At 47.3% G+C, this 71,064-nt stretch overlaps 2 protein-coding genes and 1 long non-coding RNA gene across 4 annotated transcripts; 1 reads left to right on the forward strand and 2 right to left on the reverse strand.

Annotated features, from left to right (window-relative positions):
• Positions 1–248: 248 nt before the first annotated feature.
• On the reverse strand, positions 249–7,949 carry Lgalsl (galectin like). Its single transcript, XM_032916162.1, has 5 exons — positions 7,661–7,949; positions 6,964–7,035; positions 6,725–6,813; positions 5,952–6,129; positions 249–3,203 (listed from the first exon to the last, which is right to left on the reverse strand). Exons 1-5 carry the CDS (start codon positions 7,694–7,696, stop codon positions 3,060–3,062), a joined length of 519 nt encoding a protein of 172 aa, XP_032772053.1. The 5' UTR covers positions 7,697–7,949; the 3' UTR covers positions 249–3,059.
• Positions 7,950–7,954: 5 nt separating this feature from the next.
• On the forward strand, positions 7,955–10,943 carry LOC116912216. Of its 2 annotated transcripts, none has more exons than XR_004389434.1 (3): positions 7,955–8,043; positions 10,439–10,564; positions 10,662–10,943. It is a non-coding gene; the product is annotated as an uncharacterized LOC116912216 (long non-coding RNA). The 2 variants fall into 2 exon arrangements; XR_004389433.1 differs by lacking the exon at positions 7,955–8,043 and adding an exon at positions 8,114–8,216.
• Positions 10,944–21,192: 10,249 nt separating this feature from the next.
• Positions 21,193–21,913, reverse strand: LOC116912215 (40S ribosomal protein S12-like). Its single transcript, XM_032916163.1, has one exon. The coding sequence runs from the start codon at positions 21,589–21,591 to the stop codon at positions 21,193–21,195; it is 399 nt and encodes a 132-aa protein (XP_032772054.1). The 5' UTR covers positions 21,592–21,913.
• Positions 21,914–71,064: the final 49,151 nt, after the last annotated feature.

Below are 71,064 nucleotides of genomic sequence, written 5' to 3' on the forward strand. Positions count from 1 at the left end.
CCTCGTAGAACTGTGTATCAAATATCATAGTTTATATTTTATCAAAACAGAACTTTGACATCCACAACAGAAGCTCACTGGGTCTCTGGAGCCTAAGACATTTTTTCTTCCCTTTATCAATATGGGAAACACACGTACAGGCAGTCTTATAGCACGTGAGATGAAGGGACCACTATTCAGTACATGGTCCATGATAAATACATTGTATCTAGAGGTGAAAGGCAGCATATAATACCCCAGAGGCTATCTTGTAGAAAATTCCTTTATTATAGTGCAAATAACTTTCAGCAGTGACATAATGTAATACACACTTAACAACACTTTACACCACGCAGTAAATAAGAAAGTGTTTCTTTGAAAATATGTCATCATAGGAACAGTATCTTTACATTAATGCCAGAAAATGCCAAAGCTGTTTTCTCAAGGCAATAGGGCTTGATCCTTTTTTTGGATATTTTTTTCTCTTAATGCACATGGATTTGCCATTTAATTCATCATCAACTCTTAAGAGTGACCTCTTAGGGAGTTTTAGAGAAGTTGGCAAGATTTGAAACTGGGCTTCAAAATTTAAAAAAATATTAATTTTAAGACAGTTCTGGGATAGCCCAGGAAGCAGAAGTCACTTCTGTTAACTTGATAGATACATTTACTCCAACTTTGCTGTAGATTGTCTAAAGCCTGCTTATTTCCCCAGAGCCTGACTGTTATCTCTTGGTATTGGTTATTGCAAAGTCAGGGCCCTGGGTGGACAGAACCCCTTGTGTATGCAAATACTTTCCCCATGAAGCTCTAAATTGCACTTCCAATCCTGAATTTTCCACATTAGACCTCTCAGGCTGAGGAAAGTGTGAACTTGTCCTAGTTTCTAGCTAGCCATTTGGACAGTGGGCTGTGGCCCCTGCTTATTAACTAGTCCAACGTCAACCTAGTGCACCACTTAGATGGCCCTCGGGAGGCTGACCTGGGAGGTTTAATACTGCTTTCCATACCAAGCAGCCTAAGGGAGTGGCTGCCTCTGAGTTAGCTGACAGGTAGAGAGAAGAGTCCCTTCCAATCTCTTTCCCTAAGCTTCTGCTGAATTACCCATGCTTGGCCACTCAGATGAGCCCTCCTGTAGGGCATGCTTACTGCGGGAATCGAATCCGAACGTTACAAATGTTTTTCAGGGTGTGTTCTAAACTCTCTTAAAGTGGCCTTTGAAGCCACGAGAAATTGCTCACAGGCTTAAAAAAATACCTGGACCTCCAAGACAGCTCTCCTGGCTGACCGGCTAGGAAGCCAGCTAGAATGTGAGGCTTTAAACGACGCAGCTGGTCTTGGTGGACAAGTCTTTGTATATAACACCATGGAACTGTGCTAAACAGTTTCAAAGTTGAGAAGAATCCAAATATATCATCTATAAAAATTCCTTATTTTAGTTTGCTTTGTTTATCTTAAGACTTTGGTTCTGAAACACTGTCTACATTCTTGACACATGAAGAGGACATGGCCACTTCAGTGCCTCTGCATGTTGTGTAAAAAAACCTTAAAAGTGAAGCAGGACAAGGAGATGCCCTAGTAAGACACATACACTGTACAAACAAAACCTAAATTATATATAAATATACCCCACCCAGCATCCCTTCTTTCTCCCACTACCTGCAATGCCAAAGGCCCTTCTCTCTAGGACCAAAGCTGTGTATGAAATTCCAAGCATCCCTAGCCTTGAAGATGCGCTGATAATCTGCACCCTATTGGTAGTTCTGCAAGAGCAGGGAAGCAGTTTTCCTGGAAGCATGATTGCTATTGGCTGGACGACAAAACCTGAAGTCCTGGAACTTAACCTTTCAGATGGCCTGACTGGATCCCACCTTATGGACCAGGAAGGCAGCATTGTCCACTCAGAAGCTCCAGAGGCATTGCTTAGGGATACTTAGGGAGGGTCTCAGAAGAAAAAATTATACAATGAGCTAACAGCCTAGGTGGATATAAGTTATTTCTCAGTAAGTAGTTTGGGCGACTTGCTTCTGCTTTACACTGCATTCTGGGTTCACTTTCATAGCATACTATTAAGAACTGATAATACAGTTATTTTAAAAGCTGTCTGTGCAATCACCTCTTATATGCTTACCATTAATTTAATATCAACTTAATGAGCTAGTATGTAAATCTAAGGAGTAGTGAGTCTTAAGGAAGCCAATACTGTGCTAGTTCACAGGAAGGAGAAGAAGCAATGCAAACAAAAGTTCACATCATAGGCAGGAACTTTAGAGTTTTATCGAAGTGTTGCAAAAATTTCCCCAAAAGCATTTATAGCAATTTGTGTTAAGAAGCCAAAGTTGAGGGGTAAGGAGAATATGCTCAGATTCTTTAAGGTTAAAAATCTACTTATTTTATGCTTGTAATACATAAATTTCCCCCTCAGACCTAAGTTCATAATTTGTAGACATTGCTCATTCTCTAATACATTACTACATATACTAAATATAAATAAATTAATTGAGAATGCTTAAAAATCCAAGTTAACATGATGCTGTGCCAGAAAAAAAACAAAACAAAACCAAAAAAAACAAAACAACCCCCAAGGAGACATAAAAACCGAACCTTGCACAATCTACATTCTATGTAAATACCCTGACTAAAATGTCCGTTGTGCTATGCAATTCCACGTCAGTGCAGAAATGCATCCAGTTGGTGTACCGTGGTTGTTTTTGAGGTCTTTAGCACTTTTTGTTTCTAGATATCACCTTGCTGCGCGATGATGAGTAACTGCCACCAAATCACAAATCATCGCAAATCCATTTTAGTTTAGTCTGAATAAAATCCAGCATAAACGTGTAACTTTGTTCTGGGCAATGGCTCGGTGGCTTTCTCGAGAGCTTGCTTCTCCTGGGCAAACCACAGACGAAGCTGTCATTCTGGACTTAAACTGCACAGACAGAGGCAGCGAAGTCTGCCTTTGTTTTTTGTTTTCTTTTAAAGTCTCCAGTTCTGGCTAGGACACTTCTTTCAGATAGTCACGTAGATGTGTAGATGTGGCACCTGATTGATCGTATTTGCAACAGAAGTGCGTTAAAACATCAGCCAAGTTTGGTGATCTGGAGGTCCCCATTGATCTTTATGGTGTCAATGGCAGATAACGTTTGGATACGATGGTAAAAATCAAAGAGCTGGTGTCCGTCCACAAACACTCTGAAGCGAGGGTGTTCGCACAGAATCTCCACCTAGAGGAAACAAAATAACAACAGCGCATACTTTTGGATGAACCGGGAGGAGGCAGGAACAAAAAGCCAACCAGGCAACCACACTTCGTTGTAGGGAAGAAAAGCAATGTCCACAGCGAGTCCGAAACAACACAAATTGCTCAACGCTCGCTGGGGTACAGACTGCTGGGTCTCACTCTCCCAACTACCAGTTCAGGAAGTGCACAGCACAGTCTACAGATCCAAGCTCTCACCCGAGCGAGCGCAGGAAGGGCCAAGATGCTGGAGCAGGAAACCCACTCTGAGAACCACTGCTCCATGCCAGTCAAAGATGTGGAATAGACACTTCCTCCCATGCTCCAGGTAGAGGGATGAAGGGGCACCAATCTGTTTACATGACACTGATGGCCAAACAACCTACCCTACTAGAGGGGGCCTCTCCTGATGCGTGACTGGTAGCCATTAGTAGCATCTAATAATAGTCTAGACAGTCATGGTAAACACTATGGGAGATTACACAGTAATTACCCTTGGACCAAGAATGTGTAATTAACAAGGCTTTGTTAAGGCAAACAAACACTGACTCCACATGGTAAACCTCTCCCCTCTCCTTTTCCATAATTCACCCAGTGGTCTGTTGGGTTTTTGTTTGTTTCTTTGTTTGGGTATCTGTTTTGTTTGTTTCTTTGTTTGAGACAGGGCTTCTTCATGTAACTCTGGCTATCCTGGAACTCAGTCTGTAGACCAGGCTGGCCTCAAATTCACAGAGATCTGCCTGCCTCTGCCTCCCAAGTACTGGGACAAAAGGCAGGAGCTACCGCCTCCTGGTCATCACAGACTTTAAGAATCGGCTGTGCTATGATGCTTTTAGAAAAGCATTAGCCGGGTTGGGGATTTAGCTCAGTGGTAGAGCGCTTGCCTAGGGAAGCGCAAAGGCCCTGGGTTCGGGTCCCCAGCTCCGAAAAAAAAAAAAAAAGAAAAAAAAAAAAAAAAAAAAAAAAAAAAGCCGCTTTTACTTTTTTGAGATATTAATATGTGATATTAGTCACGTTTAATTTATATTACTGCTTAAATTAGATCACCGAGAAGTTCTATTCCACTCCATTTTTGCATGCTTTTTTTTTTTTTTTTTTTCTTGAGGCAGGGTTTGCTCTGTGTAGCCCTGGCAGTCCTCAAACTTACTCTGTAGACCAGAACTCACAGAGATCCACCTGCCTCTGCCTCCTGAATGCTGGGATTAAAGGCCTGCGCCACCACCTGGCTTATTTCATTCCCATTTTTGTTGTTGGGAAGCAATGTATTCCTTCAGTCAGAAGCTCACAATTCATGAATTAGGCATAAGAATTTACTATCTGAGATAACTCTGTTGAGGCCTGCAAATGCTGGAGAGAGAGAGAGAGGAAGAGAGAGAGCGGGGGAGGCAGGCAGACAGACTGACTAACCATTTAAGAACCTGGCATAGCAAGAGGAGCCCACAAGCCTCCATTCTAAAGGAGGAGCTAAGATAAGGAGTAACTTCCTAGATTATGGTTCTAAGGGGAACAATCTCATTTCTTGTACTGATGTAAAAAAGTTTGTGGAGTTCTGTTTTGTTCTAGACTCTAAGGAAAGAGAAACAGTTGCAGGCCTTGAGAAGGTCCACATGAAGTACAAAGTATTAAGAGCAGTTTTGTTTACTCTGGTCCATTTGTAGCAAGGTTTTAACCGAGGGGCTGTTACTGTGATGTATGATAAGATTCATGCAGGCCGCAGCCGCAGCACCAGGCCTGGCATGTAAGCCAGTCCTGTTTTTATATCACTCCTATTTGTCCCGCAGAGGAAGGTAATGCTACTGTTACTTGATGAGACTGCAAGTTTGGGTTATTTCCTGCCTCATAGGGACTGGGAGCAAACCGATCTTACCCAAGCCCAAGGGAGGAAATCTGTCAGCCACACAGCTTGTGACCATGAAACAGACAAGCTTAATTAACCCTCACAGGAAAATAAATACACAAATATGGGCTCATTAGCAAAGGGAACGAGAGAAAAATGAAATGATAACCACTAAATTGTTTTAAACCCATACCTAGTAAGGTTTTGAGCTACTTAAGGCTAAGAAACATGAAAATTCTGGATCTTAGTAGTAGTTAATAATCAATCAGATACTTAGGGGTAGGTTATTTACGTGCCTAAAACTATATTGGGAATTACACGGAAAATTATTACTAGATTAATACTCCCAGCTTGACCCGATGACACAGACCTATATTCTAAGCTACTATGCAAACTGAGCCAGGAGGATTACAAGTTCAAGGCCAGTCTGGGAATTTAGTAAGATCCTGTTTCAAAACAGAAATCAAAAAGAGGACTGGGAGTGTAGCTAAGTTGCAGAACTTTACCTAATGTGCAAAAGGCCTTGGGTTCAAACCCCAGTACCACCCCAAAAGTTAGCAGATCAATAATTAATGCCTCTGCATTGGTTGTGTACAGCTAAGTACTTATCAATTAGGTATGCATATATGTACCCATTAACTAAACATAGGGGCTGAAGAGTCAAGAGCTACTATGGCAAGCATTAATGTCGATCAGCAAGCAGATCTCGATCTCTCTCTCTCTCTCTCTCTCTCTCTCTCTCTCTCTCTCTCTCTCTCTCCTGTTCTCACGGCCGGGAAACAAGTCCCAGGCAACAAGTTTCTTGGACATGAAGAAATTCTTAAAGAGCTCTTGGCACACAGATACAGCGTGAGCAGGGGCCCTGCCAACACTGCATGGGGCACTCCAGGTACCTACCCTGAACGGCTGGTCCGGGATGAACGGAAAGTAAGGGATTGCTGACTGCTCTTCGCCTCTTTCTCCTGATATACAAGAGTTTCTGAGGAGCTGCCGGTCCGTGAACACAGCTTTGAGTTCAATGGCCACATCGGCAGGAGGATCTTCAGAGTCACCACAGGTCAAGCTGATGGCAAAACTAGAAAGGAAACAGTGTCACTTAGCCGGGAATTAGATGCAACATTTTAACTTGACCCAGTTCCTCCTCCAGTGGGTTCATCAGCTTTTAATGGGTTGCTACTGTTTACACAGAGTTTAAACACAGAGTAGAAGGATTACACTCAAACCAATAGATTTTGCTTCCTAAAGCAGGCTCTGGTGAAAACTTCAGTGTTACTGAAAATAATTGCAACTGAAGATTTCAAACGCCCCAAGCCACCCGGGGCCTTAATCCATTGCAGAGTTCTCCAAAACAGCCAAGGGAACTGACAAGGGGAACATTTTGTAAGTTTGGTTCTTATTTATTCTAACAGGTTTGGTCACAACTACAGTGTTTCAAAGCCATAAAAAAGAAAAGTCTTTTGGCCTTCTCAAGGGTCAAAGATTAACTGTAGGCCTATTTTTATCATCGCTGATATAAATAGCTATCTGGAGAGATGATGGCTGGGATTCATACACATTCTTTTCATGGGAACATGGTACTTTCTTGGCACTCCTAACTAGTGACACTGTCTGCAAGTAGAGGAACGGGAGGAGGCAGCCGCAGTTCAGCAACAGAAGGGCTCGGCCCTTACCTTTCGGGGTTGAGATCTACGATGCCCATCACTAAGACCTTCTTGCCTGGTCTCATGCCACCTTTAATGTGCCCACAAAATGGAACTATCTGCAAAGGAGGAGGGGAGAGACAGGAAGTTTACAGGCTGTGAGAGGAGAAGCCAAGCCCTCGGCCCTGAGAACCTGACCCACCAGAAGGCAAGGAAATGCACCAGGAGGGAGAAGGATAAAGGCAGAGACACGGAGCACACTGATTTACCAGTCGTGGGAAGTACACGTCGGCTTGAACCGGAGAACCCAGGGAGTTGTTCAAGTGCCCATCATCAAGTTTCTAAAAATAGAAGCACACAGATTGGCTTTCCACAGACCCTTGTTTATTAGGGAGTGAATAGAAGGATGTGGAATCCACACAAATCGGTCGGGATCCAGCAGCCCTCCACAGACACATAGGCAGTGATGCCTCTTTATAGCTCATTAAATAACCGCGAAACAAAACCCGGCCTTTCCACCCGCTCTAAGCCTCTGATGATCCCCAGGCTCTTGAGATCGGATCAAATTCAAGGTCGCGGCCCACCGGGGAAGCAAAGCCCGTGTAGGTGGGCGGCAGGCCCCCTCTCCAAGCACAAACGCTCCCGGAGTCTCTGCCCCCGGGCCTGTCCTCGGGGACGTGGCTGCGGTGCAGCGACAGCGCTCCGTTTCTCCCGGGAGCCCCCGGCGCGGGACCGTTTCCAAAGGGGGAAATCCCGGACGCCGGGGCCGCGGCCCCACGGTAACCCACGTGCACGCACACGCGCCCGGCGCGCACCTGGCCGGCGCCCTCCTGCCCCGCGCCTGGGGCCCCGAACTTCCACCCCGCGGCGGCTGACAGGTACGGCGCTTCCCGCGGCGCCGCGGGTCCGTAGCCCTCTTCCCCGCCCTCCGAGCTACCCGCCTCGCGGGCGGGCCGCCGCACTCACCACCACGGCGTCGCTGTCGGCCACCGACCCCGCCATGTTCCTGCAGCGAGCGCCGGGGACGCGGCGGCGGGCGCGGGTCCGAGCCGGGCGCGCGCACACACCGGCGCGCGCGCACGCCCCAGGCTGGCGCGGTCGCAGGCCGGGGAGGGGGAGGGGAGGTGTGCGGCGCGGAGGTCGCGGCGGCGAGGGGATGACGGTGGCGAGGGCCGCAGTGCGTCGGCCTGGGGTGGCATTTAAAGGCGGCAGGGCTCGACTCGGGAACCGAGGACCGGGAACAGGGCGGGGACGCGGCCCGGGCACCGCGGCTTGCTCAGCGTGCCCTGCCCTACGGCCATTGGACCATGGCTGGAGGCCGGGGAGGGCGGTGGCCTGTCGGCGGGAAGGTGGGTGGGGCTGGGGAAGGGGGTAAAGGGAGGGCCAGGTGGGCCAGGTGACAGGTGCTGGGGACACTCCCGTCCGATGGCCTACTCACTCACTCCTTCCGCATCCTGGGATTGTTGGGGTGGATCAGGAGCGAGGTCCTGAGAAGGTGGAGGAAGGAAAAGAGGAAGACCCGGTATGGCTTCTTTCAGAGAATTCCAACCCAGTGGGAGGAAAGTTAGTTTCACTGTCTGGAGGAGAAGGAGAATGGAGGGTCCAAGGCTTGCAGAAGAATACATTTGACCCTAAATAAAGAAGCAGCCGTGACTCAAGGGGGGCAGTTTGCTGAGCACCGACCAATCCTCTGTTCCCAGGGAAGCGCAGGCTGGTATCCGGGGTCCCCGGATGCATTCTTCAGCAGGTGCCTGGCCAAGCCGCAACTTAAACTGGACAGCCTCTATCCTTAGCTATTTTACTTCACTTGCTTAGTTTGGGGTAATGGAATCTCCCGCCATTCTTTGTGTAAGACTTCCCAGGGAATACCCTCCTCTTTCTCACTAAGGCTCAGACTCCTTTATGGTATCCTGACACTCGCGTAATTATGTAACTTCTCAGATAAGGCTGTATCAACATACCCTCTATTAGGTGACATCCTCGGCTTACCCAGTGCACTGAATCACCACACTAATAAGCAGGGAGCTCAAATGAGCTGCTACAGTCCCAGAGGGGCCCTTTGTGGGACCTGGCATCTCTACGGCTTTTGTGTCCCTTTGTGGACCGGTGCTAATCACGGTAATCTCTGTGGTGCAGGGAGAATTACCTGAGCATGCCTGTCATCCACAGTCGGAGCCTTTGAGGAAGTGGTTCTCAGAATTAGAGGCTGAAGAGGCGTAATTGTGGTTCCCATTTTGCTCTTGTTTACGAGTCTGAGCTCAGAAATCACACCTATTAATTATTCTAAAATATTAGGCAATTATAAGAAACTTGATATTTTAAAGCCATACTTTGATTATCTAAGAATTTCTAAGAGTCAGCATAGGGAAGTCATTGAATCATTTGCTATTAGCTAAGCGTGGTACAATACATTATGGTGATTATAAAGGGCTGGTGTCTTGGGTCCAAATTCAGTTTCTTATTACTGATAGTAGCGTGGCAATTTCTTCACCAGACACGATGTTAATTACGATGATGATCCTATCTCGCATTACTGTGCAGATTGGTAGATTGGTTCACACACCTTCCCAAGAAGAACACTCAGCACGTTCTAGGCAACAGTCCTAAGTCCATGCTGTTGACCGGGAGCCGAGAATCAGCAGGGGCATTGCTGAGATTACACTGTAGGGAGGAGAGGCAGATATAAGTAAGTCTGCATACATAGTAAAGACTCTGAGAAAAATAAGGCAGGGAGGGAGAAAGTGCAGGATGATGCTATTAAAGCAGGGTAGCCTGGGAAGGTGACATTGAAAATTCTGACAGAAGGAGGGAGGAAAGGAGGGAGGGTCCAACCTCCACAAGAGGTTGCTAGCTCAGGAACTGTCAAAATAAAGTCTACAAGATGGGACCTACTAGGCATGTGGAGCAGAAGTACAGGCTGAGACCTTGGTTACTTGAAGGGAATGGGAAGACCCCGGAAGTTTCTGAGCAAGGCAGATGAGGTTTGGTTTTGGAGGTTCTGGGGAGCAAATCCAGGGCCTTGTATATGCAGGGCAAGCATCCTGTCACTGTACTCTCTGATGTTGATACATCCCTGTAGCTGATGTGACAAGAGCCCAAGAACAGGCAGCCTGTAGCCAGGGCAGGAGGGAGGTTCCTGTCTGGTCCAGGTGAGAGGAATTGCAGTGTAGAATCAGGCACCCTTGGGGAGACCTAGCAGTTCCCATCACAAAGCTTTGGCACTTTGTCACCAAGCTTCTCTTATATTTTAGAAGTTTCTAGTTCTGAAAAGCTGTGTGAGTGGCACCAGCCGCATTGGTGGGGAGCAGTGAGGTGCTGCTCAGTGAATGAAAGAGCTCAGGTTGAACCTTGTGATAAATGGCTTTCCGGGGTGAAGAATAACTCTTAGATTTGTATGTGAGTGGAGTTTAAAGTATTTGGGTTGCCGAAGATGGGTTTCTTACATCCTAGGAGTATAAAGAATTAGCAAGGGCTGGACCTGCCTGGGATGTAGTAGCATGGTAAATTGCCTGTTATTGAAAATAAACTTGCTTCCCTTACAGCCAGTCCAAACAACTAATTTTATATATAGTGATCAGAGAGAAAGCCTAAAAGATTTGTTTTTGTAACTAAAAAAGCAAAGCGGGGTTGAACTATTTACTTCACAGAAACCCTACTGGTGAATTACTGAACTAAAGTTTCCAAATTTTCCTCAGAGTTCTAGAGTGAAAGACAGGCAAACATTTGACTGTGCTTTGGTTCCAGGCACTTATGTCCGGAAAAAGATTAACGAGGCCTATGACGTATCACATTTCTGCCAGGAGCTTCTTTTTTTAGGAGTTCTCAGGAACTAAACGTCTAAAGCCGTCAGACGTGACTCTCTTGAGAAATGTAAGCAAGGCTTTGAAGATGGGTTTCTCGGATTTAAAACGGGAGTTCACTTTCTCCGTCCCTCTGGATTCTGTTTACCTGTAACCTGTGCTCGCAGATCTCTGACAGCCTGAGGGGAGCAAGGCCTGTTGCAGCTCAGCCATCACCCTGCAGGGATTGTTCTAAGGAGAACTGGGACTCAACAGCAAAGATTTGTAAATATCCCCCCTCCCCCACCCGCCACCCCCCTCCCCCCGTTTGAGGGTTAGTTTGTTGCTATGTATTGTAATGCTAAATTCTGTATCCTGAGGACTAAATTGCCTCTCAAGACAAGTGCTCTGTGCAAACCTTGTTTAAAACGATTGGTTCAATAAAGATGCCTGCCGCTGGGCAGAAGAAAGCTTGGTGAGACTTGGGTTCTGGGCTTGAGACCATGAGGGGAAAAAGAGGGAAGAAGATGCCTCCTTGAGCTAAGTGGATTATGAGCGCATGGCCACGAGGGCCTGCCTGGTGGAGTAGGAGCGGGCCAGGCGGAACATGGCAAGTCACATCTCAGGGTTATTGACAGGGAAGCAGACAAAATAGCATAGAAGGTTGATATCTGCCCACCTCTAATGCTCTAAGGCGTATTATAAATATAAAGGCTTTCGTGTCTTTTATTTGGGACCCAAATGATCAAAGGTGGGGGGGGAGAAACCCCCTAATTAATATTTAGCAAAACAATATGGGGCAACACTCCACCAAGTACTGCTAACAGAAAGGACAGCCTATCAGTGCCCTGTGGGTGTAGCTACAAGCTCAGAATGTCCCAGTAATCGTGATGCCTGTGTACAGTTTGCTGTTGAAGATTGCCAGGTTAACTTTGGTGTAAGCCCGATGTACTTACCACACCTGAGTGTTTATTAGAATAGAAGCCTAACATTCACAGTGTTTGTTCCCCCATGATGCTGATCCCTGCAGACTCCCACTAGGGAGGGAAGCCACAGCCCACTCTAAGGAACAGGGCCCCCCACACGGCTGTAAACCCATTCAGGCACTTACTTTTAATAACTGTTTTTGTCAAGCCAGTCCCCACTCTTATGAGCAACATTCACACAGGGGAAAAAATCCAAACTCATCAGTCTTTGATTGCCCACTTAGGAGGGCACATTTATCAAGCAACCTTTCTGTATTTCAAAACATGATTACAGGTTTTAATTATTTTAGGAACTATGGCCTGGTTATCAAATGATTCTTTTAGACATACACAGAATTTTCTCATACCCAAACAATTAGGAGAACGCTGTAAAACTTGGCAGTCAACACTAGTTCTGAACATTTCATTAACTTCTGTTATTTATGGGGAAGCTAGATCCAGTCTCCTGTGTGTGTTTTAATTACAGAGCAAAGAAAGCCTCCCTCTGAAGAAGATCCTCATGACCCATTCCCTGGAGGAGTGTAGGGCTTCAAAGATGCAGTTCCCATGTCCCCTTGTCCCCTTCCACATAGCAACAAAAACCTGGCAAGGAGGAGGCAGAGGACCCTGCTTCTGCTCTCAGAGCTGACGCTGTGTATGGGAGGTGTCTGGAAATTCCTTGCAGCCAGACTAGTGCCTGTTCTGGGAGTCACTGCCACACACCGAGGGCCTTCTCTCCAGCTTGCAGTCAGGGATTTCCAAGAGACCACTGATCCGAGACCAATGCTCCATCTCCTGACAGGCCTGTGTGACTGAACCCCAAATCTAACTACATCTCTCTGTTGTTTCTGGACATTTCTGGTTTCAACCGTTGGCACAGAGTCCTCCCTTTTGTGGTTTCTGTGATTTTATTTTCTTATTTGGTGGTGTAAAGGGCTTTTTCATTTTGTAGTTTTGCAGAAACTTGCCTGGTTTGGCTAGATGGAAGGAGCCACTCTGTTCCTTGGGGACTTAGACTCCCTGACCCACAGGAGGGAGATCGGGAAGCATCTACCTGGTACTCAGGAGTTGTAGAGGAAACATCTAACTGACATAGATCACCAGCCTTCGCCAAAGCTGGAGACTTAGCCCAGCTTCCACAAGGAACATGGAGTTTAGCCTTGATGTCTACACTGAATGCCCACTTACTTTGCATATTTAACAGTTCACTGAGCTAGGCTTTGCTGCGATTGCTATTTTGTTAAAGTTTTACCTTCACAAAAAAGTCTCTAATCCCACACGGGGGAGGCAGGGGCAGGCAGATCTCTTGTGAGTTCAGTGACCAGCCTGATCTGTGTAGTGAGTTCCTCAGGCAAGCCGGGGCTGCACAGTGAGACCACCCTCTGCCCTTGGCAAAACAACAACCCCCCCCCTCCGCCCAAAGTCAAAACCAACCACACACATATCTTCACTTAAAGCACCTAACTCTGGGTATCTTAAGGGCACCACTGTTACCGTACCGTTGGGGCTAAGGATACACCATCTCAAAACAGTCTACTCATGGTGTATCTCTTTGGCCTATTTTCAGCTGGTTATTCCGAGCATTTGCAGAGAGGAGTAGCTCTGAAAAAACAAAACAAAAACAAAAACAAAAACAAAAAACTTACACCTCCAAACGAAAGAAACTGTGTTAGTAATTACCTGTACCAGGAAGCCGGGTGCCCCAAATGATTTTATGCCTGGAGAGGGCACAGAACCAGACAACTTTACGCACCTCGAATTTCAAGGTTCCCTTCCCCCACCCAAGCCCCCGTTCTCCGTAGCTCTGGGTGCTATACAAGCTTCTGCCCCTTCTCTGAGTCTCCACTTTTCTGAGACTCTCATGACTATGCATAATTAGTATGATTTTGCTCCTCTCAATCTGCCTTATGTCAGTTTAATTCATAGCCTAGTCAAAGAGCTAGGAAGGCAAAGGGAAGCCATCTTCCCGGCCCTACAATCGCTTCCTCCGCCCCCACACTGTTGCTTCCGTGTGGTAATACTCAAGAGTGAGCCTTCGAGCCTCTCTGCCCACATGCTAGGCTGGAAAAATGAAGACCAGTGCTTCAAATTCACGAGCTAGTTCCAACGTTCCCAATCGGAGAGCCCGTTCCCATCCAAACCCACCCGATCGGAGGATTTCAAATATGCTTGTCAGGTGGTTGCCTCGCAGCTTGAGTGAGCTGTTGGAGACAGCGCTCTGAATAGTTCTTCGTGGTGCTCAGGATGAACACATGGGCGCACATGCACCGCGGTGAGCCCACAGCCTGAAAACATTTTAGACGTTTAAATTAAGAATTTCAGGGGTTGGGGATTTAGCTCAGGGGTAGAGCGCAAGGCCCTGGGTTCAGTCCCCAGCCCCGGAAAAAAAAAAAAAAAAAAAAAAAAAGAATTTCAAATCAACAGTCTGCATCGACTAAACCTGCCCCACGTCACTCATTCACAACGTTGATATCTCTCTTTGCTCCTGATCGGGACGGTGAGCTGGGACCCTGTCGTGTTAAGGGGGCTTTGGGCTGGGCACCATTTTTCAAGACTGTCTAGTGTAGAAATGGGATGAATGGGATGAATGGCCTCAGCCTCCCACTCTTGGCTTCATCCCAGACGTTTTCCGTCAGGGAAAACTCATCACGAGGAAGGTATGTACTTCATACTTGCTTTTAGGTGCTTGTTAGGGGAACAAGATGGTGCTTCTATGCGTCCTGCCTTCTCGCCTTGCTTTCTCTGTCACAGGCATCTTGGTGGACACCAGTGTGGGATCTTTGTATGCTCAGGTCTTCCCAGATGGTTCCACCCTGACCCGGGCACCACCCGCTTAATAATGTAAGATGGTGTCCTTCCCAGAATTGAAGCTTCTCCCCTGACCAGTTGGCCTATTTCATAACTGGCCCACTGGATGCTTCCCTGTTTCTTGCATGAGGTCTGGGCTGGCTTTCCTAAACCGTTTCTTCCTTCACAGCCTGTCTTTAGCAGCTAGATGTGAAGATGATTCTCACCTCGTCTGAAAGAGAAAGAAATGTCAAACAAACGCACTGTTTATATATGGTCATTCCTTGGGATGCAGAAGTGGATGAGTTCTGGTGCCTCAGGAGGCCACATACTGATGGTTTTCTCCTTGGGTCCATGATGCACAGGTAGAAAAATATCAATCACTCCGTTTCCACAGTGTCCCAGAGCTAGTAATTGTTCTAGAGGTGTGAGAGCTGAGGGTGACACTGGATGATTTATAAGGATTAGCTAACACTACAAATGACACGCTGTAAATGGAAATGGGCCCGTGGGAAGGTGGGCTGGGCTTTGTTCCTAAGTAGTTTTTCCTCAGGTCTAGTGTTGATTTTAATCTATAGCACTGTTCATTCTCAATATTCTCATAAAAGCTCATAAAACAGCTATAGGGTCACCTAAAAGCCCAGAGTAATTATGACACAGTGCTAAATTGGAGCATCACCCAGACATTGGAAGGCATCCACATCTTTCGGTATATTGTAATTTGGTTTCCTTCATCAGTGTGGAGCTTGCTCTTAGTCAGCACGACTTTTTGAAGTAGAGACTGTGTATTGTCAACTCCATAAAAATCCCTTGTGGGTTCTCTTGATATTCAGAATGAGGTTGGAATTCCTCTTCAGATTTGGGTGCCCCTCCCAATTTTCCCAGGGGCTGTACTCTGCCCCACCAAGCACTGCCCGATAAAATGTCTTCCCTGGCAATCTCTCTGAGCGTCAGTTCTCCAGGGTCTTGACACTTGCCCTCCTGCCTGCCTAGAATGTGCTGCCCTGGGTAGCTTCTTCTGGATTCTCATCTTAAAACCTCTCAGCTCAAACGTCCTTTTCCTGAGGACCTTCCCTGACCAAGCCCCAGCCTGCTCCTCACAGCGCTCAGCTCCCTTCAGTGGTCTTGCTTTCTGCCCATAACCTTCCATTTTGGGGTAAGAGCCAGGCAAGCCTGTGAGAACATGGCACGATGACCTGCTATGTGAATGAATGACTTGTCGGACAGTGCATGGCCACAGATGTGCAGACAGGAATCCAGCCTCACAATGGTGAGGACTGCAGTACATTCATTATAGCTTCTGCTCACAGCCCAGGAGCTATTCTCTTTGGGTTGACTGTGTACCAAACGGCCTTTCTATCCTGAGAAGGCTAATTTAGATAACCTATGGTGTTTGTTTGTCTTTTACCCAAGTCCATGTTAGACAGTGGCCAAAATCGTTTAAAAAAAATAAACGTATGATTCAGTTTATGTCAGACATACCCCCAAGACCAATGAAAAGTTGAACTTGTGTGATCAAAAACAGGGAAGATAATGACAAAAAGCCCCAAGTCATAAGCCTAGCAATATTAAGAAACAACCATATTGATCAGAATATCTTCTTCTTGAGTGGCTAGACCTCAGCTGATACCAAACTTGAACATCCCCAGAGAATGAGCAGCAAAGGCTCTGTCTTTCTAGATGACATCTTCACTTCTGCTTAACAAGCACTTGCCCAGTGAGCCTGCTGAGGCTGGTGTCCCTTGTATCCCTTGTGTGCCTGGTATGCCAGGTGCTTCTCTAAATGTGCAACAATGAGCGCATAGTCGGCTTTTCTGGAAGCAGTGCCTGGGTGTGATGCTCTTGTTAGGGATTCGTACCTTTGAGAAGGCAGAGAGCCAGAAGACCTAGGTCTGTCACCTAGGCTCAGCTGCATCAGCCAGCCTAGGAACTTGAGGCCGGCACTGCCTGTCATCAGCCTGCATTAACCTGAATGGCCTACCAGTTCCGCCTTGCTGGTCCCTAAAACCCCTTTTCAAATCTTCGAACACCTGAGGTTGTGGAAAGCTGGGGGACTCCCCAACCATCCTCCGGGCAGCCAAGCAGCAAGCCTTTCCTTGAACCTAATTGGGCGGTGAATCCCTTCTCTAAAAGAAACTCTAACCCTCAGACCCTCATTGAGTGAGCAGGGCCCTTTATTCCCATTTAACTGATAAGAAGACTGAGACATGGAGAAATTAGGTAACTGGGAAAACCAATTGTGTTGTCAGCTGTGCATCATTGTATTTCAGAGAGAGAGAGAGAGAGAGAGAGAGAGAGAGAGAGAGAGAGAGAGTTAGTTGAAGGTGGCCCTAGTGATCTAGTGATGACAACCACATTAGTGCTGCCCTTTGGCTTTGTGACACTGTGTGTGTGTGTGTGTGTGGGTGTGTGTGTGTGTGTGTGTGTGTGTACTGTTGCTTAGGCTGGAACATTACCAAGGACAACATCAGAAGGTGATAATTTAGGGTTACTTACTAATTCAAATACTAAAATCTTGTCTATAAAACTCTAAGAACCAGGAGTAGAGGTTTTTAGGGGCTGTGATTCGGCTTGTCTTGGGGACAAGTTGGTGTCTGCTGGGGTTCTTATGTGGGTCTTGGAAAGCTTCCCCTTGGAGTTCAGAGTGACAGAATGAGTAGAGGGAAGAAGGCTGCACTCAGGCAAGGCTGAAAGTGTCTGCTTTGGGAGGCACAGGAGGGCTGTGAGAGGAAGCTCCAGAGGGAGAGAAGGAGGAAGGAGCAGGGTTAGCAGGTGCTAAAGGGAGGGTTCTGGGCACTTACAGTTGTGTGGTGGTGGCCTTTGTAATCCTAGAAATTGGGAAACTGATGCAGGGGGAAGCAGAGGAGGAGAAACAGGCAATGGAGGAAGAGACAGTTAGACACTGGGAAGGATCATGGGGCTGGGCTTCAGAAGAAAGGCAGCTCCTCAGGATGGAGACGGGTGGATCTAGACTGAAGAGAGAGGAAACCTAGTCAAGCAAAACAAAACAAACAAAACAAACAAAACACAAAACATGGTGGGTTTTTTTTTTTTGACCTATAAACCCACATTTCTTACATTACAGAATTAGACCTCTTACTCTCACGCTGGGCTTAGGTACGGGGACATCCATAGTTAGTGCTGCTGGATGGTGCAGGAGACATTTTCCTGGAACTTACAGTTTACTTTTGCCTAGAATAATTCATGAAATACAAATTTTTATCCTTAAGCCCCGAGCTCCAGTAAGATTAACTGGTTTCACATTCTGTTTCTGGAACTTGACGAAATCCCCTCTGAATCCAACGTGTAGAAATTTTGATTTAATCTCCTGATATTTTTATTTGTACATAAAACATAGCCCCCCAAGGCTAGAAACAAGATCTTGGTAGTAAGAATGGTTTGCAGGGATAGAGTTTAGCACGTGACAGTAAGCGGGCCAGATGTGTCCTCTCCTCGGGGATTAAAGGGTTGTACTCTGACATCTGCACGAAGTTATTCTCCCCGCTGAACATGCCATCACCAACCATGTCACTCTCATGTCACCACTGGGTGACCTTTGACCCCTGTGCTAACAAGTTTAAACCCCCTGGGCATCCCGACATCCTGTCACATTCTCTTAGGGACACTCTAACGTGATTTATTCATTTGCTCCTTTTCGTGACTCACAAACCGCCTTAGAGACTTGCTCAGAGTACAGCGCTGCTACTCTGTATAATTTACAAAGTAAATCAAACACGGCGGTGTTTGAAAAGTAACACATGACAATTGCAGGAGAGCACATGAGGCCAGTGCAGGTCTTGCTTAGAGTAAGTATCAAGCCATCGTCACGGGGAGCTGGTGAGAGAGCGTGCAGAGGCACAGTTAAACACTGTGTTTGTAGTAGCAGATGCCTGAGACATGGCCTGGTTTCAAGTCTGCCTTTTCTTTAGACCACACAATTTGTATTTAGGTGAGGACTGTCCTAGTTTGGTGCCTGTTGCTGTGGTAAACATCATAACCAAAAGCAACTTGGTTGGAGGAAAGGGGTTTATTTGGCTTTCTGATTATAGTTTATCATCAAGGGAAGTCTAGGCAGGAACCTAAGACAGAAACCTGGAAACAGAGACCATGGTGGAACACTGCTTACTGGCTTGCTTCACCTTGCTGACGTACTCTGCCACCTTTCCTATTAGCCCAGACCCAACTGCTACAGGATGACACCGCCCACAGTGGGCTGATCCCCTCCATCAATAAGGAGTCAAGAAAGTGCCCAATAGACATGCCCATGGGCCAGTGTAATGGAGGCAGTTTCTAAGTGTGTCAAATTGACAGCCAAAATTAGCCATCACAGTTCCGAGTTCTAGCCCTGTTTATTGACAGACCTTTTGAAGTGGACATAGGAATGTCAAATACACATAAATATGTATTTCAGAATTATGTATGTTATTTGAAATGTTTATCTGTTTGGCTGTTTTGCCTGTCTGTATCTATGTCTATGTGTGCAGTGCCCAGAGAGGCTAGAGGAGGGCATTAGATCCTCTGAGACTGGAATTGCAGAGGATTGAGAGCTGCCATGTGGATGGTAGGAACTAAATCCAGGTTCTCTGGAAGAGAACAAGTGCTCTTAACTGCTGAGCCATCTCTCCAGGCCGGCTCAAATAAATGTATATTTATATTTATATGTGTATATGTATGCATATATGTATACTGAATATATTATTTTCTTACTGCTAATAGTTAATAGATTACCTACTTTACCTTAATCTTTTTATCTAATGAGCCAGGAAAAAGCACCACTACCTTATATAGTCCCAGGGTTGTGTTTCTGAGTGAGTGTTTAAGAACAATTCTGAATTATGACTTATGAATTAGATATATTACATGTATTAGATATATAATAACAAAAAGGAATAGATCAGAAAGTAAAGTCTAGCTTGCCAGTCTACCATGCTAACTTTTGAAAGCATCTGAACTTAAAGGTCCGCTATAAAATGTAAGAAGTAGTAAATACGGGGTTGGGGATTTAGCTCAGAGGTAGAGCGCTTGCCTAGGAAGCGCAAGGCCCTGGGTTTGATCCCCAGCTCCGAAAAAAAGAACCAAAAAAAAAAAAAAAAAAAAAAAAAAAGAAGTAGTAAATACTCTTTATTTCCTGTCAGACACAAAGTCATACTGAAATACCGTTCAAATGCAAAAGGCAGCATTTTAGGTACAGGGAGTTCTGATTAAGTTGTCAGGAGTAGCGTGGAGCAGTGGTTCTTACTCTCTAAATGCTGCCACCCTTTAATACAGCTCTTCCTGTTGGGGTGAGCGCCAATCAAAAAGTTATTTTCTTGTTACTTTGTAGCTGTGATTTTGCTACTGTTACATTCGTAATGCAAATATCTGATGCACAGGATATCTGATATTGGACCCCCTGTGAACTCATAGGCTGGGAACTGCTCTTGTCACCTGTAAAGGACCAGTGAACACAGACTGGAGCATAGATGAGTCTTGTGCTTGGTTCTGTAACACGAGAGGATTTCCTGGGTTTAAATACACTCACGTACCCGATTATGTACATCCAACTACAAAACGTTTCAGCACCTTTTGCGGCGGCATCTCCTATGTTTGTGAATAATTGAATGTTACTAATTAAGCTCAACCCTATTCTGAGATAGGGAAACAGTGCTGCTGTTCATGGAGTTGCAGCTGCTATTTTTAAAAATGATGATATCCCCCTTACTATAAGCTGATTTTACTTAAATCAGTGCTGCACAACAGAAATATTCTGTTAGTTCTTTGTTGTCTGAACTTTGATGTATGAATTAAATTATGGCACTCGTTAAGAGAACGAGACATCTGTTTTTAGTAAGTAAGGCTATTAATCATAGTAGCTTTTTAAATATAAGCTGTCAGGCTTGCCCCTTCTCTCTTCTCTTTAATCCTGGTAAAGATCATTTTTGTCCCAGGGGTGTACTTCCTGAGATTCTCCAAACACTCGGTCGGGGTATCCTCTCCCCAGGTGATGCCTTTGCTCTTGGTGGCACCTGTGTAAGAGAATTCTTCTGCCTGACCTGTCTTCTGCCCAGACCACTGAGATTTGACCTTGTCTTATGTCTCTCTCCCTTTCCACATTGTGGTCTTGCCACTGTGGTGGTTTGAATGCGAATGCTCCCCACAGCCCCACGTGTTTGAATCCGTGGCCGCTGGTTGGTGGAACTGTTTGGGAACTGTTAGAAGGTGTGGCCTCGCTGAAGGAGGTGTGTCACTGGGCGTGGCCTTGCCGAAGGAGGTGTGTCACTGGGTGTGGCCTTGCTGAAGGAGGTGTGTCACTGCGCGTGGGCTTTGAAGTTTAAGACTCCTTGATTACCAGTGCTCTGATTCAGCTTTGTAGTTGTGGATCAAGATGTGAGCTCGCAGACCTTTCGCTCTGCCTCCCTGAACTCTGACCTCCGAGACTGTAAGCCAAATTAAATGCTTTCCTTTATAAGTTGCCTTGGTTGTGGTGTTTTATCACAATAGAAAAGTAACTAAGACACTGACCAACACTGCCACATTATGACTCGGAACCAAATGCCCCACTTTCTGTTGACCATATATTTTTAAAAGATGTATTTACTATTTTTATTTGTGTGTCTATGTGCACCTATGTGCATTTATGTGTACCATGTGTGTGCAGGTTCCCACAGAGGCCAGAGACATCCCCTAGAACAGGAGTTACAGGCAGTTGGGAACTACTCTATGTGGGTGTTGAAAACTGAACCTGGATCTTCTGCAAGAGCAGTAAGTGCTCTTAACCATTTCTCCAGCCCTGACTTGTTCATATTTAATCCTTTTATACTACACTCAGAATCCTAGACACATAGCTTTGTGAAAAATCAAAGAATTTAGATTAGTGAAATTGTTGAATCATAAGGTGTGTACATCTAATAGTTTTATGATATAGCTAATTTCTGTGTAGTATGGCTAGACTAACTTATACATTTTCTTTTGCCAAAATTTTATTTATTCATTTCTTGCATTTGAAGTACTCCTTGATGATATCCTTGGCCTGAGATTCTTTGCCATAATCTTGAACCACTACACAATTGCAAACAACCACTTTCTGTGATTTCCCCTCTCGATCGATTTTACAGAGGCCTCCCCATTCCCCAAGTTTCTTGTTGTCATCAGCCTTTATCAGGTTGATCTGGTGCTCAGCACAGAGTGCTTGCACCAGCTTGACACACCTGGGTTCATCACAGTCGGAGGCAAGCACATAGACATGGGCCTGGCGCTTGTCAAAGGCTTTGGCAGCTTCGTGTATGTCACGTGCTAGGCTGTCATGGATGAGGGCGGTCTTCAGCATCCCTTGTAGAGCAGTGTTGGTGTCCATTACACCTCCAGCAGCTATGCCTTCCTCGGCCATGGCGGTAGGTTATGGGTGACGCCGAATCTTGAACGCACCAGAGCTTCCGCCTCTGCGCAACTTGGCGGCGGCAGGGGAAAAGGAACATACATTTTCTATTCTCATGGCTGGTGCATTTTTACTGAGCTAAAATGACTTTAGGACAAATTCATTTTCCCCTTCTGAAAACAGTGGTCAGGTGACCAAAATTCATTATATATCTTAAATGCCCAGTATATATCTTTAATCTTATTTGAAGAGCAACATCATTTTTTTTTCCTGTGCCTTTTTGTCTATGGCATATGTCGCATACATAGTCTTCATCCTGCTGTATTCTAGAATTAACTGTTCAACCCTCATGAGATGACATTCAAGCCACACAAAGACAACAAGGTCAAAGAAGGCTGGAAGGAAAAGCAAGTGGACCCATAAAACCAAAAAGCATTTAAGATTTAACAAGATTAGCAGGTACCATTGAAAAGGGCTCCAGACTGGAGTCAGAGGGAGGGGCCTCTCAACCTCGCTGGGGTCAGAGGGAGGGGCCTCTCAGCTTGGCTGGAGTCAGAGGGAGGGGCCTCTCAGCTTTGCTGGAGTCAGAGGGAGGAGCCTCTCAGCCTCACTGGGGTCAGAGGGAGGAGCCTCTCAGCTTGGCTGGAGTCAGAGGGAGGGGCCTCTCAGCTTGACTGGAGTCAGAGGGAGGGGCCTCTCAGCTTGCTGTCCCACCACACAAGTGGAAAGCAGCTGAAAGGCTGGCAGAACCCTGTGATAAAGCTCTCTGGAAAACCACCAAATGATCGTATCGTATCTTTAATGACTATTTCCACTGGACCTTGCATGCCTGACTAATTGTTAGTACTTCTTTTGTCTGCCTTGTTGGGTTTATGTCTGAAGCATGCCCAGGTTGGGAAGCTGGAGCCGTTTAGGGCACAGGAAATGCCGAGCTCCTTTGCAACACTTCCCATCATCGCCAACCACAACTCTCTGGTGACTTGAACAGGAGCGGAAGGAGCTGGCCCTTTTTCCCTTTCAGGCGGTGTCGGAGTCCGTGAATGAGTAGAGCTCACTAAATTATAGATGAGGCTCATCAGTCAAGTGCTCACCAATCTTTCTATCCCTGGGCCAGGGCAGTCTTTCTAGTTCAGTCATGTTAGCTCTTATGACAAGTACCATTTTTAGAACATCCTGTACTTTATATTGTATCTGCTGATCCCAGGAATTCTGGGTAATCTCTGGGCAAGCAATTTGCTAAATGCTATATGCACAGGAAGCTTCTAAAGACAGTCTAGGCTGTCGGAATGTGGCCTTTTCTTTAGATGCCTGATCAGAAGCTTCAGGTGGGATTACATTTGAATAATAAATACTTGTTCTCTGCTTATTGATTTAGCTTATTCGATGCTTCCATTCTGACATGTCTGCAGTTGGTTACGTCACCCCAAAGCCTCCTTTTTATTATTTACTTACTTATTTATGTTTTGGAGGGAGGGTGTCACAGTACTCCAGGCTGGCCTCGAACTCATGATCAGTTTCTCCAGGGTTGGGATTACAGGTGCACACCACCTTATCTGACTTGAATTTTCCCTTCTCATTTTAAGTGGGACCTACCTGGGTGTAAGTGGCAATCTGCTATTCAGACCTCTTGTTTTCCAACACAGATCTATAAGGTGCTTCTGGCCAACAAGATTTCATGGAGGCATAACTGACGAGGTTTGGGGAAGAGCCAGTGTCTTCCATAAAAGGTTGGCTTGAAACTCCTGTCTTCCTCTTTGCTTTCATGGTGGGATTCAGCCATGGCAAGGGCAGATGTGTGCTAACGATGGTAGAGTAGTAGGGTAGAATTTAGCCCTGGATGGTGACAGGGTCTGTGGCTGGCTGGTCCTGTTGCCCACTTCCAGACTTTCTGTTTACTTTCAGTGCTAAGGATTGAACTCAAGACCTTGTGCATGGTGGGCAGACTCTCTACCGCCAAGCCACAACCCCCACCTCTAGACTTCTTATTCAGGGGAAATCAGCCCCTTGTTTTAATGGCCACGATCAAGCCCTGTTTCAGGCCACGGACACTGGCACTGAAAGTGTCGGCATTACAGCTTTGTCCAACCATGCCTGGCGAAAACTGGTCTCGCTTAATTCAAGACTAGGATGGCTTCCTTTGTGGCTCTCCTGGAATGTAGGTGACAGCCTCTCATGGGCTGGGGTCCTGGAATGAATAAAAAGGAGAAGGCTTAACTCAGCCCACACTGCCCTGCTTCAGATTCCAGACACGGTATAGCCAGCTGCCTCATAACCTCCGGAGCCACTTCTTCCCCTTGAGATGGACGGCACCCCACAGTCCAGCCTACTCATCTTGTTAGTCTTCCCTTTGTCTGCCTTGTTGGGAAGTTCGTCTGGAACATCTCATCCCCATGCTCTAGAAAGATGGAGACAGGCAGATCCCTGGGAAACAGCATCTGAGATTGTCCTCTGGTTTCTATATATGTGTAATATATGCACACAGACCACACACACACACACACACACACACACACACACACACACACACACACACATACACGAAGAAACAGGGGAAGAAAGTTTGGAAAAGAATGTTTAGATTTGACAAAAGTACAGTCATAGATGCAAAGATGTGTTGTTAGACAAGCAAAATTAAATTTGTCCTAAAAGGTTCTCATTGAAAGGAAGAAAAGGTGAATTATGAAACCAGAGAAAATATTTACAGGCTCACGTCCAACAAAGGACTAGGAGAGTACAGAGTTCTAGACTCTTCTCTGTTCAGTGACAGCCCTTTGATCATTTGATTTCAAGTTCACAGTTAGTTGTGTTTAGGTCCCATACTCTTTTGTTCCTCAAGTCTTTGGTTGTCATTAGGAAGAATGTATCATATTGCTCTGAGTTAGACCCTAAAATCAGGGTGCTGGTTTGCAAGGAAAGGGGGTCTTGGATTAGTAATCCCCGTGTAGTCTCTTTCTCTGCTATCTGGGTCATTTGTTGGATACCAAGGGGAGGGGGGTAGAGTGTAGAGAGTGAAAGACACAACTATCAAGGTGGCTTGGTGGATAAAATGCTGTTTGAACAAGCAGGAGGAGCTGAGTTCAGATCCCATCACTTACGTAGGAGGCCAGGTGAGGAGGAGTGGTTATTTCTCTTGGTAACTCTATTGCTGAGATGTGGAGACAGATGGAGCTCTGAGAATCAGTGGCCAGTTGGTATGGTTGAGATGGCAAGTTTCAGGTTCAGTGAGAGACCCTTTAATGAGATAATGCATTTTTCCTTCCCAGAATTCCCACTCCTGTAGCAGAGTCCCTGTGAATTGCCACAAAGCTCTGTTGGGTCTGCTCTGCCGTGCTAAGCCTGGATTTTTCCCCCTTTTCTTCTCTTTCACTTCTCTGGAGTGCTGCCAGAGCCTAAGCATCCTTCTTCTGGCTTCCCTGGGCTCACTCCTTCTCTGTGGGTCCTCTGTGTGGCTGCTTGCCTGCCATGTGACTACCAGGCCTGACTCAAATGTCACGACTCTTTCTTCCTCTCGAAACTAAAAATACGAAATGGATAGAAAGTTGTGAGGAGGAGGAATTGTAGAAGACCTCCTGATGTCAGCCTCCGGTCTCCACATTCACCTTCATGGGCGAGCACAACTACATGCCGTACGCACACTGCTCCCCCGACCCCCATGCGCGTTTGCGCAGATGCAAACCTAACAAGGGCTATGCTGTACCAAAGGCAGGCAGCGATGACGGAGGAGGTCTACCTTACCTGCTTTCTACCCTCTTGGGAGACATCTCAAGAGTCTCCCAGACTGGAGGGACCAGAGCTGAGGTGTAGCGACCCTGGAATTCCGGAATTTTGACTCCTCTGAACAAAGTATAAGAATGTGCTTCCGTTTTAATTCCACGTGTGGGGATACAGAGCTGCTTTGGGCTGTCCTCAGCCACTGACTACAACTTGCCTCGTGCTCCAGCATAAGTGTGGTTTTGCCACCTGTGATTGCATGGCATTTGGAATTCTGGGAACTTTTCAGAGGGTTCATAAATGCCAGGGCTGGAGAGGTGGTAGTGGTGGTTGGTCATTTAGGGAGGTTGGCTGTAGTTTGTTAGTAGCTGTGGCCAACAAAGAAACAAGACAAAAGAAAGTAGATTAAGGATTTTCTTAATTGCTTTCTCCCCTCTATTCATGGTTCTATCCTATCTAGTGTTGGGAGGTGAAACTGAAGGGATAAAGGGTGGGAAAAAGGAGTAGCCCAGACCAGCTACTCTGAGGGACCTTGCTGGTGCGTCCCCAGCTCACTCCAGAGCCATTCTTTCCCAATCGAGTGGGAACACTACTTTGCTCCGGCAGAAGTGCTCACTGTGGAATTGCTTCCGTTGGCCCTGAGGCCCCTCCCGACTACCCCATAGCTTCGAGGAGCCCCATCAGTGCCATGTCTAAGCAGACGCCTTAAGCCTCTGTTGTGGTGAGTCCTGGGCCCCAAGAGGGATAGAGGGATAGGGTGGTATGGACCTGTACAGAGGTACTTTGCAGAAGGTGGACTGTGGGGAACCTCCTTTCTGTGGGTGCCTTGCAAAAGGCAGAGGCATCTCTGCAGAGACAGTTAACCTGACTCAGAGCTGTCAGGAAACGAGGGAAATGTGAAGCTGGGCTCCTTTCTCTCACTAGGCCCACAATTCAAAAGCTGTCTTGGCTAAGCGGGCAGGATCATATCTGTCTACACAGGGATGGCTTGGCTGTGGGGAAGATGTCTGTGGCCCGGACAGGCTGGTTAAGAAATGGCCACTGACCTGAAGTGCTCCTGGAACCAGCCATCCCCAGTGATACTCATGATAGCATTTCCAACATAGTCCTGGAATATGGCTGGAATATTCCAGGCAATGGCTTCTGGAGAAGCTTAGGGGCTCATTATTGTGTCTGATTTGGTGTTCTGAGGAAATCATAAGCAATGAATACAGAGCAAAAGAGGACCCATGGCTTTGCGCAGGAGTAAGGAGAAGAAGCAACAAACATATATATATATATATATATATATATATATATATATATATATATATATATATATGGTGTGCCATGCACTATTCTTGCCGTTCTGAGCAGTCTCCCACACTGCCCTATCTATCTGTACCAGACTTCTGATCCCTCAGAAATCCTCTCCTCCAACCCCACCCGATAAGCAAGAACACATGTATGAAGCCTGTTTTGTTTTTTGTTTTTTTTTTTAACTGCAGCTCCCCTTGAGACGCAGCCACACAACTGGAATTACACGCTTCGTAGAGGTCTCGGGACGTGGCATGGCTTTGGGAAATTCCGTTTGTATTTAGAAGCCAGATTCCTATTTTCAGAACCCGAGCGGAAGCTTTAGTTAGCTTTCTGTCGCTGTGATCAACCACACACCAAAACCCACATAGGGAGGAAGGGTGTGTTTGGCTTGCAGATTACAGCCTGTCTTTGAAAGGAAGCCGAGGCAGGTACTTGGAGGCAGGAACTGGAGCGGACACCATCGAGGAACGCCGCTTACCGGCTTGCTGTCTTAAGTTTTCACAGCTCCCTTTCTTACACAGCCTGGGTCCGTTTATCCAGGTACGGCCCCACCCACTGTGGGCGGGGCCTTCCTACATCAATTAGAAATCAAGAAAATGTGCCTCACGCGTTCCCACAGGCCAATCCGAGGGAGGCAATTTCTTAATTGAGGTTCTCTCTTCCCAGCTGTGTACAGTTTGTGTCCGTTGACAGAACCTAGCCAGCACAGAGGGTAGGAGGGTGGAGCCAGGCTGCCTTTTACCAGCTGAGCAAGGACCGGCCTCTGTCTAGGGGGATCTCTGTCTTCTCTGCCAGCCACTCCGTTTCCTGTATCTGCATTTCAGGCGCCAGTTTTAAATCGGCTCCTCTCTTCCTGTCCTCTCTTCAACCCACCCCAACCCCATCCTCCTGCTTTCTCCTTTGCTTTCAGTTAGACAGTAGGCCAAGCTCCTTTTGGACAGTAGGTCAGGGTTCTTAATCCCTGCCAGGGACGGCCGCAGATTAAAGCAGGAGGATCAGATGCTGTGTGATTATGAGCTGCCCCTCCTTGTCTGTTGACTGCTTCCACCTTTATGGTTGGGAAGGGGGCTGGGTTTCCCCCAGAATCCAGCAGCATCCCACCGTTGTTCCGGTCACACGTCATCGAACCACCTCAGACCAAAGGCTTGAAATAACAACTTATTTAGTTTACAAATCAGGGCTCAAAGGGGACTGCTCAGTTCTGCTCCTGCCCTGCAGTTAGTACCTGGGATGGCTGGTAGGTGAGGGGTGATTTAACAGTGTGGAGCAAGCAAGCTCTTTTGCCCACATATCTGCTGCATTTGAGGATAGCTGTTGTCTGGGACCTTAGCTGTGTCAGCTGTTGCATCTATGTGTGGCTTTTCTGGGAGTATATGAAGGCAAGGTTGCAGGGGAGGGGATTCTCAAGAGACAAAGGGGGAAAACGGTGTTTTAATGACTTAATTTGATTATAGTGTTTCTTCCTCAATTGTGCCAGTACATTTAGTGCCACTCTTTATTGGTGATAAACTCACTGTCCACTTGGCCAGGAAAAGAGCATGACATACACTGCACAGCGAATGGGGAAGAGTTCCATGTTGCATTGTTAAGAATAAGGTGGTGCGTAGGAAGAACAACAGTATCAACCAAGCAGACCCCACCAGAGCTCCCAGGGACTAAACCACTAACCAGTGAGTGTGTGTGCGTGTGTGCATGCATGTATGTATGTATGCATATGTGTATATACATGTGTGCATATGAGTATGTGAGTGTGTGTGCACGCACAAGTGCACACTCTTTAATATGGTAATATAATATTCATAAGTAGAGTGTAGTGAACATACTCTATACTGTGCCAGTCACGTTTTAAAGATTTAATTTACCTCACTTTTTACTATATTCCCCATCCTTCTCGGGACCTCTTCTTGGTTGGTTGGTTTGAACTTGTACAAGAGATGGTACAAGTGCAACTTGTGTTCTCACGTCGTCTCCAAAGCTTTCGCTGCTGTGTTTGCAGTTGCAGGCAGGAGGCCAGCAGCACTATCCTTTCTTGTTCCCGAAGTACATGTCCCTGTGTCCCTCTCTTTAAGGGGACATGGGCTTGCTGAGGCATGATTAGGGGGCGTATTCTAGGACAGTGAAGGGACTTATAATATAATTGAGGTGCTCACGTACTCTGGTTAATCCAAAAGGAGGTCACTCTGATTATGTTAGTTGGGCAGGATTTGACTTGGCATGTTCTTTAAAGATTTTTTTGTTATTTTGTCTTTTTTCCCCAGAGCTGAGGACCGAACCCAGGGCCTTGCGCTTGCTAGGCAAGCGCTCTACCACTGAGCTAAATCCCCAACCCCTTAAAGGTTTTTTAAATGTATGTGTGCCTACATATATGTATGTTATACCCATGTGGGTACCTGTGGAGGCCAGAGGACAGTGTTGGAGTCCCTGGATCCTGGGAAGTCCTTTAAAAGAGAATTGGGTCCATATTGCCCTATTGTAGGAGAGCCTCACAGTTAATATGGATGTCCCGACACTCCTGACAGTACTTCTGACAGCTACCAAGGAAACAGGGACCTCATCTCTACAACTGCAAGGCAATAAAATCTGTCAATAACCCAAATGGGTATTGAGTCATTTCAGATGATGGTACAGCCTAGAGGATGCTGGAGTTCAGCTTTGTGAGTAAGAACCCTGTTGCAGTAATTACTAAAAAGCAGCCCACACTATCACCAGCTACTCTCTAGTAATGCAGTCTCCCCACCCCCATGGTCCTCATGTGGTTCCTTTGCCATTCTCCTGCCTTGAAACCCAGCCATCCACCCCCTGTGGCTAGCTGTCACAAATCCCCATAACCCAGTAAAACCCAAACTCCAGAGGCTTGTAATTTATCAGTCAGATATAGAACAGTAAATTTTCAATTCAACAACCAACCACACAAAGAACTCAGAGCCAACTGATACTGATACAAGTCCGTGGCCAGGGTCCTGGTGCTCAGACTGTGGGGCAATGATGATCGTGTGGGTCTGAAGCCACCAAGTCTGTATTAATGTGTTATGTGGTGAAGGAAAATGAACACAAGTTGTATCGTGGGTTCCACTAGCGAGACAACCTTTTTGCATGGGTAACTCAAGAAACGCCGGCAGATCCGGTTGCTCTGTGTGCAAGAGACTGGGCTCACATATCACTCCCGTCCATCCCTGTGGGTTACTGCAGCCAGATGTAATCTCTCACACCTGAAACCCTGGAGCATTGTTTACGTCTCGTTTGCGGTACGTCTCACATTTTACTTACGTTTTTTTCCAGCGCCACGTCTTGCTTTCCTGACCAGATTGCAGAGTTCTCTGGGTGCGAATGATGGCCTGCTTGGTTCTCGGCATGTCACCCGTGCAAAGGCGGGGCTCCATTCTCCACTTTGACCTGGTGACAGTCGAGATGTGTTTTTCACAACTGTCCTAATGGGCTCAGTTTGAAATGTCAGAAGTAGCCAAGCACTGGCTGCCGTGTTGGAGCCACTCAGAGTGCTCTTGTCATCTGAGAGTCTGAAATGAAGCTGCCATTGCCGAGCCAGTGGCTTCTGGTTCTCTGGAATTCTCTGCCCAGAGAGAGCCACAGATCCGATTAATTCCACGTTCATCCTGAGACAGAGGCAGAGCCTCTCCCAGAGTGCAGTGGTAGAGAGGCATGGATAGGTTTCCCTCCTGGGCACTGAGTACAGACTCATCTGTAGACACTCTGCCCCTTCCCTTTCCTTAGACAGTCTTTCTGTGGAGCCCAGGATGGGACCAAACTTGGGATCCTCCTGCCTCAGCTTCTCAGCTTGCTGGGAATGTAACCATGCTTCCTAGCTTAGCTCCCCTTCTTGATTAAAATTTAGGACACTGAAAGTGGAGGAGAAGATCAGAGAGTGGGAATTAGCCATGTATTTAGGATGATAAGCCCCCTGGGGTGGGTAGGTAAAGAAACAAGGGACCTTTTGGTGGCTCTCAAGAGCCCCGGACATCCCTGAAAAGCCCCATGGAGCTATATGTGAAGACTTGTGCGCCACTGAGAGCTGTTTTTGGGAGCTTTGATTTTTACTAACAGTGATCAACATAAATAATCATCCGTAACTTGTGTAAGAACAGAACATAGTGCCCAAAGGATGCCCTTTGAGCTGAGTTATTGGCTGGACCCACACTGGTGTATTTTGGGGGGCACACAAGCGGATGGCACTTGGTTTACTTTTTAGATGCTTCTAGGTTGCCTTTACAGAAACAACGAGGGGAAACACCGGGGGCACAGGCAGCTTTTAAGGATTTGCAGTTTTGCATACATTATCCTACCACACTGAGGGAGAGAGAAAGCTGCCCTCTCCTAATTTAAGCTGATGTAGGGACCCTGATTGTTAAAGCCTCAAAGGGCATCCACTTTGTTTGGAAATCAATAGTACACGTCCAGACTTTGCCAAATCTCATAAGGTGCTAGACAGCTGGAGCCAACAGATTGTGCCCTTCTTAGTTAGCGTTGAGACATTGTTAAAGCCCTCAGTCAAAATCAGTCACACCAGCTATCCCTGGCTTGCCCCGTGGTTGTCCCCTGTGGTCACTAATGAAATTGGATGTGACAAGGTCCAGATTGTCTATTTCATTTGGAAGGCCAGTCAACACTGAGGAATTTCTGGAGCCAGCATGGAATCTGAGGTCTGTTTGTTGTGGCCACTCTAGATCTCCATATTTCGCATTAACAGCAGTTTGAAAGTAAACGTAGCCTAGGCTGGGCTCAAACTCAAACCCTGCAGTAGAGTGTGCTTAGGAAGCAGGGCAGTAAGAAGTCAGCAAAAGGTCTGTGCTCCCTTCCCCACTGTAGCCGGAGGGAAGGGTTAAGAGGAGGGACAGGGCCTATTTGTGCTCCCTTCCCCACTGTAGCCAGAGGGAAGGGTTAAGTGGGGAGGGACGGGGTGCAATAAGTCGGGGAGGAGTAAGAACGCAGGACTAAATGGACTTGGCTCACCTGGGTCATCTGTAGTCTGCCCCAGCTTTTCTGGGCCAAGTTCCAGTTTTACCACAGACTTTTAATCTTAGACCTTAGTTCTAACATTCACTCTCTCTCCAGTTGGGGCTCATTGATGCAGACCCTTGGAGACCCAAGGCACTCATGGTAGAAAACTATGACGATGAATCTTGAAAGCCACAGGTACAATTGTAGCCAGAGTCCTGATTCAAGTTCGAATATCATTTTGCCGTGTTTCTCTGCTTCCTTCTCTATAAAATGGGAGGGGCGTTCTAAATAAGTGCTAACATTCCATCCAGAACCTATGCTGTATTCCCAGACCATCCATGTCCCTGGCCCCCGGGGCTGTCAGGGAAAATCGCTGTGCAGGTGAGAGGGCAAGGAAGGAAAAAGAATTACATTTAAAATGTCAAAGAAATCACAAAGATCATGTTTTATGAAGACGACCAGGAGCCAGGAAAATCATAATATTTAAATCAGTGTGTTGCCCATCACCTTGCTAACAGTGTTCTTTGTAACTTCAGGCCACGCACACTTTTTCCTCGTGTGTCAGCCGTTTTGATTCAATTCTTTGGGAGAACGGATAGTTGCCTCTCTTGATGTGTTTGAAGTGCGCTTTTCTGAGCTATTGATAGTAAAAAGCTCCTTGCAGCTTCACGATTCACGTTGGTAATATCCTCTGCATTCTGAGGGCTGTAGCTAAACCTAGAGGATCTTTTATGAATGTTTCTTTCATATGTGAGCTGTAAGAGCTAGAAGTATTCCATAAAAATGTGTTGGCCTCATGAACTGTAATCTTCTCCTGGACTCATTTCAGTGTCGAGTGCCTGGTCCACATCCCTATGTGATATCCCTTCTGTGCCTGCAGGGAAGGGCATCATGGGAGCTGGCAGAGTGGGCTCTCATGCCCTTCCTGTCCCAGCGTCTCCTCAGCTGGATCCCCCAAATGCCCACCCCCAGTTCAGGACTGCCTTCTGTGAGGAAAGCATGATGACCAGGACAGCAAGTGGTAAGAGAATGATACCAACTGTCTCTCAACACATGTATGTGTCTATATTATACATGTGGTGTATATATACATGTATTTTCCACGGGAGAACTGTGTTGTGTTCCATGGACCAAACTGCACTACTTTTTTTTTTTTTTTTTTTTTTTTTTTTTTTTTTTTTTTGGTTTTTTTTTTTGGAGCTGGGGACCAACCCAGGGCCTTGCACTTCCTAGGTAAGCGCTCTACCACTGAGCTAAATCCCCAGCCCCAAACTGCACTACTCTTAAACCTGTGTGTTCAAGCCCTAACCTAATTAATGGCGTTTGGAGATGGGGTTCCTTATGAGTGCCTGGGACTAGATGAGGGCACCAGTACAGGGCTCCCAATGGCATCAGAAGAGGAAGAGAGAGAGGGGCTATCCCCTCCACAGTTCGAGGACAGTGACAAAATGGCCGTCTGGGAGGCAGGAAGAGTGCTAACTAATAGCTACTTGTCTTGCCGCTGAGACAAAATATTCTGACAAGAGTTCCTTAGAGAAGAGAGGGTTTTATTTGGCTCGTAGCTCTAGGGTACAGTCTATCATGTCAGGGAAGGGAGAAGGGGGTCATATTCATCAGCTTTCAAGGGACGCTGGGCCTGAGCTAGCTTTCTTCACACATGCAGCCCCGCGCTGCACCCTTGGTCCCAGGAAATGGCACCACCCAAATTTGGGATGGGTCTTCCTCTGTCGGTTAACCTGCCCAAAACCATCCTTTATGGGACTATTGAAAAGAAAAGTTGGGTTAAAAAAGTCCCTTACATGCCCGGTTGCTGTCTCTTCAGCATCTTCAGTGCGTCTTGTACCTGTCGAGCTGACAATCAGTGTTAACCAGCATCCTTATTAGGAGCCAAGTCTTCCAGCGCTCAGTCTGAGCCTCTCCCAGCCCCTGGAATTGTGAGAAATGCATGTGGGTTGTTTACGTTCTTGGTTGCGGTGTTGGTTGGCTATGGCAGCTCGGGCAGACGAACGCACTGCTTATCTACTGTGTCTATGGCTGTGACTCCATTGCGAGAACCGTCCAGGGCCTTCCTTAAACACCATTGCAGTAATCTGTGTCTCTCTCGGATGGTGGGGCTGAGACTAGAGCTGGCTGTGACAATCACAGGGATGGGATTCTTTGACTCCAGGGCAGAGTGCCACGCCCGTGGTAGTGGGACGCCATTAGCTGGTACTACTTCCTTCCCCACTCACCTCCCACCAGGGAATCCAGAAGCTTGGTCACACCTGTCCTGATGGCCGGACTGATGTTCCACAGCCTGTTATCCTCATCCCCTGTCACAGCCCCTTGTGGAGGCGGGTGCCCATCCCTTCGGGAGTGCATGGGGAAGGAGTACTAGGCTTCCCCTGAAAGGAGCCGAGAAACAGAAGCACTTCCTCCCCTTATGGGAAAGTCAGCAGAGACCCACAGAGAACACGGCTGATGGGGGTGTTAGAAACAGGACAGCAGGGATCGGCAAGGACACAGTGGGGACTCACTGGAGGGTAGGGTTGGGTGCTGGCAGTTCCTATTCCAGTGGCCTTGAAAGACTGGGAGACACCTATGAATCTTCCAGATACCTCAGACAAGTAAACACCCAGGAGTACAGTTTATGTCCAGTGAAACGAGAATGAATGTGGATTTGAATTTGGTTTATAGGTGTGCGCGCATGCATGCATGCATGCATGCATGCATGCACGCGTGTGTGAGTGTGAGAGTGTGTGTGTGTGTGTATGCGTGTATCGCAAATCTGATTCATAGTTCCTCCATGCTTATTCCAAGCTTCCAAGAAAACATTGGAGGCACATTGAGTCCAAGACTCAGCACAAACTCCTTTCTACACTCTCTGTACCTCTAGTGCCTAGCTACCAAGTAGACGCCACCTCACTCCACACTGGGACTCCCAGCCTCAGTAGCTGGCCCTCTCAGAACATCGCCCTTTATTGCTTCTCCCTCTTTGCACAGGCTGCTGAACTCGGCTAGGCCCAGAGCCTCCCCCACTGGGAGCCTTGGAAAGTTCTATTTATTCATCTCAAGTGCACTCATTGTCTTTTCAGAACTGACCTCTGATGCTGGACAAGGCAGGGCCCAGCACTGGGTAGCCATCACTGATGAACACTGTGCCAAGGGAGGCCAGGGGCCCTCACTTGGGCCTGCCTAAGAACTCCTGGCTCTCTGGTCCCTCAACGAGAGCCCCAATCAGGTTTGTGCTGTGCAAGATGCTGCCCATTGCAACCCTTGAGTCCACATCCTACGTAAGGTCTGGTTGGGCTCACAGTGTAGTTGATGTATGTGGGGCTGGTGAGAAGGTGGGAGAAAGCACTGGTCTGGAAATCTGAGGACCTGAGTTTGTTCTCTAGAACCAACTATGGAAAAAAACTGATTCTCAAAAGTTTGTTCCCTTCAAACCTTCAAACTTGTGTTGTTCCCTTCAAACCTTCAAACTTGTGTCATGGCATGCACATGCACACACACATATGTATATACACACACATATATATACATATACATATATTTTATATATATATATATATATACATATATTAAAACTAAATGCATGTGCATGGATCCTATGCACAAGACAGATAAACTGGAAGCAGAGAAATCGACCAGAAAACATCAGAGGCACCGTTCAAGAAGCAGTCACCATACTAGCGACAAACCTCCACAGTGACCCCAGCACACAGGGTGGATCAACAGGGGCTGGAGTTCGCTTTTGGAAAGCGGCGACATCTGCAAAGCTCTTGAGGAAAGCAGTAGCAGTTTACTTTTGTGTTCTTCCCACTGTGCTCGTGCTTATGGGTGATACGTGGTTAGAATGGGGTCACAGCCCTTGCTAGAGCAACTGAACTAGGAACTGGAGGCAAAAAGCCTCCCTCAGTCTCAGGGAAACCCCTGCCTGCCTGCTTCACGGAGCTGAGCAGAAGCAGGAAGCAGACAGGGCACCCCCCCCCCCCACACACACACAGTGGGAAATTCAAAGTCACACTTCTGAGTTCCCATTCTTAGCTATTTTGCTCTTGGCATTTATTTCTGTCCCTCTGGTTGCTAGATTTGGGCTTCATGCCTTGAGGCTGGGATACCCCTTGACTATGACAGGGTCAAAGTGTAGCACCCTTTTAGAGGAAGCAGCGTCGGGCTTGTTCTTCTTCTATTTCCAGTGACTTCCCAGTCCTCCCTTGTTTGAAATTGCTGACATCCGTCAGTGTGTTGGGTCCACAGGGAGGCTCTTTCAGCTCGTTGTATTTGTTGCTGAAACTCTAGGACCTGCAAATGGCTACCGGAGAGGAGACGCCTTGTTGAGTGGAAATGGTGAGAGAAACCGGAAATGAAAGAAGAGGGAGCGTCAGCAATCCTGTTCCGGTCACTCTGCGATCTGTGACTTAAGCAGCCCTCTCTGGGCATGGACTTCTTAGATGGGCTGCTCCAACCTGCCCCAGGGTTCCAAGACAAGCAAGAGGGAGAGTGGAGAGTTGCAGGAAGAGGTGGCTAAAACTCTGTGGGAGCCCTGTTGCTTAGTGAAGTTTTTCCTGGCATCTGCCCTCTGGCCTGGGCCCAGTGCCCACCAAAGAAGAAGTTGGTTTGGGTTACAGTCAGGTCCACAGTCCAGAACAGGGGAAGGGGCGGGGCCTGTGTTTAGGGGTGGGGGCCCCAAGGCAAGGAGTCCCTTCAAGCGCTGTGGAACATCAGATTTTTGAACGACTCCATTTAGAAGTAGAAGAAAAGCTCGGGAAATAGGAGGGTTCTGGCTGGCTTCCCAGGAGAACAGCAAGTTCCAGCCGACTGGAGCTCCGGAAGCCGGGAATTTGTGAGGAGGAATGGGGCACGGAGCAAGCAAACATCTCGACCACAGTTCCCCTGGCAGAACTCCGCTCTGAAGTGCGCATGTTTCTGGAAATGGGGAGGGTTTTATCCTCCCAGATTGATATGCACACAGCCAGGGTATTGTGAACCTTGTCATTCCTGGGTGTGCGTGTTTTCAGAATAGAGTATTCTAAGCTATTCATAGTTCTGCCTGAGCATTCTTTGGAGTAACGGGATAGACTTCAGTTCCACCTCTTCCTGTTTGAGAGGCAGGAACCGGCCTGCCCTGCTGTCTCCAGGACAGACTGGGAAATCATTCTTCTGGGCAGCTCCCTTTCAGCTCACCAGAGCCAGGCTTTTCAGGCTGTCAGGTGTAAAGCATGGACGTGTGCAAACATTCGCTCCGCTGGTTGATGGGGGTGGGGGTGAACTCACCGTAGGAGGCTCCGAGAAAGGACCCAAGTGACATTAAGGAGGAAAGAGAACTTGTTATGAAATTTTTAACTGTAAAAATGTGGAATATGAACTTCCAAATAAGACATCAGTTGCTATCTTTCTCTTTTTAGGACCCCAGCCATTTGCTATGTACCACAGAGGGACAGCGGGAGCAGGGATGTTGGAATCTCACGACTGCTTTGTCTTGAGACCTCCCTCACGTTGGCACCCAGAACTGAAGAGCCTCCTTATACAAGGACTCTGCTGGGACTGGAGTCTCTGCAGATCTGGAAAATCTACATCAGGGAAAAGAGACAGGGGTCAAAGGGCGGCCCTGCAGATGGCTGGAGGGTGAATGAGTGTGGCTAGGAAAACTTGCTGCATTCCATGGGAAAGTGGGCCTGTGTAACCCAGCAACTCCGTTCCTCTTTAATATCACACAGCACATCCTCCATGCCTTTTGTCTCTGGCTTACTTTACGTTCTTAAATATGAAAAAGGACCCTAGATAACTCCTGTAGGTGAGCCAAGCTGGTCGATATTTGAATAAATGTAAAAGAGTAGACTCATGCACGCTAATGTGAGTAACATGTTTGTGAAAATCAAAAACTCCTGTTTTCCAAAACAGAAACGGGCAGAACTTAGTGGGCGGGGCTTCGTCTGGCAGAAGCCTGCGGGGCTCACCTCTGGCCTCTGCAGGGCTCTGCTGGGACACAGCCTACTCTGTAGCTGCTGAGGAATTCCCTAGTTCACTTGGGAGAGATTGGGACAATACTGTTGTATATGAGCAGAATAGCTTCGACTTCACAGACCCTTCTGAGGATGTCAGGGCCCTAGAGGCCCGTGACGCACCTGGCCATGTTGTTTTGGGGAGGATTGTGGAAGGAACTTTGGACCTTCGGGCTGCAAGAGACATTGAGTGTTGAGAGCGCAGTGAGTTGTTCTGTAGATGTCTGGAAGATGAGAAAGTTAAGAGCGGGGCAGACAGTGCCGTCCTGGCTGTGGAGTGTTAGAGGGAAGCAAAGACTACTGGGCCATTTGTGTGAAAATCTGTGGTGTCTGGTCAGGTGGAGCTGAAGAATCAGCTGTGGTTGACGAGAGACCAGAACTACTAAAGTGGAACCTTTGCTTTGCCAATCGAGAATGGTCAGCCGGGGCTGCGAATCTGCTGTGCTTAAGGCCTGACCAGCATCGTTGAGGCGAAGTCTTCTGGGAAGTGTTTCCTCGGGGTCAGCACACAAAGGCTGTGTTCCAGAGGCAGCCAAGGTGGATAGCATTAAGAGTCAGCCACGTGGTATTGGCTGTGAAGGCATGAAGGGGTCATGGGGTGCAGCTGAGGCTTGGCACTGTGTGGCAGGGCTGGAGTTCCTGAAAGGAGCCCAGGAGTTATCCCTTGTGGACCTCCTGTGGCATCGGCCAACTCTCGCTCTCAGGCTTAGCTTGGCTGTTTGCAGTAACAGAAAGAGGGCAAGAGGAGCAGAGGAGACCGGTAGGTCTCTGAAGCTACCACAAACAAACCCACTCACGTGCTGGAGAGAGCGGGAACATTTGCCCGTGGCTTAGTGAGTGGGACTCTCACTAAGGTGAGCACTTGAGAGGTGACAGGGAGCCAGCCAGGCCTGTCCTTCCTGGCAAAGAGCGTATGTCACGTATGTCACATGGGGACAGGGATTCTGGCTTGGCAGCTCTGAGTCAGCCTCCGTTTGGTAAGGGCCAGGCTCCCCTCTCCATGTTTATCTGGACCTCGCCCAGGTCAGGCAGGTGGATGGAGCTGTTACTCAGCGTTGGCCCTTGGACCAGGTCCCTGGAGGGGGCAGTGGGACTGTTTCAAAGGCTGACACCAGACATCGGCTGGTGTGCAAAGGCCAACTGAGGTTACACAAGAGAATATGAATGAACAAAATAAAAATATCCCCTCTTCTCTCCTCTCTCTTATATCATGCTTCCCCTCAGTCGTTTTTATAGTGTGGATTCTGGCGCCAAGAAAACCAAAATACGTCTCTTTCAATGGGGTTCAGAATGTAGGTGGGGCACTTATGTCTGTGCTCGGTCTCACTGAAGGAAAAGATGAATCTTAGCCTAGAGTAGGAGAGGTACCTCCTGTGGGAAGATGGAGAACTGAGAAGATCCAAGAGACTGGGTGTAAAGATGGGGCGCATGTCCTGCCTTTTATTTGGCGTCTCGGAGGGCGCTTAGAGCTTGCTGGCATGTCACAAAGTGCCAGAGGCAAGCTAATGAGAGAACGTTCGGTGTTGATGGCCACCACAGGGGGATGTGGTGAAAGACAGGGAGGCATTTGTACATCTAGCACGGTTAAATTCCTGATGAAAATCTATAAAAAACCAACCAAACCAACCAAACAACCGTCCCCCATCTTTATTTTAGTACGACTCTCATGGCCTTTAACCGCGTGGTTCTTCCTAGTGAGCGTTGCCAGAGTTTGACCCCGTTTTAAAATCTGTGTGCAATTTCTGTCTCCTAAGAGACATACTCCTCTGGGTTTCCTTAGAAACAAAACTACTTCGGATGTGCTTCTCAGCCAGGGGCTGGTGACTCACTCTTGACAACTACTGAACTTGAGGGTGGACCCTCAACACAGATGTCTCCTCGTTCCCAAACGAATTCGGCTTAGAAACCATTCCCTGACTCTTTCTTAGGGGACTGGCTTTGCACTGTCGAGGTGATGTGAAGCCAGCCGTAACCGGCCGTGAAGTCAGGCTCCTTTAGGTGTCTCTAGATGCTGTGACAAACTGGAGTTATGTCAGTCAATGTCAGAGGAATACTCACCATTCGGATCACAGGGCAACATCAATTGTCAACGAAGAGTGCTTCTCCCCTGCTGCCGTATGTCATATGCCTCCGTAATGTGGCTTCTTCGTCCTACAACTTAGATTCTCTGCAGCTAACTGGCAGGTATGGGAAAGTCACAGTATCTGCTAATTCTTCTTCAATGTGTGCAAAATACACATAGCACTTGCCTTGTCCCTATCTTTAAGTTGAGGGACTTTGAATATATTGGCATTATAGCTGAACTGTACCCATCAAACAGTAAGTCCTCCCTCTCCCTTCCACAGCCTGGGAACCACCCTTCTGCTTGCCGTCCCTTTGAATTTGGCGGTTCCACCTCCTCACACAAACCAGGCAGCATCTGTCCTTTTGTTACAGGCCCACGTCACTTAGCACCATGTCCTCAGGGCTTGTGTACGCTGTAGCATTTATTCACTTTGGTTGCTTGTCCATCCAGTGATTGATGGACACCAGGGATACTTCGGGCTTTCAGCCAGTCACGCCTTGGCCTGCAAGTGATTTATTTCTGACACCTCCCAGGTGAACAGATTGCATAACCCCTGCTACATGCAGGGGGACCAGGAAGTGTTAGTCTGTGGCTGGTTGGGCAGCCATTTCTCAGAACCTGTTCAGCCTATGGAGGGTGAGGCACGGTTTGCTGGTAGATAATGAACTGGGTTTTCTTTCTGCCCCTTCCTTCACCTTTATACTTCCTGAAGTAGCTACTTGCACCAGTCCAGGAAAATAAATCATTTTCCAGTTTTAGTCCCAAGAAAACAAAGATTCTAAGGGCTAAACATACCTTAAACCGACAGCAAGAGCTGGTGTGGATGCAGTCTTTGGCAATTGTCAGCGTCTCTTTTCATTCGCCCAACAGGGTCAAGGTTTGTGTGTCTGTCATTGCCCATAGGATGATGTTTGTAGAGCCCTTAGCACTCCAGTAAATTCGGTAATTAGCAATTATCGATCTCCGAGGCAGCATGAGGTCTGTAGTACTTCTTTAATTGCATAATGAGGATATTTTACCCTAGACTAGTGGTTCTCAGCCTTCCTAATGCTGCAACCCTTTAATACAGTTCCTCATGTTGTTGTGATCCCCCCACCCCATCCATAAACTTATTCCCAGGTGACCCCTGGCGAAAAGGTCATTCAACTCCAGAAGGGGTCCTGACCCACAGGTTGAAAACCATTGCTTTAAAGAAAATTAAATAAATTTTTTGGTTCCTAGGTCATAAATGGCAGCTTCGTTTCCCCATCACTGTTGTCTTTCAAAGCAAACAGAAAGCCAGACTCTGCTGTTGAAATCATGGTTTTCCACTAGAGGTAATAGCCATGAGGCCCCTGGAGAAGGGAGAATAGCTTTTACCCAGTTTGACCCTTATTTCTGACCCCAGAGAGCTGCCCAGAACCCTGCCCCCGCCCCACCCCCACCCCAGAGCTTCTCTGTCATTTCCCAGGGACATTCATGGAACCCTCTCCTGTTCCAGGTCTTAGAGATGGATTAGGAACCAGAAAGTATTCTTTTCCTCCAAAGCATTCAGCATCTAACCAGCAAAACGGCCATGGTACAACTCAATGGGCCACCTACAGCAGCTTACAAAGTGCTGTGGGAGTTCCAGCAAGAGGCAGTTAGTTTTGCCTGACATGTGGCAAATCACGGTAAGCCTGACAAGGGGCTGAAGTTGACAGCTCAGTGGCTAATGGAACTGAGGACCTGCGTTCCAACTCCAGCATCTACATAAAAAGCAGGGCGTGGCTGCACACATACCTGTACCACATGCTGTGCATGTGAGGGTAGAGGACAGGAGGATGGCTGGGGTTTGCTAGATCCCAGCCTGTCTCCGGGTACAGAGAGAACTCAAGGAAGTGAGGGAGAGAGTGCACACACACACACACCCTCATATGCACACGTGCATATACCAAATGCATTTAGCACACATAAACTCTTGAATACATCATATCTACTATAAATGATTAATTAAATATAAGTTTAATTATCTAAATGGTGACAGCTGAGCTAGGTGTGGATGGCTAGGGAGCATTGGGAAGAGCTATTTCAGATCTAAGGAAAACGAACCCTTGACAATCTCAAAGGGTGTTTGAGGATAAAGGGCAGGATGCCATCGGGATGAAGGGTGGGTGGAGAGAAGAGATGGGCACAGAGTCGTGACAGGAAGGTGGTGTGGGTGCCCATGGGTAGAGTGGAGAGCCATGATTCTGCTGGTGAGGTAGGGATCAGACTGTTTCACAGTGCTCCCTCTGGCTGGGGGCTAAAGTAATTAACTCATTTCATTCCAGCCCCATTCATTTCTAGAGGGCAGGGACACTCTTGTCACTCTGGTGTTAACCCCACCACCACCTCTGTGCCACATAAACAGGCTTGTTTAAGGCAGAGGAAATGCTGCTTGGAGAGACTGTTCTCCTGTAAGCTCATCTCCAGTAGTCACTCTCCTTGCAGATGAGAAAGGATTTCTGACAGATCTTCCTTTTGACTAATAGACTAGCCAACCCTGAGTTAGGAATCTCGAAGCTGCGGTCTCTATAAGACACCTGCAAGGACAGAGTTGAAGATTGGTGATAGCAGGGCCGCTGTGATTTGTCTCTTGTCCCACAGACGCAGTGTGCAGGGGATAGAGGGAGACAGAGGGAGAGGTGCTAACAGAGTCACCTACTACAGGTTCTCCGAGACACTCCGACCCATTAAACCTCCTACTTCATGGCTCTGACAGTAAAACACGATGCCAAGACTTGTCATTTGCAAATGGAGGCTGAAGCCACGGTGCTCTGCGTTGACAGTGGTGTGTGTCAAGAAATCCAGGCCTGAAGATAGAAACTGAATTGCCCAAGACGTCAATGGCAGCAGTGCCCTTCTCTCTGACTGGCTTGGTCTGGGAAGCTCCATCTTCCCTGTGGATACAACACTGGGTTGGAAGCCCCCTCTTCCTCTCTGTGACTCGGGGAGAGATTAATCTCTCTGAGCTCTATGGTGTCTTGTGCATCATATGATTAACAGCAGCCCTGGTGTGGAGGTGTAGAGGTCCCCTGCTGTGATTCTAAGAGCCATCGGGATTTGCATTATGGGTTCTAAGCACCAAGGTCAAGGGGCCTGCAGTCATCACACCTTGCAGGCTTACAGCACAAGGATTAAAAGAGAGCTTATCTCACGGTTTCATTTTCCTTTCTAATTTTTTTTCCCCAGCATCAAAATGATGGCATGGGGGCTCTCTACTTCCTCTGACTTTTGCAAGGTCCTTGTAGGAGTCATGGGCTTCCTGTCACAGACAGAGGCCAAGAGGTTAAACAGGGTCTTCCATGCAGGCTGAGAGTCTGAAACACATAAGCCTTATGTCTCTTTGTACTGAGCTTGCAACATTATCTACCATGAACTCAACTCCACCTGCCCAGTTGGAGATAAGAAATGATGTTCAGAGCCCTGGGGGCCACCGATGAATAGCTGCAGACCCACACATGAGCCTCACAGGCAAGTGAGTGTGACCCTGGGAGCTGGGTCTTTGAGTGTCGGCCCCATCAGATGACTCAGAAATTCCTTCCATCCCCAAACCTGGAAACCAGTGATGCTGGTTTGTCTTGTTCTAATTATTATCCAGACAACCATATGGCTCATTCCTGGGCAAGGCTTGAGTCAAGAAAGACCTGTTAATTAATTGACTCAAGGTTATATAATCACTAAATGCACAGCAATTATGTTGGGGCCCAAGCACCTTGTACATAAGGAGGGAGTTCTAATGTCAAGGGAATGTATGCTCATGAGTGAGGCTGGGTATAAGGTGGGGCACACCTGTTTCAGTGAGGTTGGGTAAGGTTGCAATAGTTATCGCTCTGGATGCCTTCTGAGAAGATGTTGAAAATATTTCAGACAAGCCTGCCTTTACCCCAGCTTGTGGGACCCATACATTCAGAGCATGTCAGTGTAGCATTTGGCTTAGCCTATGAAATGTACTATCCGAATCTGCAAGAGGCATTGCAAGGGTCGCCAGCATTTCCTTTTCTCTCCTGCCACAGACATATGCAGTACAGCCTGCCTTGTCATCACCTGTATCTCTTTCTAGCTCCCATCATTAACCCTAATGTTTTCCAAGCTTACACACCTCAAATGTCAGACATCCCTACACAGACAGGAAAGTCGAAAGCAGATAGTGGGAAAGTTACTGACAGGTGGATAGGGGACAGGCAAGATACAAAATCTTTAGGAAGGTGTGGCTCCAGTTGGAAGAGTTTGTTACTCAACTCTCTAAGATCCAGCCAGGCTAAGTGGCTTCACTGGGCTCCATCCCAGAGCCTCTCCATACCCACTACTCTCTGCACTTGAGACTGAGAGGTCAGATGCCCAATCACTGGTAATTGTTAAGGCCTGACCCTGTAGCCTTGGAGCTTCCCAGCCAGATGTGTCATAGGCACCTGATGCTCTCCCACTTCTTACTCCTTCACATGCTTGCGTTGTTCTGAGGATTGAACGCTATTCTGTGGAATGCTATGCTAGCACACTAGCACTAAGCTAACACCCCAATCTCATTGTCTCTGTCTTTCATGAAGTCATCAGGTTGCCTCCAAAGAGGGACCTCCTAGAAGAAATTTTATCCTCTCTGCCCTCTCAGAGGGGGAAGGAGGGCAGAGTTGCAACAGTCAGGGAGGAACCCCTCACTGGAGGTGGAGTCCTTGGGGTAGGTTTCACTGTAAACACGTGGCTGAAATGTGTCACACGTGGACTGGCTTGTACTCTGTATATAGTCTCTGCCAAAGAACACTGACACCAAGCCAAACTTCCAATAGATGTCAAAGAACTACAGATGATCCCTCCTTAGCTCAACTTTGGATTAATCTTTCCTAGGCAGAGCAATCCTGATTTTTTTTTTTTTTTTTTTGTGCCTAGAACTGGAGGTCTTGATAGAAACATTTACTTGGTGGAGTTTCTTGGTCTTTTGAAAGTTAGCTTTCAACAGCTCTTTCTTATTCCAGGCCAGGCCTCCATCAGCTCTTCCTAGGGCATCTATGAGAAAACCAAGTCCATGGCATGTGGGCTAGGCTGGCAGGACTGCTGCTGCATTTAGGTGGGCATGTGGATGTGAGTGCAGCAGAATGGGCTGAGAAAACATTCCAGCCAACCCACGCTGGGAACTCAACCACCAGAACTACCAAAGATGGCAGCGGCTCAGGGTAAAGGCCATGGCACTGCGCCCAGAGCTCAGGGGGCAGTGAAAGCAGCCTGGCTTAGCCCATTCACTTGATAAACATTCACAGACAGTGCTCCGTGGGCAAGGGGCAAGAAATCGCCATCTCTTGCCCTGGAGCTCTGGGCTGATGACTGCAGATTCCCAAAGACGCCTGTAGGTCTGAGCTGTGACTGAAGCTCTGTGGTCTGGGCTCAGATTTGCTCACCCTTAACACCCAGAGGGCACTGGCCAGTGGTTGTTTTTATATGACACAGATCCCCAGGGGTCCCTGCTTCTTACTATGACCTTTTCGAGAGTGACTCTTTCCATGATCCACAGAGACCAGTTAAGCCTATCTTCAATGATGTCATAGGAGTTTTAAACTTCCAAGAAAGGAGATAAAGGAAATTCTGTGACCGAGAAAGCAGAAGGCTCAGTCCATCCAATCCACTCTCATTGCACTCTTAGCTCTGGGGACAGAGAAAGCAGCCTCAGGATGGTTAAATGCCCTAAAAGTAACAGATCGCTTTCCAGTTATGAAATCTCTCCCTTCTCGGATTCTGAAATAGGAGGTCGTCAGATCCAGAGTTCAAAATGTTTAAAAGCAAGTATGTGTACTTGTGGGCTGGGGCAGTGGGGACAGCTGGAAAGATGGCTTAGAGATTAAGTGTGCTTGCTGCTTTTCCAGAGGACCAGGGTTCAAGTCCCATGTGACTCACAACTGTCTTTAACTCTAGTTTCAGGGGATCCAACCCCTTCTTCTGGCCTTCATGAGTACTGTACCACATGGTACTCAGACATACATGCAGCAAAAACCGAAACACACAGAATAAAATAAATAAACCGTCAAAGCGACCAAGGGAGCTGGGTATGTGGTACATGCCTATAACCAGCCTGGAAGGCAGCACGTGAGGATCAGAGCTCCCCAGTCATCCTCTGAGTTCAGTGAGCTCAGGCCTGTTTCATGGAATGGGCTTAGGGAGAGGATTTGGGCAGGAGTCAGTGTGCATTTTCCCAACAGTGCTCTGGGAACTAATCAGAGTTCTTCCTTTCTCGGAATGGATGTTGTGTCTAACTTTCCCTTTTCCTAACTGCTGGTCCTCTGTCTTCTCATTTTCGCCAGTACCCAGTTCAAATAAAACCCCTTCTACCAGCTTTCTGTCACTGTTCCCTGAAAAATTCACCTTTTTCTCCTCCGGCTCCTACTGCAAGTCTCCAATGTCCACTCCCAGTTGTTTGTTTCTTTACAAGCTTTGCCATGCTTGTTTCTGAAAATTGCTTCAAAGAGGAAACATTAGTTTGTTCTGTGAACACAATAGAAAAAAATTAGGCATCAATAAAAGGACTTAAGTAACTACATAGATTTGTGAATCAAATAATATATATGCTGTGAATCAAGGAGAAATTTTAAGAGAAATTAGAAGATGTTCTAGATTGGGGATCTGTCTCAAGGGTAGAATGCTTACCTAGCATGGCCAATGCTTCAGCTATTGGTTTGCGTGTTTGAGTGTGTGTGTGTGTGTGTGTGTGTGTGTGTGTGTGTGTGTGTGTGTGTGTGTGTGTGTATGGGGAGATAGTCTAATTGAATGATAATGAAAAGTCATTAGTACCTTCAAAAAAAACTAAAAATTTGAAAACATTATAAAATAAAAAAGATGTTAAATCAACAATTCAAATTTCTACTGTAAAATGTGGAAAAATTAAAGAAACAAAACCCAAAGAAGGGAAAAAAATAGCAAATATAAAATTAGCAATAAAAGTACCAGAAAGAAACGATTTTTCTTTGTGTAGTCTTGGCTGTCCTGGAACTCGCTCTGTAGATCAGGCCTCCCCCTGTCTCCAGAGTCCTGGGATTAAAGGCATGCATCGCCACCACCCAGCCAAGATGTTTTTAAATGAAAAATAGTTTTTTGAAAACTTTCATTAAAATGGTAAACCTATGAAAACCTGATCAATAAAAAGAGAAAATACACGTGACTAAGAAGACAGATCATTACTGCTTCTGTAGATAGCAGGATAGTGTCCCCAGGTGTGAGCTATTATGTTCCCATATGAATAACAAGTGAAACAAACCAATTCTGTAAAACCACAACTTATTAAAAAAAAATAAGTGCAACTGGAGGGCTGGTTCAGTGGGATTCAGTGCTCGCTATGTAGGCATGAGGCTGTGAGTTCAATCCTAGCACCCATGTAAGAAGGGGGCATTATGACTAAGGGCACAGCGGTAGGTGTCTATATCCCCAACACAGGGAGCTTGGTGCCGACTAGGGCAACCAGCTGGAGATATCCAGGGTCGGTGAGAGACTCTGCCTCAAAGCATTAGAGAACAACAGAAGAAGGCACCACATGTCAACTCTAGCCTCCACGAACGACACTCATACGCATGATTATACACTTGCACACACACTCACACATATATGTACACAACATCACACCCAAAGAGGGGAGATTAACATAGGAAAAAGCAGACAATTTGAAATAATCTGTATTTTATATATATAAAAAAAAGGATAGTCAAAAGCATCCCACAAAGAAAATTCCAACTCAGGGTGATTCCTTTGTGAGTTCCATTAGAACAAAAAGAGAAAAAAAAATACAAACCTTATATAAACAGTTTTAAAAAGAGAGAGAGAGAGAGAGAGAGAGAGAGAGAAATTTACCAAGTCATTTTACAAAGTTGCGATAACCTTGATATTAAGACCTGACAAAGAAAAGAAAAATGTCTGATGACTCTAGCTGTGGAAACAGACACAGAATCCTTCAGACGGGGCCAGCAAGTACAATTCATCCACAGTCACAACTTAGAATATAGAGTGTCTGTAACATTGGAAACATTAATCAGTGTAATCCAAACAATTATAGAATAAAGGAGAGAATGCTACATAGTCATCTCGGTGGAAACAAAAATAGCAGAGAACAAAATTTGCTGCCATCTTAAGCTACAACAAACCCTTTTCCAGACAGACAGACAGAAAGACAGACACAACACACACACACACACACACACACACACACACACACACACACACACACACTCCCCCCCCAAATAAAAACCTACAAGAGATTATTGAAAAGTAGCAAGACAGGTCTACAAAACACAAGGACATACAGATTACAAGATTCACTATTGTCGTATGTCAGCTTTAATTAAAATAACTGAAAGATTTAGCATAATATAACTTGTAATCTCAATAGGTTTTTGTAGAGAGTGACAGAGTAAGTCTATTACTTATTTATTTGTTGAGACTGGGTCTTATATGACCCAAACTGACATTAAATTCTCCATCCTCCTGCTCAGTCGTCTAAGAGGCGGGACTACGGGTATCTCTTATGTCCGGCTTTGGCTTGCAACTTAAAGGTAAATGCAGTGGGCCCACAATAGCCAACACCATAGGACTCACTACCTGATATCAACACTTACCGTGAAGCTACTGTAATAATGGCAGGTTGTTCTTTATAAGGTCAGTTGAACAGTATAGAAGCAAAGGGCTACCTATGAGTAAAATGTAGACACACATGCAAATGCTCACATTACATACGCTCTGAGAGAAAACAGGAGGACAGGAATTTTCCCTAAAGAAAGTAATCACAGTAGAAGAGAAATTAGCACAACTAAAATCTGACTATTAAGCCAAGCCATTCAGAATATGGAAGGACAGAGCATTACTGAGAAGGAAAGGTTCATAGGATGCATCAGACTAAGACTCGGATATATGAGAGCCTCGGGGTAATCAGTAACAGAACTGCAACAAACAAGAATTTCAAGGGCTGAAGATTTGAACAGATAGTTGAGATAAATGAATAGGAAATAAAGACAAGACTCTGTGCCTGGCATCCGTGGTCATCGAGAGATGTGTGTCACAATCACACTGGGGTACCATTTCAAACCCACTTTTAACTGCCAAATTGATGGCCCTATGTATGGGTCACCCATACCTCTTTCCCATTTCTGGTTGTACACAGGGTATTGCCACCTTGGGGAAACTTTTGATCATTTTTATAGATGTTAACAAGGCCTACCCTAGGATCCACTGAGTCCACTCGTGGGTTTTTACCCAAGGGAAAGGAACATGTATATCTAAAGAATGCAATGACAAAGAAAGTCCATGGAAACTTTACTCAAAACAGCTCTTAAATTTAAATAACTTAGATGCCAATCAACAAGATGGATCAACAGCCGTGGGATAGTCCTACAGTAAAACACTGCTTGGCAACCTCACCATAAGCACATACATTCACGTTGAGTTTCATGTCTGTCTGCCTGCCTGCCTGTCTGCCTGTCTGTCTGCCTGCCTGTCTGTCTGTATGTCTGCCTGCCTGCCTGTCTTCAGACACAGATATCCTCACTCCCTACTGTGGCTTGAATTTAAAGACCTACCAAAGGTCTGCCCCTTGCCCTGTCCCCACTTCTAGACAAAATGGTTCAGGAAAAATAGGGAAGTGACAAGCAGAGAAAAGTATGGTTTAGCTATTTAGTTGTTACTATTCTATAACTGGAGATCATTTTTCCTAAAGGCTCTCTCTCTCTCTCTCTCTCTCTCTCTCTCTGTGTGTGTGTGTGTGTGTGTGTGTGTGTGTGTGTGTGTAAAATTTACAGCCAAATACAGGAGGAAAACCAAGGAATTTTCTGAACCAGAGTATAGTTCTTTCTCTTAAGAGAAAGTCTCAATCTCCTGGTGGCATGTATTCAAACAGGTGCCAGTTTTAAAAATAAAAACACATTTTTTCTTTTTCCTGTCAATAATAGCAAGTCTCTATGTCAAAGATGTATGCTTTTCTTGCTGTAACTCTGAACTTTAAAGAGTTGTTGTGAGTGTTCAGTATTCTATAACTTGAGATCATTTTCAAGATATATAAAATTCTGCATTAGGCACAAAACACAGGTACTCCAAAAGGTGAGCTGCTATGAACGCTTACTCTGGTCCTAATCTAATGACCTTGCAGAGAAGTGGGGCTGAAGCTGTGACAGGCTGACAGCTCGTGGGACGGCTCAGAGTACCTATGTCCTCAGTCAGCTAATGGAGATTTTTCTTAAGCCAATGAGTGTAAGTTATCTGCCATAAATAAAGTCGAAGTTTCAACTTACTTCTAAAGATGGATCCTGTTGCCTTGGCAACCCTTAAGATGTTCATAGATGCTGGGCATGGTAGGGTATGAAATCCTAGCACTTTGGAAGCAGAGCTAGGAAGATTACAGATTCAAGGCCACTTTGGGCTACATATTCAGATCACGTCTCCAACGAACACAAACAAAACCTCCAAACTATGCTCCCAGTCACCACCAAAGCTCCAGAAAGTGGGTTCTGAGCATGGAAACGCCACTGATGTCTCGCCGTTCCATTAGCTGGAATTTGTTTTCTAATTATTGTGACATTATCTTCCAGTAATTTAAACTCTCCTAAAGTCAGCATATGAAAAGAATAGAGTGGTAACAGGGCATCACCCAGACCTGAAAACTCCAAGGCTCAGTTTGGTAGGTTTCCAGCCATAGTTCATGTGACTTCATCCACAACCTTAGGTCTGTCTTTATTTTCTGTTCTTTCCTTCAAAGAGAGCCTTCTTTGCTGTAGCTGCATCCGGACAGTCTCCTTGATTCAATCACACACGGAAAGGACCCTTTCCTAGTCACTCCAGAGAAAATCTTGGATCACTTGCAACCTTTATTAATCAGGTCAAGGATACAAGTTCAACCCTGGGCCAGTGCTATGTATATGGCTGAAACAGATCAACTGCTCAGGCCGGGCTCAGATCTCCACCTGTGGAGGCAGAAACCAATCAACCCAATTGATTATATTGCCTGCTATGCATTGGCAGATCCTGGCCACTGCTCTGCTCAGCACAAGTGAGTTTCCAGATGGAAACAGATTTTCTGATACAGGCCTCCTCTGATCCACCCTGAAAACACTCCTGTCACATGACCGTCATATCCATGAACAGTGAGAAGGAATTCAAGAGGTCCCTTCTGTCCTCACTTTTGGGTACAAGGACACAGATTGTCTTCAGTTGACTCACCCCAGGAATGCAAGCATGTGTGTAGCAGATGCTGGTAGAGCCCCAGTAATATTTCCCTGGGCCTCTTCACTGTGTGAACAGCAGCCAAGTTGTAGCTGCGCATAACTGCCTCAAGCCGAGGGTCTGTGCCATCTGTGTGCACAGAGGCAACTTACAGAGAATCAGCACCTCCCAGGCCCTGCCTATGGATGTTAGCATAAAACTTCTCCAAAGGAGAAGCTGGGTGCATTGACTCTAAGAGTCAAACAGCAACAGAGTCAGTGTATGCATGTGTTCACGCACCTGTGTGTGTGTGAGTGTGTGTGTGTGTGGTGTGCCTAAAGATCAGTTTTGTTGTCTGTCCAACTCCTCTTTCCCCTTGGAAAAATGTCCTTTTCTAATGAGGTGTTTCTCACACTCCTACCCAAGCCACAGTCCCATGGAAGCTGTCCTTACACAATTCCAGTGTCTCGGCATTGGTAATTGGTAGAGAATATAAGGCAGACAACTCAGGAAGAGCCAAGGAAGAGTCTGCCCTGAGAAATTTCCAACTGCAACAAAGAGACTTCCTTACTCAGGAACATGGAGCCTCTGTGAATGAAGCAAGACTCCTTTCCTGGCTGGGCATCTCTTGTCTGTGGAGGCCTTTCTGTCATGAGTGGCTGCATCATCTGTGGGTGCCATGACCAAAGTGGGGGGACACACACTGACTGTGTTGGGCTCTAGAGACCTTTCATGCTCTTGGAGTGCATGAGTGGACAATGGTGTGTTTCAGATGCCGCCTCACTTATTAAAGAAGCACCGTCATCTTTGAGGAAATTCCATATCAGACTCATGGTCTGAGTAGTGCCTACGGAACAAACCATCCTCCTGCCCACAGTCCAAGAGAATGGTGCACAAAAATGCCTTATGTGTGGGGACTGAATACAACTGTCTTTAAAAGGTGGAGAAGCCCTGTGAATTAAAAGGTCTTTCCCATTGGGCATGGTAGCACATGCTTGTAATCCTAGCACAAGGGAGGTAGAGGCAGGAGGATTGACATAAGCTCAAGGCTGTCCTGGTCTATAGACTGAGGTTCAGGCCAGCCAGTGCTACATGGGGAACACTCCCCTCAAAAAATATCCTCAAGGTTCATGTTAACCTGGAACACAGCAACACAAAGGAGTCCATCCCAGTGATGTGAATGAGAAATGTTTTGGAAAAAGTTCTGTTGCTGTAATAAAATACCCCATTGGGGTACACTGTGGGAAGTTGCGTCTCTGTCCTTCCTCACCTACCTAAGGCATTCTCTGATTGGCTTTAAGGGGAGGGGGAATGGGGGAGGATTGTGGAAGGGGGTGACCAGGAGGAGGTGGGCAGTGAGCAGGATGTAAAGTGAATAAGTAAAAAAAAATTATATTTAAAAAATCTGATAGCCAATTAGCTGGGCAGGATGTGGAAGGCAGAACTCTGGGATGTGGGCAGCAGAAAGGAACTCTGGGAAGAAGAAAGAGGAATGTTTCTCACCAGGAGATAGACATGACTACACACTTGGAAGGTATAACTAATCACGTGGCTGCATGGGACTAGGTGGTCAGGTTAACTTGGGTGAGCTAATAGAGTGTCTGCCCAGCTAAGCTTTGCAATATTAACATATATCTGCATGGTTATTTGGGGAACTAGCCAGGTAAGGAATAACTGCCACCACATTGATTTCCGGCATTAATTCATATTTACGTAATATTAATAATCATTTCCCAGGACTTGAAGGAAAGCAACCGAGAGGAGAAATGGATTGTTTAGCTTATTCTAAGTTTGTAGACTGTCCTTTCAGGGAAATCAAGACAGGAACTTAGACATTTGTCAGTCACATCTGCAGTCAAGAGCAAAGAGAGAACTAGTGGCTTGCCTGCTCTCTAATAGCTTTCTCCCCACTACCCACCCCCACCCCCAACCTTGCCTAAGGAATGGCATTTCCCACAATGCACTGGGTCTTCCTGCATGAATGAACAATCAAGGCAGTCTCCCACAGACATGCCCACAGGTCAGCTGGATCTGTATAATCCCTCATTAAGACTCTTTTCCCAGGTGATTCTAAGTTGTGTCAATCTGACAGTTAGAACCATTTGTGAATTTTACCACACAAACACATCAATTTAAGCCAGGTCTTTTCACCCTTGTCCCCAAAATCTCATGTTACTATTATAATATAAAACACAGTCTGACTCAGAAAACCTTCCAAAGTCTTCAAAACTTCTGTCATTTCAAATGTCCGAAGTTTCTTAGCTGTAGGTTGCTAGAACATAAAGAAAACAAATACTTAAACAATATTTTTTCCAACATAAAAGAACTGAGGCATACAGACAATCACACCACAGTGAAGGCAAAAGCCAGCAGGGTAAATCCAAACTATGTAGCCCAGTCCAGCATCTGGGACTCACTCATACGGTAATCTTCTGGACTCCAAACAGCATGGCAGCCTCATCTCTCTAACTCTGCTGTCCAAAGAAATGCTTCCCTCACAGGCCATATTAACTCCATATGTGTAGCCCTCCTGCTTGGACAGCCCACACTCTTGGCATCTCCAACATCTTGGATTTTTTTATAGCAGCTGAGGCACTGCCATCCTAAAAGGCTTCTCAGGGCCTCTCCTAAGGACCCAACTATGTCTCACCTTTTGCCTGGCTTCAGTGCTCTCCATGATCCCTTCATGCCTTCAGAACCATAAGGTTGATTCTTCCATTGCCAAATTCTTCTGTGAGCTCAAGATGTAGCCTTGCCTGCTTAGACCACATCAGTGTCTATGTCCTGATGCTAAATTAAGACTTTTGTATTGTCCTGTTGGAGAAGAGAAGGACTCACCTTAGTGGTACCGATCTCTTAGTCACCGCCTCAGACTGATCAGCACGTACAGTGTTAGCCACAACATCACGCAAGTCGTCCATATCTCTTGTAGACTCCCTGTTGCCCTCGGAAACCTCATTTCTTTCAACACTCTTGTCTTTCAAGCTCCCACTAAAACAGCCCATTAAGCTCTGCTCACAGCATTTAATAGCTTCTCTAGCCCCAAAGTGCCAAACCCTTGCACATTCTGTCCTACAAAATTGTCCAAAGCATAAAAGCCGCAAGGCCAGTTTATCATAGCAGAGCCCCTCTTTTTCAGTATCAAATTGTTCTAGCTTAATTTCTCTCACTATGATAAATACGATGGAGAAAACAACCCAGAACAAAAAGGGGCTTGTTCAACTCAATTCCATGGTTACTCTCTATCATATCTAGGAAGCCAAGGGAGGAGCTCAGCAAGTCACATCGCATCCATGGTTTTAAGATCTCAGAGAGAAATTGGTGTGGCTGGACTGCTCGTGCTCTGCTTGACCTCTCCACCCCTATCTAGAACCCCTCTTAAGGAATGGTCCACCCACAGCAATTAACTTAAGAGACTCTCCCATGGCATTTGAATAGGCCAATCTGATCTAGATGACGGTGTATTGAGACACTTTCCCTGGGTGCTTCTAGGTTGGGTCAAGTTGACAGTTAATACCGTCACAGGGACTAATTGCTTTTGCTCTTTTGTGGTGCTTGAGCTTGGGCACAAGTTCACAAAGCATGCTGGGTACGGATTCTACCAGTGAGCACCATACATGTTAGGCAAGCACTGAGTGCTGACTGAGCCATGTACCCAGCTTAGAACTCTGTTCTTTATTGCTGCCTGACAGTCCATCTAATGTCTATATTACAATTAATTAGAATATCCAAGCCTTCATTTTCAGGCACAACTTTTCTGGTTTAATATAGACAGGAAACACGCAATAAGCAGAGAGAGAGAGAGAGAGAGAGAGAGAGAGAGAGAGAGAGAGAGAGAGAGAGAGAGAGAACTTGAGAACTTTCACTGTTAGGAATTCACAGATGTCGAAGATATTTTGAAATCTTAGGAGCCTCAAGGCTCTGGTAGAACTGTGTCCAACTCTATGAGAAGAAGCATGGTGGCTTCCCTGACTCTGTGGCAGGCCTAGTGCTGAGCATCTCCACTCTTTATCTGGTGCTTACAACAACCCTTCTGGGTATTATTACTCCTGCTCTAGAAATGAGGAAATGGAGGCTTCGTTAGATTAAATGTCTTTTCCAAACGGATAGAAATAGAGCGAATTACAAGTTTGAAAAAAGTTGAAGAGTTAGTGGATAAGCCTGGTGACTATGAGCTTTTTAACTGGAAGCTAAAAAGCATGTGTGTGCGTGTGCATGCATACATATGTATGTGAATGCATGTGTGCTGCATGCATGTGTGTATGTGTGTGCTGCATGCATGTGTGTTCCATGTGTATGCAATGCAAAAGCATGCTCTGGTTGAGGATGTAGCTGCCTGACACACCTTAGAATATGGGAAGATCTGGGTTCTATCTCCACCACTGTGAAATAACAACAACCAGCCAACAGGAAAAAACAAACAGACCCATCCATAGTTCTGTCTGGGATTAATGATAGACACTTGAAATTCTTACATTAGTAAATCTAGTTTTTAATTTAAAATGATTTGAGAAATGGTTTAGACCGCCAACTGTCATGTCCAAGTGTGCAGCTTGGCGCCTTTGTTTCTTTCTCTCCTGGCCTTCAGATCAGATTAGATCGCCTATCTGGTTTCTACTCAGATCTTGCCTTCTCTAAGCATGTGCACACCCAGCGTTGTGAGACGAGACATTCTTTTTGGAGTGTCAGCTCTTTGCTTAGCGAGGCTTGTTGGGTTTGATCACTTTCAGCTTTATGCTCATAAAAACGACTGAAGCATTTATTATTCCACATAAATAAAGACATCACCACCTTGTTGTCATGGAGACAGGCCCCTCCCCACCTCCAGCCCGAGAGTCTGGTTTTTGTGGCTTGGCATAGCCATCTTTGGAAGGCTCGACGTCAAGGAGGTGGGATTGGGCCGTTGGCATTCCAGAGCTGGAGACAGCACCTCTGGGATGCCATCAGGTGCCTAACTGCCCACAGCCTTGCTTTGCCCCTGTGCCATTACAGACGCTCGTTCAGTGGTTGTTACTCAGTTATTCAAGCTAAGATCAACAGCAGCTGCAGCCAAGCAGAGGTTGCCCTTATCCTCCCCTTAGCAGACCAAAACCAATAATGGGGTGGCACCATTTTGGAAACCCAAGTAGTAATTCTTCCTCATTCTCTCCCCCCCCCTCCTCCTGCTTTGTTTTGGTTTGATAGATTTATGTATTGCTCTCGTGTGCTCTAAGAGAGTTGCCTACAAGTGTCTACATCCTGGCCAGCAAGATGGGGGAGGAGGATGCTCCCCCTCCCTTTAACCTCCTACTGGACCTTGAACTCATCAAGCCTTGACATTGGGCTTTTTAGGAAGAAGTTAAGGATGTGGACCCCAGGGCAAGGATGGCTGGGTTTGCATCCTGGCTCTATCACCTGCAAAGTAGCAAATCTTAAACTAATTGTTCACTCACTCCATGCCTTGGTTTCTTTAACTACAAATGGGGTGGTTGTGGTACTCATAGCCCTCCCCCTCCCCCCCAGAGCTGTTATGAGTTTTACCTGAGCAGGTATGCAGGCAGCAGAAAGCATAGTGTCTGACATAAAGCAGGCATTGAGTAGGCATTGAGTAGGCATTGAGCAGGCATTGAGCAGGCATTGAGCAGGCATTGACTAGTAGGATTATCCTGGGTGCTTTACAGCACCATGAGACACCCTGAGTAAGAGCAATGGCAGTAACATAGAGTTGATGGTAGGAGTGGTAGTAGAGGTGAGGGTGGTGAAAACAGAGGTGATGGGAGCAGTCACGGTTGTAGTGGGGATACTGAGGGTGAGAGGTGATGGTGGTATGGTGGCTATAGTGATGGTAGAATAGTGGCTATAGTGATGGTGTAGTAACTATAGTGGTAGTGGTGTAGTAGTCATAGCGATGGTGTAGCAACTATAGTGATGGTGGTGTAGCAACTATAGTGATGGTGGTGTAGTAACTACAGTGATGGTGGTGTAGTAACTATAGTGATGGTGGTGTAGTAACTATAGTGATGGTGGTGTAGTAACTATAGTGATGGTGGTGTAGTAACTATAGTGATGGTATAGTAACTATAGTGATGGTGGTGTAGTAACTACAGTGATGGTGGTGTAGTAACTATAGTGATGGTATAGTGACTATAGTGGTAGTGTGGTGGTTATAGTGATGGTGTGGTAGTTATAGTGATGGTATAGTAACTATAGTGATGATGGTATAGTAACTATAGTGATGGTGGTATAGCTATGGTAATGGTAGTGTAGTAACTATAGTTATGGTGTAGTAACTATAGTGATGGTGTGGTTGTGATAGTGATGGTGTGGTTGTTATAGTGATGGTGTGGTAGTTATAGTGATGGTATAGTAACTATAGTGATGGTGTAGCAGCTATGGTGATGGTGGTGGTAAAGGTGATTTTGGTGGTAGTAGTCAGGTATGGTGGTAAAGGTGAGGGTGGGAAACAGAAGCCATGGAGAAACACTGCTTGCTGGATTGCTCACTGGCTCATACTCACATAGCTTTACTATACAGTCCAGCACCTGCCTAGGCATAGCGCTGCCCACAGTGGGCTGGGTTCTCCCACATCAGTTATCAATCATTAATCATTACAGTCTCTCACAGACAAGGTGACGGACCAGTCTAATCTGGCAAAATTTTCAACTAAGATTCTCTCTTTCAGGTGACACTAGGCTGTGTCAAATTGACAATAAAAATTAACCAGGACACCCTTCATCTGTGCTAATGTAGGAATCCTCCCCACTCCCCATTCTCCTGTAGGGACCTCTCCCCCATGCTCCTGTAGGAACCCCTCCCCCATGCTCTGTAGGGACTACTCCCCCATGCTCTGTAAGGACCTCTCCCCATGCTCTGTAGGGACCCCTCCCCCATACTCTGTAGGAACCCCTCCCCCATGCTCTGTAGGGACCCTTCCCCCATACTCTGTAGGGACACCTCCCCCATGCTTCTGTAGGAATCCCTCAACTGCTTCCCTATAAAAACCTCTGATCTGTTTCCCTTAGGAATCCCTTACCTTTTCCCCTGTAGGACCCCTCATTGTGCTCTTGGAAGCAACCCCTGTTAACTCATTTGTCCACCGAGCTGGACTTGGAGGGCACTGTTTCCTTGCTCTGTTAATGCTGCCCTGTCTGGGGTAAATAGATGCTTACACCTCCACTGGAAAAGTGAACCTAACCCTGGAGAGCCAGAGGAGAGAAGAAGGATTACATCCTGTTTCATGGCAACCAGCCATCGCAGTGCAAAGTACCCCAAATTCTACACCCAGCCCCCACCTTACTGAGCCCCAGGATCTTAGATCCAACTCTAGTAGGCTGAGCCGCCTGGGTGTGTGATGGTCAGCTGAACACAGCATGCTGGGAATATTCACCTCTCACTCCCTCTCACTCCCAGTGTGCTTTCTGCTTGTCCCCAGAGCTGCACCTCCCTTGGTCTCTTCATTTCAGTCAGTGGTACTGCTGTTCACCCAGCTGCTCAGAGCAAGCCAGGGGGTTGACTTTCATTTCTTCCATGCTTGTTTGAGGGCAAAGCTTTGACGTTCTATTTCCTGATGCTTGCATTTCATTGATCCTAAGACAGGTCTTCCCTGTGGAATAATAGTTTAATTGGTTAATTTCCTTATGAAGGTGGACTGCACTGGATCTCCTGCGTCAGCACCCTAGCCCACGCATCTTTCACCCTCAGCACAGCAGTGGCTGGATGACTGACTGACTCCCCAGGCCCACGCATGCTCCATAGACTCTGTCTGTTCCACAGGGCCAGAGATCTCTCCCTCCACAGTGAGCTGTAAGGCTTCCTCAGCTTCCCACGATATTCATAGCATCTTACTCTTTCCCCTGGAGTGTGCATCCCTCCCTGTACGATCGGCGCTCCTCGCTCCCCGATCTTCCTCCAGACTCCTCCGTTGTCTGCTGTGCTCCAGCCAGGTTCTGGAGCCTCCTTGACCATACCCAGGACACATCAAGCACATTCCTACCACAGGGCCTTTAGAAACCTCTTCTTCTGGGTCATCCCTCCCCTTTATTCCGACTTTTGTTCAAGTATGACCCCTAGAGATTTCATCAACAATGCCTGCTTACTTTTTTGTTTTCTTTCTCTCTTCCCCTTTTCCTCTTTGTCTTCCCCATCTTCTTTTGCTATTTTGAAACAGATTCTTACCACGTAGCCCTGCTGAGCCTGGAATTCACACGTGGTTCCCAGCCTGGCTCTGAACTTACGATCCTCCAACCTTCATGCCTACAGCGTTGAGCTTGTAGGTGTGTGTGCCATTCTTAACCTATTTATTTGCTTTATCTGGAAACATGTGGTTTACTTGTGTGTTTGCTATTCTTCATTCTACCCCTACTACCACCGCTACGGTGTCAGTTCATTGAGAGGAGGACCCTTGCCTAGGTCACCAGCTCCTACCAGATAGCATAAACTCAATGTGTGTTTGTTGAGTCTGAATGAATGAATGAATGAATGAATGATGAATAAATTGAAGTGGAAATTTTGAGTTTCTTTGGAGACTCAGTTGTGTCAGGTGATATTTTTTCTGGAAGCTGTCTTATGAGAGGATATTTTGCTGAGAACAGACGTGTGGTGTTTTTCTGGAAGCTGCTTGGGAAAAGGGCATGTTGGACTAGACACTTGAGGGGACAGATGATGTTATAACCCAGCAGGCAGTGGATGGTGCTGTACCGCATTGGTTCGCCTTGCCTTCTTTGTTAGTCACTGTTTGTCATGACTGTAGAGAGAAATGCACCAAAGACCTTCTTGTGATATTCCAGCAGCCTCTTGCCGCTTCCTCAGACCTCGGGCCAAAGGAAGAGCCTTGTGGTTTCTACTGGACCATTCTGCCGTTGCTGGTGTTTGCGAGTGGATCAAGCTACTGCTGCTGATTTCTGTGAACTGAACTGGTGATACCCTGACAACAAGGTGGAAATCGCCCCAAAGGACAATGTCTAAACAGGTCCACATCCCTCATTGTCCTACTAACCTATCCTTTCCACTGCCTCTGGTGGGCGGTGGGCTAGAAAGGAGGTCAAAGCATTTAAGAGCCCTTATTAAAGTGGGATTTGAAAAACCTAAGCTTACCATGAATGAACGAATATTCGAAGTACTCATGAGAAGGCTGGAGAATACCACCCCAGGGCAGTTCTGCACCTTCACCTTCCTGACCTTCTGCAGGAAGAAGAGACCATTGTCTCCTCGCCCCTGCTGGGTGGGAGTCCAGAAGACATGTGGGCTGTTTGAATTTCACTCTGAGGTCAGCCTAATGACTTTTACTTATTTATCCATACCCCACCTCATTCCATAAAGGATTAGATGTGGATCACAGTGCATTAGTGAAACGCAAAGACGGAATATAATTAGGGGAGGGAAAGGGCCAATCAGGATAGATTGCCCAGAATTCAGTCACCTATACCCAAGATGTTTGTTTGACACTCAGTGTGCAGGCAGCCCAAAGCAGAAGACACGGAACTTCCTGTGAAACTGGATGATTTCCCAGGAAGGGGAGTGGGACTGTGGCTGGTGCTGTGTCTCTCCAGGCGGCTGGGTTAGTGGACCCAGCCTTATGACATTACGGTGCAATAGTGTGGGAGGGGTCAGAAGGAAAAGAGAGGGTCTGGGGACTCGCTTTGAGAATCCTACGTCAAGGGGCTATATTTCTTATTGTGTCCCGCTCTCCATGCTGGAGCAGTTGATGACAGTTCCCCCCACCTTCTTCCTGTGGGAACTCCGTCATCTACTCTCTGCTTGCCAGGTCAGTTGGAGACACTCTCTGTTTGGTTTTGTTTGGGTCTTTATGTGCCTGACCTAATCTCCCGCTGAGGTCCCCACTCAACTCCAGTTGACTCATCAGTTGTGAACATGGCAGGCAGCGAGAGCCAGTCCATATTCTGCCCTTTTACACACAGGCAGCCATTGTTCCAGGAGTGACTCACCAGGGCCTGCTGAAGTAGCATATCTGCCAAGGTGGATTTGGCAGTCAGCCATCAGGTGGCTGTGCCAGCTTTGTTCCCTGGACTCTGGCTTACTTTAGCTGCCCCTCCCTACCAGAGATACCACACCAAACAAGGATCCCCACCCTTTAAAAGGCCAGTCATCTCTTTCCAGCGAGGAGAGCCCAGCTGTCAGAATACTCTATCGCAATGTATTCTATTTCATAGAAACCTCAAGATGTTAATAAAACAGAAGTGCACCTCAAGGAAGGGCTCCCACCATTAGCAACAACGTGGCCCCCCAGGAACCTTAAGATCAATGGAAAATGAAAGAAAATGGAAGCAGCCTAGAGCCCACCAATGAGAAAACAGATAAGCCACATTCATCCGTAGGGAGGAATATTCCAGGATTAACTCAGTGCAAACATCAGGCTCTGACTATCGGTGTGCCACTGGTGGATCTGAACAGCACCATTGGGGCAAGAAGCCAGTTGCCAAAACATTCATTTGTATGAGGCTCTAACGACCACAATGGCGGTCCCTTAAGTCAGAACAGCAGCTGTGTGGGCCCCGTGTATCTTGAAGGGGAGCAGAGACGTTGCAGGGTGATGAGGATATCCGTCCCGTTGTGGGCAGTGGTCGCACAGCTGTGTAACTGTTCCCCAAACATTCCAGATTGCCCGTGTGTGTCCTTGCATATTTTACCCCCAAGAATTTTTAAATTCTTGAAAGGATTTAAAGAGCGAAGAAATCGTTAGGATCCTGCTTCGTTAGGCTTGAAGCATTGGTTGGTCTCAGTTCTTGTATAAATATATCTGGAGCAAAAAGAGAGAGAAAAAAAAACCTTTCAAAGTCACCTAAGTGGATTTATAGAAGCCGCATACCCAGTTTAAAACTAGTACAAGCTCACAGATTTCTCAAAGGGAAGGTGATTTGATGCACTTCAGCTCCTCCCCCATCGCTTCCGGTTTCTTTAAAGCAATTTCCATTGCTTTCTGGCAGCCCCTAAAAAGACAACACATGGACTCATGAAATGTTCTCTAAGCACCGTTGTGATTTTGTTCATCCTTCCAGGCACCCCTGTCTGCTGTCCTTACTGTCCAAGCCACAAAAGGGAGGAAGGGTGTGCCCCAAGGTGCTGGGAGCACCTTCAAAGACTTCTTCCTGCTGCCTGTTCCCAGAAGTGTGTAGGTATAGGCAGGAAGGGAGGCAGGGAGAGACAGAGAGATTAGAGGGAGAGAGAGAGAGAGAGAGAGAGAGAGAGAGAGAGAGAGAGAGAGAGAGAGAGAGAGAGAGAGAGAGATCCTTCGGTCCAGGCAGGGAGACTGCTGTCTTCTTTGGGATGCCCTTCTTTCTTTTAACTTGGATTGGCTCCTGTGAAGAGGCTTGGCTTCCTATCGGAAGGCTTGGTCAGCAGATTGCTCTCTCTCTCTCAGTGCCTGGTACAGTGTTGTTTTCAAGGATCCCTGGAGAGTACATCACTGAAAGATGAAGAGATGTTTATTTGCAGAGTTTCTCGTGCTAGACTAAGCACAAGGTCAAAGCTTTGGGTATCCATGGCCCAGGATACCTCACATTTTGACACAGTCTAGTTTGTTATATTGTTTCCTGGGAGTGACCTTGCTCATCTCTTTGAAGGTTTTAGAGGTCAGTGCCGATGTCACGGTCTCCCAAGCTGCTCTCAAACGGTTTGAGATTTGGGCTGCCTGTCTCAAAACAGAACAAAACAAGCCCCCACCCCCGCCCCATAAATAATAAGCCAACACCAACCCCTGCCATGTTCTAGAAACATCACAATTACAGACCAGACAAAACCAAAAGAAAAGACAAAAAAATCAAAAGACTTGGGGGGTGGGCAACGTGGGTTAGAGGTATGACTTGATAATTAAGAGCGATTGCTGCCTTTGTACAGGGCCAAGGTTCCGTTCCCAGCACCCACTTGGCAGCTCACAGCCACCTGTAACTCCAGTTCCAAGGGATCCAATGCCCTCTTCTGGCCTCCTTGAGCACCAGATATGCATGTGGTACACGAACATACACGCAGGCAAAACACTCAGACACATAACATTGGGGGGGGGGAATTAAAGGTATGTTCAGGGCTAGAGAGATGTTTTAGTGATTAAGAGCACTGGTTGCTCTTCAAGAGGACCCAGGTTCACTTCCCAGCAGCCCCACGGTGGCTCGTGGCCACCTGTAACTCCAGATCCATGGAATCCAGTGTCACCTTCTAGCTTCTGCTGGCACCAGAAATGCACGTCGTATACAAGCAAAACATCCACGCACATAAAATAATATCAGTAAGACACTTTAAAACCACGTTTTCTCTGTTTTCGCCATAAAATTCCCACGAGAAAACAAATGACAACTCACTTTCAGTGAAGTTCAGCACAGCCTCTGAGGGGGTGACAGGCAGCAGCATGTGCTGTGGGATGGTCTCTGAGTAACAGGACCAGCATGAAAGAAACAGCAACCAGGGAGTCGCAGAGGGAAGCTCTACCCTGCTCAGATCTAATGGGGCTTCAGAGAGCACAGATAGCACAGAGAGAGCTCAGACAGCACAGAGAGAGTGCAGACAGCACAGAGAGAGGACAGACAGCACAGGGAGAGCACAGACAGCACAGAGAGAGCACAGACAGCACAGAGAGAGCTCAGACAGCACAGAGAGAGTGCAGACAGCACAGAGAGAGGACAGACAGCACAGGGAGAGCACAGACAGCACAGAGAGAGCTCAGACAGCACAGAGAGAGCGCAGCACAGCACAGGGAGAGCACAGACAGCACAGAGAGAGTGCAGACAGCACAGAGAGAGGACAGACAGCACAGAGAGAGCACAGACAGCACAGAGAGAGCACAGACAGCACAGAGCTCAGACAGCACAGAGAGAGTGCAGACAGCACAGGGAGAGCACAGACAGCACAGAGAGAGCTCAGACAGCACAGGGAGAGCACAGACAGCACAGAGAACACAGATAGAACTGAGAGAGAGCACGGACAGCACACAGAGAGAGCATGGACAGCACAGAGATCACAGACAGCACAGAAAGCATGGTTGGGGCAATAGTGTGGTGTCACTTTTGGGTCCATTCAGGAGATGTTAAGGGACACTGGTGGGATGTTGCCTTTTTTCTTTCCCTAATTCTAAATATTCACCAAGGCACTCGAGAAATCTGCAATACGTCTTAAGGTCAAATGATTTAGATAAAGATCCTATACAAAGCCCAGAGCCCTGCACACCTAAGAGGGCTTGGGCTTCTTTCTGTGCCGAGCTTGCTCTCTGGACTCCAGAAGCCGCTTCCCTTGGCTTAGCCCCTGGTAGATCTGCTTCTTCAAGGCTGATACAGCACCAGGAAGCCCACTCCAGGGCTGATGTCCTCCAGCCAAGCAGAACCCTTCTCAAAGTGAGAACAAGTACCTGTCTCCAGAAGCTGAAAACTGGCACCTTTCAAAGAAGGTCGTTTTCCAGGCTCAGCTGTCACAGTCTCTCCCCCACCCCGCACCGCTGACAGCTAGCTCAGCCAGCCACCCATGTGTGGGAGTTTCAGAAACGAGGTGCAACCCTGTAGGGCTCATGACCCAGCCATGTCACTGAGGGGCCCATCTCCTCTTAAGAAGCACAACGACAATTTATTTCATACAATATTTTTTAGAACTAAATGTGTAGAGCTTAGCACAAAACGCTGTCCCCTTGTCTCTCCTTTCTTTAGTGTCAGCAGTGGGTACTCATTTGTGTGGTGAGAAGGATACTTTCCCCAAAGGTGATTTACATTTCTTGGGTCCCTCCATATCAGGAGCTAGAGCAGGGCTGGGTCGCAGGGATGGAGATGTGGTGTAAGGGCCGATCTTCTGAAGCCTTTGAGAAGGTAGTAGGAAAAACCAGAGCCAACTCGGAAAGATCAGGAGACATTTAAACAACAGCTGATGAAGGCCCGAGGGAGGAGAAAACGCTAAAGATGTCAGGAGATGGATGTTTCCCAAAATGCGCACACGGTCCAGCTACAGGTGCAGACCCACAGTGATTAGGTCAACCGAGATGTAACTGTCATGGGCCCAGCACTTAAAACCCACAAAGCACTTCCCTTACCCGATCAATAACCAGCTCTGGCCTTGATGTTCAAGGCCCAGTGCCAAAGGACCCCCACACAGCATCTGGTTTTCATTTGGGGACAGCTGGAGCTCTGTATCACAGTGCCACCTTTTTTTTTCCTCGGGTGACCACCCAGCACTCAGCTCCTGCTGGGTGCCTTGACCAAGAGGAACTGCTCTGCCCTTGGCTGTGCCAGCCCAGGAGAAGCAGCAGACGGAGGCGCCTGGAGCTGTGAGCAGGAAAGAAGAGCCTCTGGAGGATGTGGCTAAAGAGGTAATACAGCGCTTGACTTCTTCACAAGAAATGCTCTCTCGAGTCAAGATGCTATTGAAGATGAAGCCTGGAGGTGGGGGAGGGGGAGTGACACGCTCCGAGAGAGACCAGCTGCTGCTTCACTGACTTTACTCCTAACTGGTGTTGGGGAGGACTCGGTCTTTATCCTGCATGGCAGGTGAGCCTGCTACGGGACAATCCAGCCACTACCAGGTGAGGAGCCCCCACCCTCCTTCCACAGTGACCATGCGAGCTTCATTTTTGTTCTGACTCAGTCCCAACCTCTGCAGTGTCTTGCCTGCGTCTGAGACACGATGACGGCATCGTCACCACTGAGCGTCCGTCTTCACCCTCATCCCTGGCCATCCCTGACGCTCTCTGAACATGGCTGGTCTACAGCAGGTACTGACACTGCCAAGCTCTGCAGAGGTTTGCAACCCCTGCTCCTTGGACACCCCCAGTGGAAAGAATGGGAAACGGAACGCAGTATCTGTGACTCACGGAGCTGTGCACTGCGGGCTCACAGGTCTACTGCACACCTTGCTCAGGCCTCTCTGCACGGGGCACAGCCCTTGCTGGGACACTGAATTCCAACTGGCAGCAGAGCTGAGAAGACCCAAAGATGTGACAAAGAGACGTGTGTGCAGCCTGGAGAGGTGAGGAGCAGGCCATTCCTGTGAGCAGGGTGAGGGTAGGGGATCTTGTCAAGTGACAAGCCTCTATCACTGTCCCCAGGAGGCAGTGCCATGAGAAATGGCCTCGTGGGTTAGGAAAAGAAGCAGGGAAGTAAGGAAGGCCAGGCTGAGAACGTGGGCAGTGCTGAGGGCTCTACACGGAGTGGCCAGGTCTGCTGTCTGTCTATAAGAGCCTTCTCCGTGGTGGACGATAGAGGTCAGACAGTCCTGAGACAGAAGAGGAGAGAGGAGCTGCCTTGTAAGAAGCTCGTAAGAGTGAGAGACCAAGGCACCAGACTTGTGTGTGGGGAGAGCCCTCTGTATAGACAGCCAGCCTCGAGAGTAGGAAATGTTGCGGTACGAATTAATGGGTGCTGTCCCACAGCAGAGGGCACAGCTTGGTGAAAAGGCTGCAGATGAACTCCACCCTCCACTCTTCCCTGCAAGGCCACATTGTACAGTGAACAAGGCCTACAGCTAGAGGTTTGATCGAATTTTTACTGAGACAACCTGAAGTTGCAGATTTTTAATTCTCTTTTAGATATTTATTTTACTTTATGTGTAGGACTGTTTTCCCTGCGTATACCTATGTGCCTCATTGTCATGCTTAGTGCCCACAGAGGTCAGAAGAGGGTATTGGGTTATTGATGGTTGTCAACCACCGTGAGGGTGCTGGGAACTGAACCCAGTGCCTCTGTAAGAGCAACAAATGGTCTTAACCACTGAGCCATCTCACCAGCTCCTGCTGCTTTTCTTGAATGGAGACAGCATCGCCCACTTTCCTTCCGATTCCAACCCCAGAATCAGCTGTTCTGACAGGAGAGGGAGGCATTGTGTACTGCTTCAACACAGCCCCACTGGGAGAAGGGGAGCACATTCTCGGTTTTCAATGGCTAGACACTCCCAAGGAGAACAGGAGTTCTGGTAGGGGACCACATCTGATGCTGCATGGGAAGGGAATGTTGCCACAGCTTTGGGAATGAGGAAAAAGGCGGAGGTAACATCCTGCTGTATATGGGGGAGACTCTTTACCCAAATGTGGAAGTGCTGTTCTGGACACGTGAGGGAAGGGCCTCGAATTCCCTATGCACCTGTCACACTTTCTGGGAGAGTCTCAATGCCTGGCAGCCCGGGAGTGGCAGCCAGGCAGGTCTCAAGGCCCCGCGTGCTTCCCTTTTCTTACCCCCACCCTCCACTTCTCGGGTGACCTAGGCTGATGGTTCTGTTTGTCCGGCTACTAGCCAGGACTTGCTCAAGCAGGAAAACTCACATGCTCCAAAGACCAGTTCTCTAGCTGCCTGTCCCCGCAGGCCAACACATGAAGGAGAGCACAAGAGCATGCATGCATGCAAGCATGTGTGAGAACACGCACACATGTAAGGGCTCTGTGGAAAGTCCTTGTGGGTGCTTTGTCCACGTATTCCATCTTGAAAGTCTAGGGAGCACGCTCCCAGCCAGTCACCCCATGGGATCACCACCCACTACCTTCCCTTTCTCTGAAGGCTCACAAGAGCACAGTTTTTATTGGAGGAACAAAGGGCTTGCGTTTAACGACAGTTCCAGCTGTGTGAGGTAAGGGCTCGGCAGTAGACCTCATGGAGGAGTCAAAAGGCCATGGGACCAGCTCTATGCTCTGAGGACAGAAGGTCACAGAGGACTCCCTTGCTTTTCGGTGTCCTCTGGGTCCTGAATGTCACCTCCATCATGCCCTGTCCTTCAGGAGCTCAGCTCCCTCTGCTTGGTGGCTCCAGTCCACCCTTGCTGTGGTATGGGGTGAGCAGACACTGACGGTGGAGTCTTTTCCACAGACTGTCACCAAGTCTGTGCACGATCACCTCCTGGGTTGGATAAACTTGTGTCAATGGAAGCTAAAGTCATCTGAGAGGAGGGAACTTCAATTAAGGAAATCCCTCCCCCGTCATTGGTTCAGTCTGAGTGAGCCCCTGAGTTTTCTTGTGGTGTCCTTGTCCCTTCTGGCTCCTACAATCCTTCTCCCTCTTCCGCAGGGTTCGCTGAGTTCCGCCCAATGTTTGGCTGTGGGTCTCTGCATCTTTTTCCATCAGTTGCTTGATGGAGCCTTATTGATGGTGATTGTGCTGGGCTCCTGTCTATGAGAATCATGACACTCCTGTGATACTCATTAGAAATAATTTACTTATTTTTCCTGGGTGTGTTTGGTTCTATCTTAGGTCTCTGGACCATCTGGCCTCTGGTTCTGGTTCTCCAGGAATCAGGGAGCCTGCATGGATCTAACCGAGGCCCTCTGCAGGGGCCTGTGTGGCTTGGTGGTCTTGTGGGACTCCTAGTAGAGGGGGCAGGGCTGCCTCTGACGCTTTTCCTTGCTGTGGGGAACCTTGTCCTCCCTGAGGACCTTAATATAAGGGGAGGTGCCTAGCCTTATCAATTGCAGCTTGATAGGTCATATTAGAAGGCCTGCCCTTTCCTTAAGGAGTGGAGGAGGAGTGGATGGGAGGGGCAGAGAAGTTTGGGGGAGGGACTGGGAGGAGAGGAGGGGAAACATTGCTCAGGATGTAATATATGAAAGAAAAAAAAGAATTTAAATATAAAAGAAAATTATGAAACAAGTTATTTAAGGAAAGCATAAATGTCAAAAAAGAAGGAAGGAAATGCTTCCATAAGATGGGCTATAGAGGGGACTCCAATCTGTATGTAAAGTGAATAAATAAATTACTGGAAGTATTGGACTGCAGGCAAACCTGTAGAGCATTTTCTTAGTGATTGATGGGGAGGGCCCAGCCCATTGTGGGTAGAGCCAGCCCATTGTGGGTGGAGCCAGCCCATTGTGGGTGGAGCCAGCCCATTGTGAGTGGAACCATTCCTAGGCTGGTGGTCCTGGGTTCTATAAGCAAGCAGGCTGAGCAAGCCCTGAGGAGCAAGCCAACAGGCAGCACCCTTCTATGGTCTCTACATCAGCTCCTGCCTCCAGGCTCCTGCCTCATTTGAGTTCAGGTTCTGACTTCCTTTGGCGATGAACATCTATGGACGTGCAATCCCGAATAAACCCTTTCCTCTCCAACTTGCTCTGAGTGTTTCATCGCAGCAATACTAACCCTGACTAAGACACATTCTTCACAGGGTACAGAGCTGTCTAGTCTCCAGAATCCCTTTGTGGAATGGGGGTTTTGATCTGGGGAAGACCCCCAGAGTCTCAGGATGGTTTCATGTCAGATCACCGGAAGCCAATTGGCTTTCCTCAGAGCTAGAATGGAGTATCACGGCCTTAACCCCAGGGATTATGAATGAGAGGCTCCCAGGCACAGTTGAAGAGACTATGGGGGAATCAAGGGGATGAACAAGGCCTCCATCTACACTGATGTCTGGCACCAGCCTCCCCGAAGGAGCTTTAGAGAAGAAATGACACCTGAGAGATGGTGTCGCTTGAGGTGAAGGACAGAGCTTGCATCTGTCAACATCAGCTGCCTTCAATCTCACAACCCTACATCAGTAGATCTTTGGGGAGTGGGGTATATGTTACACATCCCTTGGACTTCCTGTCCCTGAGAATAAAGATAGCTCCAGGCATCCCAGGAGCTTCATACTTCACAGGAAACTACAGGTATAGTTTGCTCAAAGCAAAGCTCTCAGCCAAGAGACCTGAGGATGTAGCCTGAGGCTACCAGACATGGTGGCAGCAGAAGGAAAGTACTCTGGCACTGGTGACAGAGGTGGTCTGCCTGAGCACGTCCTATAAGCTCTCTCTAGACCAAGCCTTAACCAGAACCAAGGCTTCCAAGGACTTCCGGCTTTTCTCTCCCTTCCCACTCCACTCCTTCCTCTTAGCAGAGGATTCTCCCTTCCTGTGTTCGCTTTCCACCCGCTCTTTGTGCCATCCGGCTGTTCACATTGCTGTGCATCCCCTCGAGGGTCCTAGGGACGCCAGCTTTGAAATGGCCTTGGATGCTCAGCCCAACCTGCCACAAAAAAGCACGAGCAGGTCCAAACCTCTCCGAGCTTCGCTCTCTGCAAAAACACCCCTAAAGCAAAACGTGCCTCTAGGGAGGTTCTGGAAAGCACTTAGCAGTGGATCTGACGTGGCTGTGCCTAGTGACTGCTACTGATGGTGTGAAGATGATTGTCTTCATTCTGTGTGCAGACAAGGCCTCCCCAGAATGCCAGGACCCTTGAGGTCAGGCACTAGCTACAGTGCTTATCTACAGGGGCATAGGCATGCACACCAGGGAATCTGGGCTAGAGAGAAGCTCCATCTTGGTACTGTAACAGCAAAGGCTAGGCTATCCAGACTCCTCACTGAGTTCTCTCCTCATCCACGTCAGAGCAGGGCAGCCAATGGGAACCAACACAAGAGGTCCCTACCAAGGGGAGGACTCGCTTTCAGGAAGAAACGCAAAGCTGTGAGCTGCGGGTGGCAGAAAGAGGGCTGGAAGCTATTCCACAAGGAAGGACAAAGGCTGACTGTGTCCAGCAGGCTGGCTGACTTGGACAGGACTCAGCCTCAGGCATTGGTACTCTCACCTCTCCAAGTCCATCTTGCCAGAGCCTCAGCTGTCCCTGGACTGGCTTCCTGAAGTGGGTTCTTTGGAAAGTTGGTTGTATGGTGTTTTGCTGGGGCAAACTCGTGAAGGACTGTTTTGTTAAAATGGACACAGGCGCGAAAGGCTAAGGCAGACTCTTTTTTTTTTTTTTTTTTTTTTTTTTTTTTGGAGCTGGGGACCAACCCAGGGCCTTGCGCTTCCTAGGTAAGCGCTCTACCACTGAGCTAAATCCCCAGCCCCTAAGGCAGACTCTTAAAGGATGTTTCGCTGAAGCAGACGCAGGAGAAAGGATGTTCCACTAAAGCGAGCACGTGTAAGGACACGTGATGAAGGACTCTTTGCTAACAGCATGCATGTACTGGTCCGCCTTACATTGCATAGTTGAGCTGCACTTGTCAGGATTGCATAGAGAGAAAGAAATGCACCAAAAAACTTCTGGGGGTGTTCTCCAGTTTGTTGTCCCTTCTGTGGACTCTGATTGGATGCCTGTGCTGAGGCAAGGCACGTGGAGGACACGTGATGTTTGGAAGGTATAAACAGGACCCCACTGATTGATGGAGACAGAGCTTGGCTTGCTGGTGCAGCTAGCGGCACAACACGTGTGGGTCTCACATCTTCACTGATCTTCGCTTCCCTGAGAGGCACAGCTGAGAACTTCTGGTGTTCCCGCTGTCCCTCCTGCTGACCCGACCTGAGGCTGAGGCCTGGCTGTCTCTGCTAGTGCCACTACTGTTGCTAACCCGACTCTACCGAACTGGTATATCCGTGAGGTGTTCGCGAATGGATCGAGCTGCTGCTGCCTGCTGACCTGTGAAATGAACTGCTGATTTCCAGACAACACGGACGGGAGTTG

This window comes from Rattus rattus, chromosome 11 (assembly GCF_011064425.1).
Source record: "Rattus rattus isolate New Zealand chromosome 11, Rrattus_CSIRO_v1, whole genome shotgun sequence".
NCBI lineage: Eukaryota > Metazoa > Chordata > Mammalia > Rodentia > Muridae > Rattus > Rattus rattus.

Coding starts and splice junctions, on each gene's coding strand:
- Lgalsl (XM_032916162.1), bottom strand. CDS start 7,696: ATGGCGGGGTCGGTGGCCGACAGCGACGCCGTGGTG. Junction 6,814..6,963: donor ACGTGTACTTCCCACGACTG/GTAAATCAGTGT, acceptor CCTCCTTTGCAG/ATAGTTCCATTTTGTGGGCA. Junction 6,130..6,724: donor GTAGATCTCAACCCCGAAAG/GTAAGGGCCGAG, acceptor TTTCCTTTCTAG/TTTTGCCATCAGCTTGACCT.
- LOC116912215 (XM_032916163.1), bottom strand. CDS start 21,591: ATGGCCGAGGAAGGCATAGCTGCTGGAGGTGTAATGGACACCAACACT.